The following is a 72,089-nucleotide window of genomic DNA, read 5'->3' on the forward strand; positions in this document are numbered from 1 at the left end:
AATAATTTGTTTTACTTTTTAAATGAAAATACTTTTACATATTCAAAGTAAGCAAAAAGATGACTAGAGTAGTATTCTGGAGTCCACCATGCATATACACAAACACACTCATATGCCTTCCGTATAGAGTTCTTGTTAATGTTTTCTTCAGGAAGGAGAGGACTGTTGATGTTAATTTTTGAGAATCCCAGATGTACTGGATTTTAAAATAATCACTTATTTGATATAGGGTGGTGTGAGGCACCATGTGGAGTTGTTCCTACTTCATCAGAATTAGCGACTAAACCCCAAATGGGGACAATAGGGACTGATTCTCCACATTCTTTGCTTCAGGAAATCATCAGGCATTAGGACCAGTAATCTTCTTGTGCACTCTACACCCATTGATTGGTAATAGATCTTCTTGCCAAAGACACTGTGGAAAGGGGTTAGGAGCAATGATCAGGAATGGACTTCTAGTTTTAATAATGGTAGATTGAGTAATTTGGATGAATTAGCTGTGTTCAAGACAATTAAAAAGCTGAATGATTTGTTAAAAAAACTGAAAACTGTCAGAGTTAATAAGACAGGAATTACTAGGTCAAGATCGGGGAGTGTATGGAAGTCTAGAAAGGAGAGCCCAGCATTTGGGACCATTTTTGCCCTAGAGCTGGTTGCTGATCTGGAAGTGGTTAAACTGTATACTTGATAGGCTAGTTGGGCTAAAGGGTCTAAAGTCAGAGTTCAGAGCCCACCAAGGTGGGAGCCGGAAAAACTATGACTTGCAATAGACTAGGGAACACTAGGGGTGAACCAGAAGTCAGTTAGCCTTCACAAGGACTGCAGCCTAGATTTCTGTTGGTTGTGTGACCCAGAAAAATCTCAAACTGCAAAACTGGATTAAGATGATCCAGATTGTTGTTCACCTTGGTTCCTAGTAGAAACAAAAATATTATCTGGCACTCATTGTTTCTACAAAAATTGTTTAGAAACAACCTTGAACATGCTATCAAAGATAACCTGATTCAGTAGGAAGCAAGATCCTGTAAGGAAGAATGAAAAGAAAAACAGACAATAGAAAAAGACCCATATGGAATCAAGATAATTAGAATTATAGTTTGTTTAAAAAAAAAACAACTAAGACTATATTCAAGGAGATAAAAGCAAAATTTGACTTTTTTTTTTTTTTTTTTGAGATGGAATCTCTCTGTTGCCCAGGCTAGAGTACAGTGGTGCCATCTGGGCTCACTGCAGCCTCCGCCTCCCAGGTTCAAGTGATTCTCCTGCCTCAACTTTCACAGTAGCTGGGATTACAGGCACATGGTACCACACCTGGCTAATTTTTGTATTTTTAGTAGAGACGGGGTTTCACAATACTGGCCCGGCTGGTCTCGAACTCCTGACCTCAGGTGATTCGCTGACCTCAGCCTCCCAAAGTGCTGGGATTACAGGAGTGAGCCACTGTGCCCAGCTGAAGAATTTGACAAGGAACTGAAAACTATAAAATATGGTGTAGCAGATTTCAAAAAGAGCTAAATAAAATTACTAGAAGTAAAAATGCCAATAAACACAATTAAGAGAAAAATAGATGGGTTAGATGGGTTTAACAACAGATTACACACTGCTGAGGAAAGAACTACTGAATGAAATATAGATCAGAAGTTTAGAATGTAGGATGACAGTAAAAGTCCTTAGCAATATATATATATATATATATATATGCTACATATATGTGTATATATTTATACATGTACACGCACACATACACACACACATATATATAAGGTTGCACTCACAGTATTAAGGATGCAATTTGCAGCATGAATGAGTCTGCCAAAACCAGTGGTGGGTATCTACCTAGAAAGGCAGTGAGGAGATGTAAATATTTGTAAAGAAAGTGATTTTATATGCGCTTTCTTTGACTTCTCAAATGATTCTATTCTGTTACACAGGAACACTTAAGTAAAATAGTAGGTGCTTTAATATATAGACACTTTGATAAGATATGAACAGTGGACTCTTAAAAAATGTTTAGTAGATTCCAAAGGGATATAAGTACATGACTTTTTGAGATGTTCTTATATGTAACGTCTTTTTGTGATTGTAAATTTAAAGTAAGTTGAATTCAAATTGTTACTTTTAATTTGACTCTGAAGTGAATAATTGTTGCAATTATTTGTCCCATTTGTTGATCTAAAATCTATACTGACTTCATACTGGGTATATAGTTATCAATTTTAGTTTTACATATTTAAAGTTTTAATTATAGTAACAAAAGTTCAACTTGTTCTTACTTAGCACTGTTGAGTTTTCTGAATGTGGCTTCTTAAATCTTAGATTAGATTTCTACTGGTCAAATCTGCAAACATTTCATTTGGAGGATTAGACTGAACTTTATAGCCCTTTTTGTGTGAGTTCTTTTCCTGGTCTGTGGGAGATCTTTCTATCTAAGGGATACTTAGTTACAGAATTTGGTTTCCTTTTTTCTGAGTCACTCCTATGGTGTTATAGGGATCACCTACTCATTTACTTTGCTCAGACACTGTCTGGTTTTCCCAAAGTGTCATTCTTAACCACCCTCCTGCCTGACTACTTGAGTCCTTACTTGGGTTTACAGACTGCAATCTGATTTGAGACAATTTATTTCTAATAGTATCTTGCTGTCTTTTCCCTAGCTACACAGCCAGTTCACTACTTCTTTAGTTTTTCTGTCTCAGCACCACTAGGGGGAGATCATTTTAAGCAAACCACACCAATTTGCAAACACTGTGGGCTAATATTTTAAAATACTAACCAGTGGGTTTTTCTTTTATTTTGGCATATTTTAGGAAAATTAATAGACTTTTAAAAGTAGTTTCATGTTTACAGAAAAGTTGAGGAAGAAGTACAGGGAGTTCTCACTCACACCCCCTCTTCCTTTCCCCTGCAGTTAATTCTGTTCACATCTTGCGTTAATGTGGCACATTTGTTACAATTGGTGCTACAATTGTACATTAAGATAGCATTATATATATGATCCAATAAAATACATTATTAACTAAATTCTATAGTTTACATTAGTGTTCACTCTTGGCATTGTGTATTTTATGGATTTTGATAAATGTATAATGGCACGTATCCACTATTATGGTGTCATATGGAACAGTTTCATCTCCCTAAAAAAATCTTCTGTCTTCCACCTATTCATCCTCCCTTCCTCCTGAACCTCTGGCAACTACTGATCATTTTGCTATCCCCATATTTTTGCCTTTTCCAGAAAGATCACGTAGCTAGAACCATACAGTGTAAAGACAGGGTTTCATCATACTAGGCAGGCTGTTTTTTTTTTTTTTTTAACTTTAAACAAATTTTTATTACACAAAGGTTGTCACATAATTGGATATTTCTCTGCTTTGTACACAATTATTCTCACTCTCCACAGAAAGGCTGCTTAACTTCTCATCTGGTGGTGGCAAGCACTAAAATCCTGATTTTAACAGAATAGTAGTAAAAATGCCTCAGTGATTTAAGTTGAAAGCAGTACATTGGTACATGGCTCTTGTACCCAGTATCAGGAATGTACAAATGTTTTTTATTCAAAAATACAAAATAAATTATCTGTAGGCATGGACAATGACAGCAGTAAACTATTATATATTTTGTCAACTGAAACCAGTAACTGATGGTTATAGTGATTTTCAGCCAGCCTTTTTATTTTCTCCAGCTGACTCCTCTGAAGTTACTGGTGAGGAACACTGCCTTGGGCTTCCTGTCACAGTTCATTAATAAAGATAAAGCACTAGTCTAGGAGTTAGAACATGCCACCTCCCATACCACCTCCCATTCCACCCATTGCACCCATTCCAGGGTCCTTCTCTTCTTTAGGAATTTTTGTGACTACAACTTCTGCTGTAGTTAACAGAGAGGCCACACAAGCAGCATCCAATAAAATAGTTCTCACAACCTTTGTTGGGTCGATAATTCCTTTTTCCATCATATTCACAAAATCTCCAACCATCGCATCATAACTAACTTCTGAGGAACTTTGCATAATTTTCTCAACTATCAAAGATCCTTCAACACCTGCATTCTTAGCAATGGTCATTGCTGGAATTTTGAGTGTTCTTTTAATAATTTCTATACCAATTTTTTGATCTTCGTTAGCTGGAGTCAATGAGTCCAAGGCTGGAATGCATCGAAGCAGGGCACAACCCCCTCCCAAAACAATGCCTTCTTCAACAGCAGCTCTCGTAGCATTAGACAGGGCCTCACCCTGTCACTCAGGCTGGAATGGTGCAGTGGTATCATCATGACTCAACTTCCTAGGCTCAAGCGATTCTCCCAGCTCAACCTCCTGAGTAGCTAAGACTACAGACACCACCAAGCCTGGCTAATTTTTGTTTTTATTTTTGTAGAGATGAGGTCTCACTATTTTGTGTAGGGTGGTCTCAAACTCCTGCGCTCAAGCAATCCTCCTGCCTCGGCCTCTCAAAGTGTTGGTATTACGGTAATGAGCCACCACACCCAGCCAGTATGTAGCTTTTTAAGATTGGCTTCTTTCAGTTACCAATAATGCATTTAAGGGTCCTTCATATCTTGTTGTGGTTTGACAGTTTATTTTTATCACAGAATAATATTTCATTCTCTGGATGTACCACATTCATTAACCTATTGAAGGACTTCTTGATTGCTTCTAAGTTTTGGCAATTATGAATTATAAATTATGAATTATGTAGATTCTTCTGTGAACATAAATTTTGAACTATTGGGGTAAATTCCAAGGATTGTATGGTTAAGAGTTTGTTAGGTTTTTTAAGAAACTGCCAAATTGTCTTCTGAGGTAGCTCTATCATTTTGCATTCCCATTAGCAATGAATGAGAACTCATGGTGTTTCACATCTTTGACAGCATTTGGTATTATAAAGTGTTACAGGGTTTAGCTGTTTTAATAGATATATAATGATATCTCAGTGTTTTTGAATTTGTAATTTCAGGCTGACATGTGATATTGAGCATTTTTCATATGCATATTTAAAATTTGTGTATTTTGTTTGGTGAGATGTCTTCAGATGTTTGCTGATTTTTAAATTAGTTTGTTTTCTTCTTACTGAGTTTTGAGTTCTTTGTATATTTTGTATATGACTTCTTTATAAGATATATGTTTTGCAAAGATCTTTTCCCTAGTCTATGGCATATCTCCTCATTCTGTTAACACTGTTTTTGGCAGAACAGAAGTTTTCAATTTTAATGAAGCCCAACTTTATCTTTTCTGTCATGGATAGTGCTTTTGGTATTGTATCTAAAAAGTCACAACCAAATTCAAGGCCACCTAGATTTTCTCCTGTGTTATCTTCTAGGAATTTTATAGTTTGTATTTTACATTTAGGCATAAAGGTATAATGTGTCTAAAGTCTGCTTTTTTTTTTTTTTTTTGCATAGGGATGTCCAGTGATCATCATTTCTGTACTGAGTTGCCTTTCTTTGCTGAAGGTCAGTTGTCTATATTTGTGTGGATCCATTTTGAGACTCTGTTCTGTTTTACTGATCTAATTTTGTATTATTTCATCAATACCACACTGTCTTAATTACTATAGTTTTATAGTCAGTCTTGAAGTTGAGTAGTGTCAATATTTTGTGTTGCCTATTCTGGGTCTTTTGGCTTTCCATATAAACTCTAAAATTAATTTGTCAAAATCCACAAAATAACTTGCTGAGATTCTGAGTGGGATGGCATTTAACCTATAAATCAAGTTGAGAAGAACTGACATCTTGACAATATAAATCTTCCTATCCATTAATACATAAAATATTTCTCCATTTATTTAGATCTTTGATTTCTTTCACCAGAATTTTGCATAGTTTACCAGTGTATTTTTGTTCTACGTTGTTACTTTTAACCTTGTAGCTCTTCCTTCATTCAATCTAGACCTGTGCTAATTGTCTAATATGGTAGCCACTAGCCACATGTGACTATCAAGCACTTGAATTGTGGCTAGTTCAAATTGAGATGTAAATGGAAATGCACATTGGATTTCAAAGACTTAGTAACAATAACAAAAAATGTAAAATAGTTTATTTTTTTATATTGAATATATGTAAAAATATTATATTGGGAATATATTCACTTAAATATATATTCATAAAATTCGTTTTATCTGCATCTCTTTGTCTTTTTCATGTGGCTACTAGGAAATTTAAAATTACATTTGTGGCTTACATTATATTTCTATCAGATCACTCTTCTCTAGACTTTAGAACCCATTCCCTCAGAGAAAAAAGGAAGAGCAGAAATACTGAAAGATAAAAAGTAGTACATTCTTGGCCTTTCAGCTTCAAAATAAACTTTAGAATTTTATGGTAGAAACAATAGTTTGAGGGAAAATAATTTTGGTTTTAAAAGCCAAGATCTGAAGCATTTGGTATAAAGTAAATTCCATAAAATAGATCTGGAAGGATGGATCAATGCCTATATTTTTGCCCTCTTCTCCATAATATAACGGAAAAGATTATACAAACTAGGAGAAGACAAGGGAAGCAGGGAAGAAAGAGCTTAGGATCTGTGTCTCTGATAAGATGCCCTGTGAAGAAGGGATCAGCGTGGAGAACAGTAGAACCCCAGGTAGCTTAGGAGAAACTGAAAGGGAGGAGAGGGAAGCTCAGCCCTTCTTTTAGACGTGCCCCAGGAGGCAGCATTAATGGCTGTGCCAGTCTCAGGAGTGATGGGGTATGAGAGTCCTAGGACAGAGTTTAGGCAGAGGGATCTAAGTCATCTTTGCAGAGTCTTCCCAGGGGAAGCAGGGGGAGGCAAAATGCGGGTGAGTAGGATATAGTAGTAACCTGTGAAGACTGATGGCCAGGCAGAATGTCAATATCTCAGCAATGCCAGGATGGACTTATGACAACAGAGAAAAAAGAGTACAAAATTAAAAATAAAATTTAGTAAGAGAGTGAAAGTTTATTTCAAATGAAGAAAGATGTCACAACAAATTATTAATTGAAAAAGCTGACAACCCACATAAACATCACAAAATCTAGATGGTTATTGTTTAACTACTTGACAAATCTTTTTATTTTATTTTATTTTTTTTTGAGACAGGATCTCACTCTGATGACCAGGCTGGAGTACCGAGGCATGATCAAAGCTCACTGCAGCCTTGACCTCTTAGGCTCAAGTGATCCTCCCGCCTCAGCCTCCCCAGTGGTTACGACCATTGGCAAACACCACCATGTCCAGCTTTTTCACTTTTTGTGGAGACGGGGTTTCGCCATGTAGCCCTGGCTGGTCTCAAACTCCTGGGCTAAGTGATCTGCGTGCCTTGGCCTTCCAAAGTGCGGGATTACAGGCATGAACCACTGCTTCTAGCCCTGACACATCTTTATAATACTTATTCCTTACGCTTTTTGACATTTGTCTCTTCATATGACAATGATTTCATAGTATCTTTTTTAATAAAAAGAATAGAAAGATGATCCAGTCTTTCCTCTAGCATTGTTGATTAAATCAGCATTTTATTTTTGATGATTAAGAGTTTCTTTAAACTTCATAACTTTTATGCAAAACTAAGTTCAAAGCCCACCTTCACAAAATGCTAGCTCCTGTGTGATCTTGGACATGTTACTTACACAAAACAAGGTTTAGATTCCCCATTGGTTAAGTAGGGGTGTTACTATTAACCTCATGGTTCTTCTTCCCTAGACCTGTGCTGTTCAACACGGTAGTGGCTAATTGAGCTCTTGAAATGTGGCTAGCTCAAAGTGAGATGTAAATGAGAATATATATTGGATTTCAAAGATTTAGTAACAAAAATAAAGAATGTAAAATAGATAATTAATAATTTAAAAATATTGAATACATGTTAGAATGAGTATTTTGGATTTATTACATTAATAACATATATTATTAAAATTAATTTTGTCTACTTTTGGCCAGGTGTGGTGGCTCACACCTGTAATCCCAGCACTTTGGGAGGCTGAGGTGGGTGGATCATCTGAAGCCAAGAGTTTGAGACCAGCCTGACCAACATGGTGAAACCCTGTCTTTACTAAAAATACAAAAATTAGCTGGGTATGGTGGCACACACCTGTAATTCCATCTACTTGGGAGGCTGAGACACAAGAGCGTCGCTTGAACTTGGGAGGTGGAGGTCGCAGTGAGCCAAGATTGTGCCATTGTACTCCAGCCTGGGTGACAGAGTGAGACTCTGTCTCAATAAAAAAAAAAAATAATTTTTCTACTTCTTTTTACCTTTTTCATGTGGCAACTAGAAAATTTACAGACACATATGTGGCTCACATTATATTTCTTTTGGATAGCACTTCTCTAGACTTTGGTATCCATTACCTTGTCAAAGTTTTTCTGGCCAAAAGCCAGAAAAAGCACTTTTAATTATTATCACAAGTGGCAAAATATTTTTGGAAGTTTGAATACTAATTTACTCTCATTTGGTCATGAATCTTGACAGTTTATAAGTAAGTTATTCAGCTTCTGCATGTCTGAAACAAGGTGACTAATAAATCATTAACCACTAGCAAATCTGTAACCACCTGATACACTAAACATAGAATATATTTCATGGTGCATATTTACATTTGTTGCATACTGATGGAGTTGAGCCATATATAGTGAGAAATGTTATTAACCCTATCCATACCTTTCTTTTTGGGAGGCTCTACTGCAGTTTGTATTAATCCCCCTTACTATAGATGAACTGCAATGGTCTGTTATAAGTTTAAATGAGATTAATTTCTACCTTTTAGGTGAATGGAGCAAGAGTATCACCTTGGTTTGTTTTAGTGATTATGATTACTTTTTTCAATGCCATTTTTCACACTCAAGCATACTAGAATTAAACATTAAATGCCATTATCATGAGTTCTGAATATAAACACTTGAGGATAGGCAGAATTATGATTTATAATTCTTTGTACTGTATGTTTTAGATGTTCTAAAGTACTCTGCTTATTAAAAATTAAGTTTGTGGTTCTTATAAGAAAGCGAATGATGAGGTAGCTGTGAAGAGACCAGAATTTGTCTTCACATTGCTGGGTGTCCCTTTCTTGACTGCTGTGCTTCCTACTTCCAAAGAAAGTTCTAGACCTGGAGTATCATGTTAGTGCCCTGAGGAAATGTAGTTTCTGTAAGGGCCAACTTTCTTCCATCTCCAAAGAAGAAAAAGAGTCAGTTTTCCAAATATGTTTTAATATGCATATCATCCAGGCAGCATAATGTTATATTTCAAAGACAAATTTATCCATTTAATTATTGTTTTTAAAAGTTGGTATTCTCCACATAGAATATATTTTCTGAAACTTCAAGAATATTTTCAGGTAAATTAAGAATTAATTTCTTCTAAGACTATCCAATGTGTCTCAATCTATTCCATAATATAATCAGTGATAAAGATTCACATGTATCACCAAATTCGAGGCAGCTTAGTTGAAAAAATTTGAAACAGCTTACTGAATTCCTGGAAGAAAATAAAACACCTTTTAAACGTAGGTAAAAAGTATATTAAACTTAAATATTTTTTACTTGAGATCCAAGTTTCTTTTCCAGGATTAGGAGCATCCATATCATTCTTTAGTTATCTCTAAGGATATTTGGTTCTAGACATTTTCACATGTTAAACAATTAACTTTGCTTGTGGGTGCAAGAAAAGCTTATTTTTGTCACATTTCTTAAGTTCCATATAAGAACGGCAGATGGGTTTATCTGCTCTGCCAGCTATCACTAGTGGCTGCTTGCAGTATTACAGTAGGAAGGTTCTGAGGCTCCATCAGTGAGTGGAGACAGGGTCATGATGAACTGAAGTGTGTCTCCTATAGGCCTCTATGTGCGTGTGTGTGTATTGGGGTGAGGAACACAGTCTACTACCAAGTATTTTCAGTTCTGACCGAAAATGGAACGTGTGTTATGCTAACAATTAAAAATCTTTCAGGCCAGGCATGGTGGCTCATGCCTGCAATCCCAGCACTTTGGGAGGCCGAGGCGGGCAGATTGCTTGAGGCCAGGAGTTCTAGACCAGCCTGGGCAACATGGCAAAACCCCGTTTTTACAAATAATACAAAAATTAGCCAGTATGGTCAGGTGCAGCGGCTCACTCCCGTAATCCCAGCACTTTGGGAGGCCGAGGCTGGTGGATCACTTGAGGTCAGGAGTTCGAGACCAGCCTGGCCAACATGGTTGAACCCTGTCTCTACTAAAAATACAAAAATTAGCCATGTGTGGTGATGTGCTCCTGTAATCCTAGCTACTGGGAGGCTGAGACATGAGAATCGCTTGAACCCGGGAGGCGGGGGTTGCAGTGAGCCGAGATCACACCACTGCACTCCAGTCTGGGCAACAGAGTAAGACCCTGTCTCAAAACAACCAAAAACACTCACACAAATTCTTCCTTCAGTGTTAATACCAGAGGGTTGGTGGCTGAATAAAAATATTCCCTCATGTTGCCGGAGTCAACTGTGAGTGAGTAAAGGGGCTTCCTAATCTTACTAAGATCTGCATTTGTCAAGGCAAGACAAAGAACTCCTCTTTTCCATTCTGCAGATGACTTTTATAACCAAGAAGCATGTTCCAAGCTAGGAGAATTTACCATTTGCTGATTCTGTGGTGGTTTCCTCAATGGCATGTGTGTTCCTTTGGATGCCTGCAGGGGTGGTCACTGCAAAGTCATCATCTGTGCCACTGGGAGTTGGGAGGTGGCCTGCTGGGGTTCCCTGGATGGCAGGATTTACACCTGCTCCTCCTGCTGGAAGGCTTCCATCCTGGACATCTGGATTAGCCCCTGCCTGACTGGTGGGCAGGATGCCTCCCGGGAACAAGGAATGGATGATGAGGCTTGTGAAGATTTGTGGCTGGAATGAGGGAGGCAAACAGAAAACAAAGTTAAAAGAAGCACATTTTCTTTTCTCTTTTAAGGGGAGCAAGTTTGGGTAGGAATGGAAAGATGGAGAGAGTAAAGTCAGAGAAGACAGCAAAGACCTGGCATTCCTCAGGGGAAATACACCCTTGCTCCAGCCTAGTCTGATTCAATACTGGGACTCTTTGCTATGCTCCATTTCCCTCAGAAATGAATTACATATTATTAAACCTAACATGTAATCTTTATTTTGCTCATAACATTTTTTTTCAAAAAATAAGAGATTTAAAATTAATGGAAAAATTGATTCAAGTAGATTAATCCTGATGGCTTTCATCCCTTCGTTTTTTTGATGTATTTTTCAAAGGTGTTGGAATACTCAGTCAGAAACATTTATCCTGGCAATTCAGCTATTGTGTGTTCCTTGAGGATACATAAAGAATTCCTGTCTATTGGAGTTTTTCATTTTTAGAGAGATTCTGATCGAGCAGGTCTGGAGCAGGACCTAGCAATCTGCCTTTTTAACCAGCTTTTGATGCCATCCTGATTTCCTGGGTAAGGAATGAAGTTTGGGAAAAACTGTGTTACATTTAAGAGATATCGAAACCAGAATTAGACTTACGCTGGATGACAGATAGGAGTATAGACGTTTTCAAACTGAGGGTTGTGACATCCACAGTTTTGAAGTAAAAAAGGTGAGTGTCAGTCATCATTAAACAATAAAACAGGCAGTAGACTAGTAGTGCATTCTATATAGTAAAGGTGAATGCTGTTTCGTGAATGTGTGTGTGTGTGTGTGTGTTAAGCTGCATGAAAAATATAGTTGCTATTGTGAGTTGTATTAAAAATGTTTGAAAAACCACTAGTGTAGTAGGTTAAAAAATGGCATTGGATCTGGATCCACTCTCTTCTTGTCATTGTTGCCTTTGAGGCCTAAATTACTTAAACTTTTAACCTCAGTTTCTTTATCTGTAAAGCTGGGTCAAAAATATCTGCTTTGTGCTTTGGGGAAGGTTGAAGGCAACATATGTAAAGGATCTGCTAAAGTTCTGGTTATATAGAAGAACCTTCAGTAGCTGGATATGGATGTTCATGTATCAATGTTGGCAAAACAGACACTAGCCCCATTACTTGATGATTATTTATGGACAATATAGAAAATATCTACATTTTCCATAATAGAAAAGCTGTTGAATAACTGTGTTCCCAAATATTGCCTCAATTATGTACTGTTGTCATGTTTAGATATCATGTTAATTCAAGTCCTTTTCTCTAGAAAAGGACCTATAGAGGAATGCATAGAAGTGTCTAGCAATGGTGATATGAACTGTATTTAGGTACAGCCCTCCAATTATTTATGTGTGTAGGAAAGAGTTCATTTATCACTATCTGATGCTGGAAAACGAAATATTTTTCCATAAAAATTAAAAATCCAAGTCAAGGAATTTAATCTTTCCCGTAAAAACTCAATATTTATATTATTCTACATTTGCATACATTTCAATAGTTTATAATCCTAGACTGAAAATCTTATGGAGTTAAAAAATGTGCATTACCTTTCTGGATAGAACTGAATCTGATAGCAATAAACGGAAACAAAAGCTAAGTCAAATTAATAGAAAAATAGCTGGAGAAGGTGGAGCCAAGATGGCCGAATAGGAACAGCTCCATCTACAGCTCCCAGCGTGAGTGATGCAGAAGACGGGTGATTTCTGCATTACCATCTGAGGTATCGGGTTCATCTCACTGGGGAGTGCCAAACAGTGGGTGCAGGACAGTCAGTGCAGCGCACGTGTGCGAGCCAAAGCAGGGCAAGGCATTGCCTCACTCGGGAAGCGCAAGGGGTCAGGGAGTTCCCTTTCCTAGTCAAAGAAAGGGGAGACAGATGGCACCTGGAAAATCGGGTCACTCCCACCCTAATACTGCGCTTTTCCAATGGGCTTGGAAAATGGCACACCAGGAGATTGTGTTCCGCACCTGGCTTGGAGGGTCTTACGCCCACGGAGTCTTGCTGATTGCTAGCACAGCAGTCTGAGATCAAACTGCAAGGAGGGAGCAAGCCTGGGGGAGGGGTGCCTGCCACTGCCCAGGCTTGCTTAGGTAAACAAAGCAGCCAGGAAACTCGAACTGGGTGGAGCCCACCACAGCTCAAGGAGGCCTGCCTGCCTCTGTAGGCTCCACCTCTGGGGGCAGGGCACAGACAAAAAGACAGCAGTAACCTCTGCAGACTTATATGTCTGTGTCTGACAGCTTTGAAGAGAGTAGTGGTTCTCCCAGCACGCAGCTGGAGATCTGAGAATGGGCAGACTGCCTCCTAAAGTGGGTCCCTGGCCCCTGAGCAGCCTAACTGGGAGGCACTCCCCAGTAGGGACAGACTGACACCTCACTCGGCTGGGTACTCCTCTGAGACAAAACTTCCAGAGGACCTATCAGACAGCTGAATTTGCGGTTCATGAAAATCTGCTGTACTGCAGCCACCGCTGCTGACACCCAGCCAAACAGCGTCTGGAGTGGACCTCTAGCAAACTCCAACAGACCTGCAGCTGACGGTCCTGTCTGTTAGAAGGAAAACTAACAAACAGAAAGAACACCCACACCAAAAACCCATCTGTACATCACCATCATCAAAGACCAAAAGTAGAAAAAAACTACAAAGATGGGGAGAAAACAGAGCAGAAAAACTGGAAACTCTAAAAAGCAGAGCGCCTCTCCTCCTCCAAAAGAACGCAGTTCCTCACCAGCAACGGAACAAAGGTGGACAGAGAATGACTTTGACGAATTGAGAGAAGAAGGCTTCAGACGATCAAACTACTCCAAGCTACAGGAGGAAATTCAAACCAATGGCAAAGAAGTTAAAAACTTTGAAAAAAATTAGATGAATGTATAACTAAAATAACCAATGCAGAGAAGTGCTTGAAGGAGCTGATGGAGCTGAAAGCCAAGTTTCAAGAACTATGTGAAGAATGCAGAAGCCTCAGTAGCCGTTGGGATCAACTGGAAGAAAGGGGTATCAGTGATGGAAGATGAAATGAATGAAACGAAGTGAGAAGGGAAGTTTAGAGAAAAAAGAATAAAAAGAAATGAACAAAGCCTCCAAGAAATATGGGACTATGTGAAAAGACAAAATCTACGTCTGATTGGTGTACCTGAAAATGACGGGGAGAATGGAACCAAGTTGGAAAACACTCTGCAGGATATTATCCAGGAGAACTTCCCCAATCTAGCAAGGCAGGCCAACATTCAGATTCAGGAAATACAGAGAACGCCACAAAGATACTCCTCGAGAAGAGCAACTCCAAGACACATAATTGTCAGATTCACCAAAGTTGAAATGAAGGAAAAAATATTAAGGGCAGCCATAGAGAAAGGTCGGGTTACCCACAAAGGGAAGCCCATCAGACTAACAGCAGATCTCTCGGCAGAAACTCTACAAGCCAGAAGAGAGTGGGGGCCAATATTCAACATTCTTAAAGAAAAGAATTTTCAACGCAGAATTTCATATCCAGCCAAACTAAGCTTCATAAGTGAAAGAGAAATAAAATACTTTACAGACAAGCAAATGCTGAGAGATTTTGTCACCATCAGGCCTGCCCTAAAAGAGCTCCTGAAGGAAGCACTAAACATGGAAAGGAATAACTGGTACCAGCCCCTGCAAAAACATGCCAAATTGTAAAGACCATCAAGGCTAGGAAGAAACTGCATCAACTAACGAGCAAAATAACCAGCTAACATCATAATGACAGGATCAAATTCACACATAACAATATTAACTTTAAATGTAAATGGGCTAAATGCTCCAATTAAAAGACACAGACTGGCAAATTGGATAAGGAGTCAAGACACATCAGTGTGCTGTATTCAGGAAACCCATCTCACGTGCAGAGACACACATAGACTCAAAATAAAGGGATGGAGGAAGATCTACCAAGCAAATGGAAAACAAAAAAAGGCAGGGGTTGCAATCCTAGTCTCTGATAAAATAGACTTTAAACTAACAAAGATCAAAAGAGACAAAGAAGGCCATTACATAATGGTAAAGGGATCAATTCAACAAGAAGAGCTAACTATCCTAAATATATATGCACCCAATACAGGAGCACCCAGATTCATAAAGCAAGTCCTGAGTGACCTACAAAGAGACTTAGACTCCCACACAATAATAATGGGAGATTTTAACACCCCACTGTCAACATTGGACAGATCAACGAGACAGAAAGTTAACAAGGATACCCAGGAATTGAACTCGGCTCTGCACCAAGTGGACCTAATAGACATCTACAGAACTCTCCACCCCAAATCAACAGAATATACATTTTTTTCATCACCACACCACACCTATTCCAAAACTGACCAATAGTTGGAAGTAAAGCTCTCCTCAGCAAATGTAAAAGAACAGAAATTACAACAAACTGTCTCTCAGACCACAGTGTAATCAAACTAGAACTCAGGATTAAGAAACTCACTCAAAACCGCTCAACTACATGGAAACTGAACAACCTGATCCTGAATGACTACTGGGTACATAACGAAATGAAGGCAGAAATAAAGATGTTCTTTGAAACCAACGAGAACAAAGACACAACATACCAGAATCTCTGGGACACATTCAAAGCAGTGTGTAGAGGGAAATTTATAGCACTAAATGCCCACAAGAGAAAGCAGGAAAGATCCAAAATTGACACCCTAACATCACAATTAAAAGAACTAGAAAAGCAAGAGCAAACACATTCAAAAGCTAGCAGAAGGCAAGAAATAACTAAAATCAGAGCAGAACTGAAGGAAATAGAGACACAAAAAACCCTTCAAAAAGTTAATGAATCCAGGAGCTGGTTTTTTGAAAAGATCAACAAAATTGATAGACCGCTAGCAAGACTAATAAAGAAGAAAAGAGAGAAGAATCAAATAGATGCAATAAAAAATGATAAACGGGATATCACCACTGATCCTACAGAAATACAATCTACCATCAGAGATACTAGAAACACCTCTATACAAATAAACTAGAAAATCTAGAGGAAATGGATAAATTCCTCGACAAATACACTCTCCCAAGACTAAACCAGGAAGAAGTTGAATCTCTGAATAGACCAACAACAGCCTCTGAAATTGTGGCAATAATCAATAGCTTACCAACCATAAAGAGTCCAGGACCTGATGGATTCATACCCGAATTCTACCAGAGGTACAAGGAGGAACTGGTACCATTCCTTCTGAAACTATTCCAATCAACAGAAAAAGAGGGAATCCTCCCTAATACATTTTATGAGGCCAGCATCATCCTGATACCAAAGCCTGGCAGAGACACAATCAAAAAAGATAATTTCAGACCAATATCCTTGATGAACATTGATACAAAAATCCTCAATAAAATACTGGCAAACCGAATCCAGCAGCACATCAAAAAGCTTATCCACCACAATCAAGTGGGCTTCATCCCTGGGATGCAAGGCTGGTTCAACATAATGCAAATCAATAAATGTAATCCAGCATATAAACAGAACCAAACACAAAAACCACATGATTATCTCAATAGATGCAGAAAAGGCCTTTGACAAAATTCAACAACCCTTCATGCTAAAAACTCTCAATAAATTAGGTATTGATGGGATGTATCTCAGAATAATAAGAGCTATCTATGACAAACCCACAGCCAATATCATACTGAATGGGCAAAAACTGGAAGCATTCCCTTTGAAAACTGGCACAAGACAGGGATGCCCTCTCTCACCACTCCTATTCAACATAGTGTTGGAAGTTCTGGCCAGGGCAATCAGGCAGGAGAAGGAAATAAAGGGTATTCAATTAGGAAAAGAGGAAGTCAAATTGTCCCTGTTTGCAGATGACATGATTGTATATCTAGAAAACCCCATTGTCTCAGCCCAAAGTCTCCTTAAGCTGATAAGCAACTTCAGCAAAGTCTCAGGATACAAAATCAATGTACAAAAATCACAAGCATTCTTGTACAGCAATCACAGACAAACAGAGAGCCAAATCATGAGTGAACTCCCATTCACAATTGCTTCAAAGAGAATAAAATACCTAGGAATCCAATTTACAAGGGACGTGAAGGACCTCTTCAAGGAGAACTACAAGCAACTACTCAATGAAATAAAAGAGGATACAAACAAAGGGAAGAACATTCCATGCTCATGGGTCAGAAGAACCAATATCGTGAAAATGGCCATACCGCCCAAGGTAATTTATAGATTCAATGCCATCCCCATCAAGCTACCAATGACTTTCTTCACAGAATTGGGAAAAACTACTTTAAAGTTCATATGGAACCAAAAAAGAGCCTGCATCACCAAGTCAATCCTAAGCCAAAAGAACAAAGCTGGAGGCATCATGCTACCTGACTTCAAACTATACTACAAGGCTACAGTAACCAAAACAGCATGGTACTGGTACCAAAACAGAGACATAGATCAATGGAACAGAACAGAGTCCTCAGAAATGATGCTGCATATCTACAACTATCTGATCTTTGACAAACCTGACAAAAACAAGCAATGGGAAAAGGATTCCCTATTTAATAAATAGTGCTGGGAAAACTGGCTAGCCATATGTAGAAAGCTGAAACTGGATCCCTTCCTTACACCTTATACAAAAATTAACTGAAGATGGATTAAAGACTTACATGTTAGACCTAAAACCATAAAAACCCTAGAAGAAAACCTAGGCAATACCATTCAGGACATAGGCATGGGCAAGGACTTCATGTCTAAAACACCAAAAGCAATGGCAACATAAGCCAAAATTGACAAATGGGATCTAATTAAACTAAAGAGCTTCTGCACAGCAAAAGAAACTACCATCAGAGTGAGCAGGCAACCTACAATAAGGGGACAAAATTCTTGCAACCTACTCATCTGACAAAGGGCTAATGTCCAGAATCTACAATGAACTCAAACAAATTTACAAGAAAAAAACAAACAACCCCATCAAAAAGTGGGCAAAGGACATGAACAGACACTTCTCAAAAGAAGACATTTGTGCAGCCAAAAAACACATGAAAAAATGCTCATCATCACTGGCCATCAGAGAAATGCAAATCAAAACCACAATGTGATACCATCTCACACCAGTTAGAATGGCGATCATTAAAAAGTCAGGGAACAGCAGGTGCTGGAGAGGATGTGGAGAAATAGGAACAATTTTACACTGTTGGTGGGACTGTAAACTAGTTCAACCATCGTGGAAGTCAGTGTGGCGATTCCTCAGGGATCAAGAACTAAAAATACCATTTGACCCAGCCATCCCATTACTGGGTATATCCCCAAAGGAATATAAATCATGCTGCTATAAAGACACATGCACACGTATGTTTATTGCGGCACTATTCACAATAGCAAAGAGTTGGAACCAACCCAAATGTCCAACAACGATAGACTGGATTAAGAAAGTGTGGCACATATACACCATGGAATACTATGAAGCCATAAAAAATGATGAGTTCATGTCCTTTGTAGGGACATGGATGAAACTGGAAACCATCATTCTCAGTGAACTATCTCAAGGACAACAAAACCAAACACCGCATGTTCTCACTCATAGGTGGGAATTGAACAATGAGAACTCATGGACACAAGAAGGGGAACATCACACTCCAGGGACTGTTGTGGGGTGGGGGGAGGGGGGAGGGACAGCATTAGGAGATATACCTAATGCTAAATGACGAGTTAATGGGTGCAGCAAACCAACATGGCACATGGATACATATGTAACAAACCTGCACATTGTGCACATGTACCCTTAAACTTAAAGTATAATAATAAAAAGAAAAATAGCTGGAGAAGTACAATGAAATCCCCAAACAAAGAAAGGATAATCTAATGCAAGTTACTATAAAAATGTTCAGTTCATTGTAGTACATAGCATATTTTGGATTTATGGTCAAAAGAGACTATATGAGGACAGAAAACATTGTGATAGAAGTGAAAATAATTTGAAATAGTATTTTTAATTTTTTTTACCAGTTCCTCTGAGCTTAGGATAGTGCCCTAAAAGCAAAATGACAAAGACAATTTGTTAGACACATTTTAATATATTTGTAGTAATATATGTATAATATCACTTAAAACTTAAAATACTTTCAAAGTTTATAGAGATTTTGCCTTTCCAATAATATGTCAAACTGCCTTATCATCTATATTACAAAACTCAAGTCAGCATCTGATGCGAGACTGCTAACATTCATTTTTTGAGTAATGAGTTAATCTCCATCCAAAAATTATACATTTTTCTATCATTAAGTGGATGTTCATTGAAGAAAACTTATGCAGAAAGCAAGCTCTTGTGATTATCAGTGTCCATATAGCACAAAGTACATTGAAAACCTCACAACTATCTAGTGAATTGAGGTAAGAATGAATATTTCACAGCAAGGTGATTTAAAATCAAGACAATATTAAGCATAATTTTTACCTGGGCTCCAAGTTGTGTGACAAAAATTGGTAAGATCTGAAAAAATGAGAGAAAAACTCATTCAAAAGTGAGTTCTGGAAGATGGTGTAAATACTGATATCTTTTGTTTTGTTTTTTTTTTTTTGGAGATGGAGTCTTGCTCTGTTGCCCAGGCTGGAGTGCAGTGGCATGGTCTCGGCTCACTGCAACCTCTGCCTCTTGGGTTCAAGTGATTCTCCTGCCTCAGCCTCCTGAGTAGCTGGGATTAAAGCTGCCTGCTACTATGCCCAGTTAATTTTTTATATTTTTAGTAGAGACGAGGTTTCATCATGTTGGTCAGGCTGGTCTCAAACTCCTGACATTGTGATCTGCCTGCCTCAGCCTCCCAAAGCTCTTGGATTACAGGCGTGAGCCACCTTGTCCGGCCATTGATACCTTTTTAAAAGGATATAGTATCTGTTAAGCAGATATTTATTACTAATGTATTATCTATAATCACAGATATAAATTCACAGATCTGGATGGGAGTTTGGAACTTTTCCAATTTGTAAAAAGAATATCAGTCCTAGAGAGATTTAGAAACCAGTTCAAGATAGCACATTTAGAAGATAGAAGTTAGTAAACTGGAAAAACAACAAAAAAATTGTTCTCAAGACGTCTCCAAACTGAAAATTATTTCAAGTAACAATAATGTTAAAATGTACAGATTTCTTTCAAATGGCATCTCAGAAGACACATTAAAACATGCGATGGGTATTTTCAAATGTAAAGATTTCTTGAGGTATATATATTTAGTCTTGCAATAGTTGTCTGGACATCTTGCTGTTAAAATAAAGCAATTATAGGAAATATTGCTCAGTAACCCCTGGCATTGGCATAGCTCTTAGTACTAGGCAAGAAATAATTCAAGGGTCACTGATAACAAACTAAATATTATAAATTTAGTTCACAAAAAGATGAAAAACATTTGAGTGAGGTGTTGGCATTCTCCCATACTCTCTGCTACTCTGAGAACTGGCCTGAAGTTTGTCAAAGAAAGCTAAGGTTTTAAAAATTTATTCTTCTTTCTATAGAAAATTCAAAGTGTCAGGAAAGTAATCAAAATGAGACTCTTAATTTCATAATTACCAAACCAGAAGATTTGAAAGTCTTATGAAATAGACTGTTAACTATTGTTTCCCAAGACAGTTGGTGCAGGAATTATGGAACTATGGAATGCCTACAAGGAAAAATTACATACATTTATTAAAAAGCCTTACAATCAGGTGCTTGTCTACTGACAAAAAAGGACAACAAAACAAGAACAAAAAACCCAACTAGGCTTCACGTGGCAATGGGAAAGTGGTTGGTACATTTCGGATTTAAGAGAAAATGAAATGGAAATTTCTTCTTTAATGGAAAGTTGGAGTGGAAAGAACAAAAAGATAAAAAGAGGAAACCATAGATGTCTAAGTAAAAACTGTAATGAAAGGTACTCTAATTGTTCACCAATATAACAATAAAGAGGACTTTTTTCTTAGTTGTCGGTAGGGAAATTATTTGAAATCATAATAGCTAACACATCGCACGTTTACTATGCGGTAGGCATTGTTTTAAGGGTTTTCCATATATTTACTCATTTGATCTTCGCAACAGCTGTAGAGGAAGGTTCTACTTTAATGCCCATTTTAAATTTTGAGCAAAATGAGCCACAGAGTGGTTAAGTAACTTGGCCAACATCATATAAGTAATAAGTGTAGAGCTGACATTTAACCAGAAATTGCTTGGTTCTAGAGTTCACCTGCATGGTTCATCTTTCTTTGATAAATGCGAGCCACCAGTAGGTGTCCAGGTTGTGGCAGAGATAATAAGCCACTCTGCACAGGGAAAGGCAGGGCTGAAGGGACTAGAGCTGCCCAGGGGAAGGTCAGGTATGGGAACCCCTGGTGGTAGCACATCCTAGAGACATTGAAGAATTGCCACAGCAAATGGAGACCGATTTATAATATTGCATAGAGAGTATACAACGTGAAACTACACTGAAACTTTCGTAATATCTCCGGGTTCCACTAATGCCTTGACTTAGGAGGGTACTCTCTGGGGAACATGAAGATGTAGTAAGTCTACCGTCAAGGTTAGAGGAGGGCAACAGCGGAGACTGAAGCTGGGCAATCAGTATGTAGATTATACTATGATCACCTGTTACGGAGAATCTCTTTTTATTTGCATCTTAAATCTTTTTCAGAGGGTCACTTTTATTATCATAATTTTTATTATCAAGATACTTTTTGTGTCTTTGGCCCCAGATATTCTATTCCTAAGAGTTGGTCCAAAGGAAATAATCATTGGAATATCACAGACTTAGTCACAAGGATGCTCACTGTAGAGTTATTTATAGAAGCAAAGACTTTGGAAAAACCCCCAAATTTTCATAATAAGTAATTTAGTGTACCATGGACTACTAAGCAGTCATTAAAAACAACATTGTAAGTGAATATTTTAAAACATGGAAACTATTCAAAATATATTTGTGGAAAAAAGCATGTTACAAAACATGAAATATAGCAAAAACATTTTCTTTAAAAATGTACTTATATGTATAGAAAAAAGACTGGAAGGACATACTCTAGAATGTTGACAGTGTTTGATTATGGCTAATGAGATTCCACGTGAATTTTATTTTCTTTTTTGCTTTTATGTAAATTTTAGAAAATTTAAATTTCCTAAATTCTTTATAATTAACATATATTACTTACACAATAATTAATGCTTCTACAAAAAATTAGACCATTATGTTGGGTAATGGGGGCTGAGGTCACATGTTGGGGAGAATAAGTTATCTACAAACAACTTAGTCTTGCTGTAAAAGGATTATTGTATTTTCCTCCAGGGCCTTTCTTTTCCTTTTCTTTTTTTTTTTGAGACAGAATCCCCCTCCATCACCCAGGATGGAGTGCAGTGACACAGTTGCTGCTCACTGCAGCCTTGACCTCCCTTGCTCAAGTGATCCTCCCACCTCAGCCTTCCAAATATCTGGGACTGTAGGTGAGCCCCACCACGCCTGGATATTTATTTTATTTTATTTTTTGTAGAGATAAGTCTCACTATGTTGCCCAGGCTGGTCTCAAACCCTGGGCTGAAGTGATTCTCCTGCCTTGGCTTTCCAAAGTGCTGGGATTACAGTGTGGGCCACTGCACCCAGCCCCTCTGGAGCCTATTATGCTATTTAGAAAAGTTTTGAGACGGTATAAATTTGAAATTTGTTCAATGTTAAAATGCAAACACTTCAAAAACAGGTGATGCCTAAAGTATGTCAGTTATATCTTAGTGTAAGAGGATTTTCAGGTTTCTTTTTTTTGAAAGCAAGTGATAGTGGGAGGTGGTAGATACTGAAAAGTCCTTGGGGACTTTCAAGGAGCAATGAAAAAAAGGGCACAAAAATGGGACAATTAGATTTGCTGAAGATAAACTTTATCCACCTCTTAATTTTTCATTGAGATGATCTTGGTCACCAAGAAAGTCTTCAAGAGAAAACAAATATGCTAGAAAAAAACCTGGGATCTCTCAATTTCCCCCCATACATTTTTCACTTTTCAATCTTCCCCAACTTTTCAAGGTTTCCTGTCCATTAAACATATATTCTAGAGAGGTTGTGGGGTAGCATGGTCAGTTCTCTGGGTATGTTTATGAATTTTCATTAAGAACCAGATTGTCAAATACTGGTCTATGTTCAGCAGAACATTCGTCAGTTAACAATCCGGGCAAAATTTTCAAGAAGCTTTAAAAAATTTTGTTTCTACTGTAGGCTTTCACCTGAGAGAAAATGCTCTCTAATGTTAAAACTAAAGTCCAGCTGTTCAACTTACATGTGGGTGCAGTTGCTGTTGTATATTCAACCCTCCCAGGGTCAATGGGTGGGTCTGGGTACCAGGTGTCATTCCTGCAGCAGGATTTAACTGTAGGGCAAGGAAGAAGAATTTCATTGTATTTTTTTTTCAGTTTGGATATTTAGGAAACTAAAATGTTTTTACTAAACGTAAAATATATTTAAAGGAAGGATTTGCTATGTAAATACATAGTATTCTATTGCATGTATACTTAGACACAAAGATGAAATTTAAAGACTTATTTAGCCTGCTTGTACAACTGCAAGGGCTATTGCTAACTTTTCCCCTGTTAAGTTTTTCTTTGGCATTTAACCTATTCTGTTTGATAATTACTTAAGTGATTTATTTTTATCCTTGCTTTCCCTTTTTGGCTACAAGAGCAATTGTTCCTGAAAATTTTCTGATAGCTTTTTTACAATTAAGAAATTAACTCCTCTAGGTTATGCGTGAAAATTATGAGGTTCAGACTACATATTTTGTCTGGAACATGAATTATATTTAAATTTGACCACTAAAAAAATCCACTTTAAGTCAGGGAAGAAACTTATTGTTCTTCTCAAACAGATTATACAGATATTCTATGACAGGACTGAAGATCTATACAGATATTCTATAAGAAGACACTGAAGATCTTTGTCTCTTCCAGTTTGCTCCTGTCATTGTGGGTGATAATAGCAGTGATAGTGTTTATGTGGATGTGTGGATGCTGCAGGAGCATTAAGGAAGGTATGGTGGAGGAATGGAGAGAGGAGGAGAAGAGGGTAGAGAAACTGGAGAAGGAAACAATTAGATCCATTTGTTTAGAGACTCTCTTGCTAAGAAAAACGTTTAATGATGTTCAACTCTCTTGGACTCTTCTCTCCTCTATTTCAACGTATCTATGTGAATAAGTACGTGTGTGTTTTCATTTGTGGATATACACACCCATATGCATGCTCCCCCTACTGTAACATTAGGCATTATATTTATTTCACAATGGGTATTAAAATGATATAAAAGATCACTTACCAGATGCAGATCTGGCCCCAGTGTGAGCATCTGTGTTAGTGGTATCAGACTTAAAGAAGGAAAGACCTGCAGGGGATTGAAAGTGATGTATGAGACAAGAGGTTGTCTGCTTCCCTTACTCTGTCAATGGTGGATATCCTCATGTAATTGACACTCCTGTCAGAGGTGGATTTACTATGAAGGTAAATAAAGATGAAGCCTCGGGGCCTCTCACTAGCATTGCCCCCTTTGTGGCCCTGGGAGGTGCCCTAGCAATGTCTCAAGCTTACTGTACTTATCAGCTTAAGAAAATTTGTGGTTTACTCTTATTTCTTATCACATTATAAATATTTATTTCAGTACTTAATTTTACATATCTAATTTTGTATTCTTTTTCTTAAAGAAAGTTCCCAAATTGTATAAGATTCAGATTCCTTAAGGGGGGAGAATGGTTCTTGACTTGAGTGTTCTGTTGACTGAGGAGAAGACTTCAGACTCCAGTGTTATCTGATTATCCTACTTCACAAAATGTAGAAGAAGTAGGTAAGCCATGGCCCTTCACAGCAGAGGAAGAGTTGAAGTGGGAGGGAGGGCAGTAGCCAAAAGGTAATGCAGTTTTCAAAAGTATTTAAATACGCTTTGAAGAAACAGATTGAACAGCAACACATCAACACATCAGCAACAATGAAACTTTACAAAACCAGGAGGAAATCTGCAGTTATTTTTTATAGATCATCTCTGGTTCCCTGCTATTGCTGGCAAATACTGCATATGATAATGCCACACTACCTCAAGGCCACAGATGACCAAGCTTTGTAAATAGATATAGCTATTTCTTTTCAAAGTTGACTAGATTTCACTGCTAAACCAAATGATTATTCAGATAAAAGGAAAAGGAATCAGAGTACTTTACTTTTCCTATTCAAATTTTTCAGAAAATTATATCGATTCTTTTCCCCACTCCCAAATGAAAAGCCTCCCTCTTGTTCCGTCTTGTACAGTCTTCATGTAAATTTTGATTTTAAACCGACCAGTCTTAACGTGTTTTCTTTACCGGTTTGTACGTGTTCCGAACTGTAGGACTCTTACCTGATTTGACTGCTGTTGGTTTGGTAGTGTTCCCTGATCTGGAGCCAGTTTTGTGGGAGGGAGTCCCAAAGCAGGTTTGAGCTGCTTTTGTGAAAACAAATACATATTTGATGAGGCAAGAATGTGTTTAAGATTTTGTATCCATTTATATCCAGGTTGCCCCCAATGCAAAAATGTCTATCTTTTAGGCTTTGTGTATTTTAGAGGAGTTTAATTCCCTGAAACATTATGTGCATGGTAGGACATGTAATTGTAGAGCGGAAAAATGCCAGCCCAGGAGAGGTGGGATGGTGTCGGGGGAAGGGGGCTGGGATGCACCCGAGCACATGGGATATCTTGTGGTGGTTCTTGGCTCACATTTCTTTTCTGTACCTGCCTTTCTGTTCTGCCAGGACATGAATATATAATCTGTACCTTAGCTCTGTGCACATTTACTTTTTCTCGGGGCTTGAGGTAAGCTGCCGTCATTCTTACTACCTTTTCATGAAGCTTCCCACTATTGCCATGCCTGCCACATCACTCTTGTAACAGAAGTTCAGTTTTTCTTCCTGGCCTGGATATTTTATTAGTATATTAAAAATCACTGAATTTTAGCTATGAAAATATTCCTCCTACACATTTGGTCTAGTTGTATTATTTTGTCTAATAGATGAGGCAACTGATGCTTACAGTAACTTGCCCAAGGTGACATGGTGAGCAGCAGAGCCAGTGCTAGATCCTTGTAAGTGCTCTTAGTCTGAGAATAAAAAACTTCTCTTTTGCCAGGTTGAGCAAATCTGCTTTTGCTCCTGGAGGCATCCTGGAAGGCACAGGGGTGTGGCCCTCTGGCTCTGCACCAGCCCTTGAGTCATCTAAGGTTACCCTGGGGCAGTTTTGGTTTCATGTTGGAGTTTCCACCTTAGTTATGAGGAGAGGTTGGGGCTGGGCACGGTGGCTCACGCCTGTAATCCCAGCACTTTGGGAGGCCAAGGCGGGCGGACCACTTGAGGTCAGGAGTTCAGGACCAGCCTGGCTAACATGATGAAACTCTGTCTTTACTAAAAATACAAAAATTAGCTGAGCATGGTGGTGCACGCCTATAATCCCAGCTACTCGGGAGGTTGAAGAAGGAGAATCGCTTGAACCCGGGAGCCAGAGGTTGCAGAGTGAGACTCTGTCTCACAAAAAAAAAAAAAAAAAAAAAGAGAGGTTGGTATTACCTGTTCTAGGAGGTCCCTTTCAGCTTTAAGATTATATATACATATACATATATATATATATAATACATATATATTTTGTAAGTAAGTCTTTTCATCTCCCACAATCTATTGTTAGTATAGTAGCCAGAGTGACCCTGTGAAAATGATAGTCTAATCTTGTTGCTCCTTTGCTCAGTCCCTGCAATGACTACCAATTTTTTTTCTTTTCTTTCTTTTCTTCTTCTTCTTTTTTTTTTTTTAAGTGGAGCCTTGTTCTGCCGTCCAGATTGGAGTGCAGTGGCATGATCTTGGCTCACTGCAACCTCCACTTCCCAGGTTCAAACGATTCTCCTGCCTCAGCCTCCTGAGTAGCTGGGATTACTGGTGCACACCACCACGTCCAGCTAATTTTTCGTATTTTTAGTAGAGACGGGGTTTCACCATATTGGTCAGGCTGGTCTTGAACTCCTGATCTCAAGTGATCCGCCTGCCTTGGCCCCCAAAGTGTTGGGATTATGGGCATGAGCCACCGTGCTGGCCAATGACTGTCAATTTCACTCAGAGTAAAACCCAGAGACCCCACAGTGGTCTACAGGGCTCTGGGCCCCCAGTAGCTCTCTGATCTTTCCTACCTCATTTCCCCTCCCTCACTCTGCTCTGGCCATCCAGCCTTTTTGCTGTTTCTGCAACAGGTGAAGTCCATTCCTGCTTTAGAATTTCACCTCCACCTGTTCCCTCTGTCTGGAATGTTCTTTCCCTGAACATTGGCTTTACTCTCTCACCTGTTTCTTTACTTGAATTTCCCTCTTATGAGGCCAAACCTGACTGCTGTCCTGAACATGCAGCCTACCCCTTCTCCACTGTGCACCACCAGCCTGCTCCATCTCACCCTGCTCTGGGATCTTTTCTTCATAGTGTTCACCGTCTCCTAACCTGTCATGTGACCTACTGATTTAGACTGCTCACCATTTATCATTTGTTTCCTTGCTAAAATATAGACTTCACTGTGGTTTATTCAATGATCCATCTCAAAAAGATAAATCCATGTCTGGCATATAGTAAGCACTCAACAGATATTTGTTGAAGGAATAAAATCTTGTTTTCCTCTAGGGCCTTCACTTTCTGTAAATCTGATTTGTCTTGTATTTATTTCTTCTACTCATTGTGTTTTCTATCTGGTCCTATCCTCAAACTTTTGATCTACTGAAAATAATTGCTAGGCTGTTGTATGTGTCCACATTTTCAAATGGATTCACTCTTTATAGCTTTATGCTAACTCAATAAATTCACTTACAAATAATAAAAAATACCTTGTCTATGTGTCCTGATGTTTCATTTGGTATTGTTTCTATATTGAATAGACATTTCAGTGTCGCCTCCCTGCTGCCCTGCCCCACTAGCTCTCTAGCTGCTCTCATTGTCTATTAGCAATCTGCTGTGGCCTGCACAGCCGGCCTGCTCCATCTCAGCCCACCTCACGTGAGAGCTGCGCTCCTGGAAAGTTTTGCTTGTTTTGAGTTTTCACCAGTTATGTGATAATTTAAATATACTAGAGAAACTGTACTTTGAATAATCTTTTGGTAAATGTATTTGACGAAGTGAAAGAACCATTTGTTTTATAAAAAAATTAACTTCATACTTTACCTTGTTTAGAAAATTAAACTTTTACAGACAACGTCTTTCAAAGAGGACAGACACGCGCGCGCACACACACACACACACGTATGTATTTGGGATAAAGTAAGAAGGAGGTTGGCTACCTTATCTTGTTTCATCCTCCCCCCCGATAATCCCACCCTGTTCATTTCCTTCACATAACTAATCACAGTTATTATTTATACTTTAACATTTCTTTAAAAATCATTTGAGTAAAAAATAAAAAAATTGGCAAGTGACACTGGTAAAAATAAAAAAAGTTAAAAAAATAAAAAAAATTAATGTCTACAATCCTTGTGAACACCATGAAGAATTATGCTTTTCTTTCCCTTCTCACTACTGTTTCTTCAGCACCTAGCACAATGTCTGGCATATAGAAAGTTTTTAATAAATATTTGTTGATTGTATGAATGGATGCAGAAGTATTGAGTAAGCTTGAGGCCCAACTAAATATGCTTTCTTTTATTCTGTTATTTCATAGCAAGTATATTGTAATTTTTTTCTTAATGGTCTTGAACCATCTTGAATAGTCAAAGAAAACTCCACTAGAGATCCAAACCACTCATCCCTATATCTACAAAATAATGGAGTAAATGTTGGAGTTCTAGTGCTTTTTTATTTTTTCCTGTTATATGTGAATACTATTTATGATGAAATGTTCTAAGTCAAAAATTTTGATCATTTTAATCCTATGCCTTTGATATCATATGTTTTGGTGGTCTTTTTTAGAATTTATACAATCTAGATATTTAGTGTTTCCAAGTAGAAAAATTAGAAAATATAATTTACCTCTTTATTCATGAGCAAATAACTAGTTGCCAAGAAAAAACTTCTTTTTGGAAAATAAAATAATCATCCACTTAACGCATTCATTTTTTCTCCTAATTTCTAGCCTATTGCTCTGCCAAAATAATTGACCCTTTACCACGATGGAGTGGATGCATTTAAAAAAATGCAAGTACATTGAAATATGTACCAACAGCTTATTAGCTTGTCATTTTCTGTTTTGGAAAATAAACACTGGGCACTCTCAGGGAATGAGTCACAAAACAGAGCAGTTTTGATGGAGGGCAGGAGAGAGGTAGGTCTGCAACTAGAGATGCGATTGAAGCTGGTTGGCGTATAAAACAAACATAACATACTTACTGGTAATGACCGAGTTGATCCTAGAAGACAAAACAGTAGCATCGTAGTCTTCATGTTTCAAATTGCTACCTACAACAACAAAACAGTGTTACTCTTCCATGTATTTTTTTTCCTTTTAAGAGAAAATGATACTTTAAAAAACGAATGTTCTACTTGAAACATGGTCAATTAATGTTACCTTTGTGTCCAGGAGGCAAAATGTACAATACTCAAGGTCCAGTTGATTTCTCAAGTTTACTCTGGTGAAAAATTTTACACTTCAATGATGTATGTGTTTGTAGAAGAAATTTAAACTCAGTTCCAGGAGATTGGAAACTGAGAGACCAATCAGGATTTAGCTGTCTGTTAAATCATTTGTTTTTTTTTTTCATTTCCCAACACTTCATTAGATGGGTTATTAGCTGCAGACATTATATTACCCAATGTCTACCATTTGAATAGAAGGTGTTTCAAGGAGAGATGCCTTATGTAATTAAAAAAAGATGCAGACAATAAAATAATTTAAATGCTTCTTCACCTCCTTCTTCTTCCCAAATGATTTCTCAGATGTATGTGTTTTATCATGTAAGTATGAACACATAAATCAAACATCAAAATATAGGGTTCTGTGCATAGCTTAAAAAATGAAGTCTATTATGTAGATTGCTCTGGAACTTACGTTTACTTAACAAATGATGGACAACTTTATGTGTTAGTACATACAGGTTTATTTTATTTATTTAATGGGTACACATTATATCACATTTCTTTTTGATGAACATTTAATCCATTTTAATTTTTTGTGTAATTACAAAGTTATCACAAGCACCATTCTTATAAAACCTTTTTTTTCACACATGTAGGAGTATTTTCGTAGGTGTTATTCTTAGAAGTAATGTATCAGAGGATATGTATATTTAAGTAATGTATCAGAGGATATGTATATTTATGGCCAAATGGTGAATGGCTTGCTTTATATTGAACAGGGAAAGTACTATAACCTAAGCAAAACACAGGGAATCAACTGAGATTTCTTTTACGAGAAGAACAGTTAAGTGCTACTTAACATTTTACCACGAAGCTGTGGGCTTCACCTGGAATTTTTGAGATACGCCACAAAGGGAGGTGGGGGTCTGTTCATCAATTTCTGAGACCATATCAATGATAAGCCTGTGTCGCACCAGGATTTGGTATTTGACCTTTAAAAAACAAAAACAGAAAAAAACCTATAGAGTGTCTATTAATGGAAAATTAACTGAGGTGATACATTTTTTTTCAAAGCTTCTCTCTAACTGTTCAATTCATCTATATAATCAATGTTTGTTACTCTGATACTCTGTTAGAAATAGGGAACATTATGTAGGAGGAGAAACACAAGATCAACAAGTACTTGCAAATATAGGAGTATTCACAGGTGTAAGAAAGAGTGTGGTGAATTTTGTTGGGGGCAAAAGGACAGGAAAAGCTTAAAAGAGGAGATCATCCTTGAGTTGGGATTTGAAGAATGAAAAAAAAAAAATCATCAAGAACACAAGGAGAGCACCCAGGCTGATCAAAGGTCTAGATGTGAAGTAGTGACATTGCTTTCTGTCACTGGAACAAGATGGGGTGAGGATAGCAGTGGAAGACAGGGTTGGAGGTGATATCTAATTTTAACTACCTATAGCTTTTTTTTGGTTTATTTCTGTCACTGATTTTGGCACTTCCTCAGATATTACTTTATATGGCTCTTTTATTATTTCCTGACTTTTTGTTTCTCTTGAACTAGATGGAGAGTTCCTTGGCCCGCATCTTATATTTCTTCAGTCTTTCATGTTTGTAATATTTTAAAGCATCATATGGTCATTGAATGTTGATGAATAAATGGTAAAGGCATATACTATGGGGAAACAGCAAGATTGAGTTGAGGGAAGATTTTAGAGAAGAGTTTGGGCTTTAGGTGGATTTGGAGGATAAGTATAACCCACAAGACAGACTAGCGTGTTAAAGTGGCTGATAGTGAGAGGAGCAATGAAACATAGTGCCGAAGGATGTGGAAGGAAAGCAACTTTAGGTTCTCATGGGCTTTCACAGGCAAATTCATTGTTTCTTTTATTCAATCAATTCATTTTTCCAGCCCTCATTTAACATAGATTCACTCTTTGTTCACTAATATTGTGTCGGTCTCCGGGATAAAACAATTAATGGAAGGGACAAAAACTCTGCCCTTAAAGAGCTTAGGTTTTGTTGGGGGAACATGAAATATTCAAACAGGTCATTGTAAGAGAGGGACTCCATGACACTGGGCATCTACTTTCTTTGGGCATTATTTTCAGTGAATGTAGAGGGTTGGGAGCGTCATACATATATATATATATATATATATATATTTTTTTTTTTTTTTTTTTTTTTTTTTTTTGGGTGGAGGTAGAGTTGAATTTTATGTCACTGTTGTTCTTGGCTTAGGTGAGGAGACCTGTGTTATAGTGCTAGTCTAGAATATGGTTCTATTCAATAGCTCATTTGAATTGAATAATTCCTCGTGACTGGGCATCAGGTGATTTAGGGACCTCACAATGAATCAATTGCTTGTTGCAGACATGACTCCATCCCTCAGCAGGAATCGGACATGCCCTAGCCAGGAAACTGAGCAGTCAGTGGGATTAGATCAAAATAAACAAGCAAAATTAAAAACACTGAGTAATTTCTTAGACAAGAAATTTTAAGTCTGAAAGCAGACAACTTGCAATAATGTGATTATGGAGTTGGGAGTCAAGAAATACATATTGTAAAAGGAAAAGAATTCTTAAATCATTCCGAGACAAGGAGACATCAGCAAAAACAGTGAGATAATTTATGTTTCCAAAATGACATAGAACATCAGAATTCATTAAAGTGTTTTATGAACTATAGGACACATCTCTTAGCCCTTAGGTCCAGGCATTCCTTAAGCTTTCTTATTAGCTTTAGTCGTCAGTTTCTTTGGGTTATGGTCCCTTTTGAGAAGCTGATTGAATGCACGTATCATCTCAGAAAAATGCATATATGCTTATGAATGTAATGATTATGAAATAACTTCAGGGATTTCATGGATCTCCTGAGAGCCCAACTATAAAGAAACAGATTAAAAATCTCTGAGTTAGAGGAGTCTTAGTGGAATTCCTTAGTGATTTGTGTCATCCCTGAGCTTTCTAGGATTTCTCAAGGCAAGAAACATACCCTCTCTCCAACTCCATCACACTCAATGGATACAGGAAGATCTAGGATTACCCAGACCTGAGGCCCTCTTTATGAATCTCATTCTAAGAGCATCTTTTTGGCAATGAAAGGATAAAACAGACTGGAAATTTTCTATATTTCCTTACACCACTTGGTAACTCATCACAGCGTCAAAAGGATTCTGTGCACAAAATTATCATTAATTATAGTCAAGGTACTTAATTTATTCAATAGCTTGATTGAACAAATTAAGTACCTTGATAATTGGAAATGACCCCCAGCATTTCCTGATGCATGGCAATCCCTGATACCTATTAAACAGAAGCCTCCACTGTACTGGACAAGGTATTGTACAAGGTGCTAGGGTACAAAAGTGAATAAGAGGAAGCCCTTATTTACGTTCTTGTGGAAAATGCAGTAAGTATCATATGATTTGTGGAAAATGCAGTAAGTATCAATGTGGTAGAGGCAAAATGGATGTATGCACAAGAGGCCAGAAAAGAGCCACATTGCATTTTGATCTTCTTTTTCTGCATTCGTTCTTGTTATTTCCTCTGCCTGGAGTCCTCTTTTTCATCCTTGACTGTCAATGTTTTACTCACCCTTAAAGATCCTTCTTTATGCTACCACCTTCATGAAGTCTTTATTTTTGTTCCTCTCATTTGGAGGTAGCCTTTTCTTTCTCTGAAATGCTTTTGGAATTCATGACTTTCTTATTTATTTTATTCTACCTCGTCTGATGCCATTGTTATTTGATTACTGTTTTGAGATATTAAATTTCAAGGAAGATTATATGTTTTGATATTTTCTTTTAGAACAATAAATATGGGTTGAATTGAATTGACTTGTTTGCCTTTATAAATTTACAAAAGTATTTAAAATTGTCAACCAGTCCCTGGAGGAAACTAGGACTTATGCTTGGAGGCCAGAAGTAGAGCAACTTCTCTATGGAGTAGTTTAGTAGGTGCCCGAAAACAGCCACTGAATTAAACGTATCTAAAATTCTACTAAGTAGATCAAACTATATAGGTTTTTGCTAATCTTTTAAAGTTTTGCCAGAGGGGGTATCAGGAAACTATGTTCAGACTTCTTGGCTGATTAAATTGACCTTTGTCATAAGTGATAAAGTTCAGTGTACAATGTCATTACAAATGTGGCTATATTATACCGAATTTACTCATGAAATAGGGTTAAGCTTGAAAGAGTGTGGTAACTTTGTATTCTGTCTATGTAGACATCTTTCTTTCTTTCTTTCTTTTTGAGACAATGTCTCCCTCTGTCTCCCAGGGTGGAGTGCAGTATCACTATCCTGGCTCTCCTGGCTCACTGCAGCCTGGACTTACCCAGCTCAGGTGATTCTCCCACCTCAGCCTCCCAAGTAGCTGGACTACAGGTGTGCACCACCACATCTGGCTAATTTTCTGTAGAGACGGTTTCATGTTGTTGCCCAGGCTGGTCTTGAACTTCTGGGTTTAAGCAATCCTCCTGCCTCAGCCTCCCAAAGTGTTGGGATTACAGGCATGAGCCACTGCACCTGGCCTATGTAGAAATATTTCGACTCAACACTAAAATTACACACTTATGGAATTAAAAAAAATAAGCTTGGGTGTGATATTTAAAATAGGAAAGAACACCCTGCAAATGGGCAACAGATGAGAATGCTGAAGGGAAGGTAAGAGATACAGTACTAGTGTGAGGAATTGATTCATGATTTCAGTGTTTGGACGACAGTATAATGCTTTAGGTAAGGGTAAGGAAGGTGCTGGGAATTTATGTTCTTTGAGTTGATACTGTCAATTGGGCAGTTACTTTCGGTTTTGTAGACACAATCGAGAAAATGTGTAGTTTCAAAGTCAAATGGAAGGTCAGTATGTATTTTGTGGTGTCATAAGAAGTTTCTGTGATTTCAAAGTTGGATGCCGAGTCAATGTATAGTTTGGTGCCATCATAGGGAGGACCCTTTGTGTCAAATTTGCTGTTGTATATGACAGCTTCTGGGATGCTGTAGGATAATATGGTTTGATTTATGATTGTAGCAGATGATAGCATGGGAGTTGTAGTTAAAACTGGAGTTGCAGATGTGGTGGTAGAAGTTGCTTTAGAAGTAGTGATAGCTGGGGTAGTTATACTGGTTTGGGTTTGAGAGTGAGAGCTTGAAAATAAAAATATTGAATCTAGATGTGGGTTTGTATAGAGGGATATAAAAGGAAAAATTTCACTTTTATTAGATGAATTTGTCCAGGTCTTTTGTTGATTTGTGGATTTGGATAAAATTTGGTATGAGCAGACTTTTTTAAAGGTGGCTTTGGGTAAGATTGGGATTTATTTTAAAAAAAATGAATAGCAGATTTTGGGAAATATTTTGATAGAGGAGATTTTGATTGGCTACAGGTTTCATATGATGTTTTGGAGAGCAGGCTCCTGACCGAACTGCTGTTTTAAGAGGAGCTTTGGACAGGACACTTCCTTGCTTGCTAGCTGTGCTTAGATGGTGATACAAAAAGGCAATCCCAGATGAAATAACTGCTTTGGAATCATTTTAGATGGGCTTGTTACAGGTAGTTAGGCATAAGTAGGGCAGAAAAGGGCTCTCCCCCACCCACAAGGAATGTTGGGTGATGGTTCGGCAGTGATCACACTGCATCTCTAAAGGTTATAAATTGGCAGCCAGTGCCAGGGAGAGGCCATTTCCTGATGGTCCACACCTGTTGCATTAAAGTGTTAACTGAATGTAGATGCCAGGGAGAAGCAACTTCCTGGGCATGTGCATTAAGGGACAAAATGGCAGAGTATGACCTTCTGGGGGCACACTACCAGAAAAGGGAAGAAAACCTCAGATGGGCATGCGTACAACTTCCTAAACACACCGTACATGCTCACCTCCCAAGGGTAAGGAGGGCACTGTACATGCAGGCAGCTCACCCTAAAGAAAGAATCATGGGTAAGAGGATCAAGGTAAAACATGTCCTAGGATCAAGGTAAAACACTGGACTTGACCTTCAGGTGTTCGCTTGGGTCTCTTTCAAGTGAACCTTCCTTTCTTTCCTGTTATAAAACCTTTTCAAATAAACTTCCACTCCTGCTCTGAAACTTTCATTGGTCTCTTTTTCTGTCTTATGCCTCTCAGTCGAATTATTTCTTCTGAGGAGACAAGAATTGAGTTGTGGCAGACCTGTACGGATTCACTGCCAGTAACCTGGATAACTTCCACCAGTAACAAGCTGGCTCTTGGCTTTTTAAAATTTATTTTGTCTCCCAGGCTGGTGCAGTGGCATGATCATAGCTCACTGCAGCCTCAAACTCCTTAGCTAAAGCATTACTCCCCCCTGAGCCTCCCAAGAAGCTGGGACTACAAACATGCACCACCATGCCTGGCTAATTAAAAACTTTTTTTTTGTGGTGATGAAGGTCTCACTATGTCACCCAAAACTCCTGGCCTCAAGTGATCTTCCTTCATCAGCCTCCTAAAGCATTAGAATTACAGGCGTGAGCCACTGCATTGGACTGGCTCTTTGCTTATTTGTTATTCTTGAGTGATTTTGTATAGATCCAGAATGTAACTAAACAGCTGTTTTTGGACCAGCTTTTGAAGGGGAAGCATTCTGCTAAGTTAAAGATGAGTTTGTGCTATTTCTGGACGTGTTTTGGATGGTGCAGCTCTTTGTATATTGGCTTGTTTCAGTGAGTTTCTTTGCAAGGGCTGGTTGCTGAGTAGCTTTTTGGACAAAAGAATTATTTGCAGACCACCTTGTCTTAAAATAATTTGTGTGACGCAGTTCCTCCTTATCCTTGGTTTTGCTTTCCATGGTTCACTTATCCGTGGTCAACCATGGTCTGAAAATATTAAATAAAAAAATCCAGAAACAGACAAATCATAACCTTTAAATTGAATGCTACTCTGAGTAGGCTGATGAAATCTTGCACCGTCCAGCTTTGCCCAGCAGGAGATGTGAATCATCCCTTTGTCCGGCATATCCACTCTGTATACACTACTCGCCCTATACAATGTAATTGTATAATATAGAAAAAAGGATAGTGCATATAGGGTTTGATAGTATCTGTGGTTTCAGGCATCCACTGGTGGTCTTGGAATGTATCTTCTGAAGACAAGCAGGGATGACTGTATAGCCCTATCCTGCCCAAACAGCTGATTATGGATGAGCTTTGGGCAAGGGAGCTTTTTCCTGATAAGTTGATTTCAGATGACTTTGTGTAGAGTAAAATCTTGAATAATAGCTGTTTTTGGATGAGTTTTGGATGGGGCAGTTCTTTTCTGATTAGTTCATCTCCAGTGACTTTGTATAGAGCCATATCTTGGATGAACAACTGTTTCTGAATGAATTTAATATGAAGCTATTCTTTGCTGATCAGCTGATTTTGGAAGAAGCTGAATTTGATCAGGGTTATGTTGAGATGACATTGTTCTGCAAATGGGCAAATCAGACTGTGCTCTTTGTCTGTCCTGGCCTTTGTTTGTTGAATATTACTGAATAGATAAGAGAGATGATGGATAAGCATCAAAACCCATCACTGAATCTTAGGAGAGAATCAAGCAGATAAGCTGATGGTAGTGTTTTTATTTGACTCTCATTTTACTGGGAGGGCTAAACTAGCTCTCATTTGTCTCTATAATTGAATTGTATGATTTTCTTGATTGTAGACCCTTGGCTTAAGGACTAAGATACTCCAAACACCTCCCTAATTTTGTTTAAAAATCACCAGCTGTCAAGGAGGTGCTTAAGCGTCAATTGTTGGCTTCTTAATGGGTTGTCCAGTCTGGGTAGATCATGTTAATTAGTTTGAGAACTTGTTGATGTAAGGTGGGGAGAAATTGCTTGTCTTGGGGCTTGCCTTAGTGGTTAGTTTCACAATTTGTCCCCTTATCCTGAAGCCCAATTGCATTCTATACCTCTAACTAATTAATTACTCCAATAAATATTTATTCAGTATTTACTATTTTCCGGACAATGTGCTAGACATTGGGGATTGAAGTAGTAGGTTGTCAATTTGCTGTCTCTTATGTAAAATGAGAAGGCCTAAGAATCAGTCCCGAGGAAGTCCACTGTTTTGAAGTGTGGAAAGTGGTGGAGTAAAAAAGATGGAGAAGAAGTGACTGAGGAGAAAAACTTGGAGGGGGTAGTTTTTATCTAATGCATAGAAAGTCCTTTTTTTATTTTTTTAGAACAGCTAAATGATCAAAGTGTGGAAAGTTGCTGAGAGATCAAATACAGTAACAAAACTGAAATGTGTTAATTGAAATTAGCAAAAATAGGTCTGGTAAATTTAGGAATTGGAGCCATGAGGGTGAAAGCTGGATTAGAGTGTGTTGAGTAGTAAATGGAAGGTGAAGAATAAAGAATTGAGCAATATCTGTAGGCAACTCAGGCTTTGAGGACTTCAGCTGTGAACTGGTGTGGTGAGATATGGTATTAAATAAAGGGGAATGTGGTAGTTCTTTCTTTTCTTTATTTCTCCTCCTTTCCATTCTTCTCCCTTTCTCCCCCTCTTCTCTTCTTCCCTTCCTTCTTCTTTTTCAAAAATAAGACACTTAAATAATTATGGGAAACCTCCCCAAAAGAAGAAGTGGCTGAAGATATGAAACGGAAATATTTACAGGAAAAAAGGCTATGGAGAGAGGATGTTTTTGGATTTCGAGCACAAATGGAGATTGGCCTTTGACTAGACCATTGCAACAGGAATAAAGAAGAAGATGCATCTACGGATGCAGGTAGATTTGTAGATAGGGTGACACTGAATCAAAGGAATCAATTTGGCAACTTCTGTTTATTCTGTGAAATGTTAGGCAAGTTCATTTGCTAAGAGTTGGAGGAGAAGGGAAAGAGACCAAGATTTTAGATTGAAGAATAGATAATATAGTCCTTTGGTGTGTGAGTGAACATGCTAACACAAGACTGCTTGTCTGGGGCAAGCATTTCTAGTAATTCCAATTGTTCTGCTGTGCGGTTCTCTCCAGTAACCCTCAGCATCTTGGTTACAGTGATGCGGTTCAGATGGTTGTGTTTCTAGTGGGATGTCTGTACCCTAGTCATAGTGTTATAACAAATATACAACTGGCTAAAGATCCTCATTTGGGATTGTCACTCCTCAGATCTCTTCTCTTTCCCCGCTTCTTCCAGCCAATTTCCTCACCTGCCTTAATTGAGACAGCATCAAGAAAATAAAAGCTATTATAAGAGAACTGTTTTATCTTTTCAACCTACCTGCTCCTGGACTCAGTTTCTTGTTACAATGAAATAAATATCTTTACTCTTACTAAGCAACGACTCCTCTACTATTGTTCCCATTCCTTTTTACTTTCTTAAAGACTTCACTTTTTCTGCTATCTTTCCATCTCCTTGTCTTGGACCATTTCCATCAGCATATCAACCTGATCCACATTAAGAAATTAAACAAAACTCTCTTGAAGCTACCTCTCCATCCAACAACTGCCTTATTTCTTTGACTCGTCTTTATAGAAATTGTTTGCATTTTCTCTCTCTGACTCTTCATCTCATATCTCCTCATTTCACAATAGCTTTCATTCCCACTCCATGGAAACTGCTCTTGCTTAATGTCACCAATGACCTCCAAGTTGTCAGAGCTAATGGACGTTACTGGTTCTTCATTTTACTCAACATTTTAGTGGCATTTGTATCATTAACCACTGCCTTTTTCTCGAAATACCTTCCTTTTCTCTATTGGCTTCCATGACACAACTCTCCTGACTATTCTTTATAGTTTTTTGCATTGTCTTTAGAAAAGTCAAGAGTGCCTCAGGGTTTAGTCTTGACTTTCTTCCTTTGCCTTCTCTTTCATTCTTGTCCCTTCAGTTCCCTTCCCTTCTCATTTCTTGTCATCTCTTCCCTATTCTGTCTCCCTGTGTGATTTCACTTGATTCCTTGAGACGGAGTCTCGCTCTGTCACCCAGACTGGAGTGCCATGGTGCTATCTCGGCTCACTGCAACCTCTGCCTCCAAGGTTCAAGCGATTCTCCTTGCTTCAGCCTCCCAAGTAGCTGGGATTACAGGCACCCACCACCACTCCCGGCTTATTTTTGTACTTTTAGTAGAGACAGGGTTTCACCATGTTGGCCAGGCTGATCTCAAACTCCTGACCTCAGGTGATCCGCCGACCTCGGTCTCCCAAAGTGCTGGGATTACAGGCATAAGCCACTGTGCCTGGCCGATTCCAAGCCTTTAAATACAATTCAAATGTTGATAACTCACAATTTTATTTTTGCCCATATTTTTCCTATGAGTTCAAAGCTTCTATACCTAATAGCATACCTGACATCTCTACGTGGATATCCAACAGTCATCTTGAATGTAATACCCAAAATAAATACTTAACTCCACTCCATTTTCCTCCCAAACTTACTTTTCCTGAAATCTTCACTATCTAGGTAAGTGGCACCCCATCCACCCAGTTGCCCAAGGCAAACATCTGGGAATTATACTTTATTTAACCCTCCCCACAGGTATTGACATGTCTGTCAGTATTACTTCTGAAATATATCCCAAATCTCTCAATTGTTCTCCAGTTCTGTTCTGGTTCATTTTTTCTTCAAGTCTTGTTTAGTTCTTGTCTTTTCCACCTTGGTACTATTGACATGATAGACCTAGTAATTCTTTTTTGTGGGGGACAATCTTGTGCATCATAGGATGTTTAGCAGCATCCCTGGCTTCTATCCAACTTGATGCCAGTAATATGCCCCTAGCTATGACAATCAAAAATGTCTCCAGACATTGCCAAATATCCCGTGTGGGAGGGGGCGCAACATCATCACTAAGAACCCCGATCCAGTCTAACACACCATTAGCTCTAACACCATTGCTGAAGTAGCCTTCAAATTAATCTCCTGGCTTTTACCGCTGCCTCCCACTTCCAGGTAGCATGATCTGTGCACAGATTGCTGCAGTAGCTTTTTAACTAGTCCGCTGCTTCCACTCACATTTCCCTGAAGTTCCCTCCCTATCCAGTCTCTATATAAAATGTCAATCAGATAATGTCTTGCCCTACATAAAATCTCCCGTGACTTTTTATTGAATTTTGAGTAAAATACAAACTTGTTACTATGGTCTGCAAAATCTTAAATATTTAGTTTCTGTCAACCTTCTCTGGTACTAGTCTTCTTGTAGCTCATTATGTTCTTGCCCCATTGGATTCCTTTCTGCTCTCCTCAAATGCATCAGGGCCTTTGCTCTTGCTTTTTCCCTCTGTCTGAAATCTTTGGCTCCGAGCTGTTTGTCTGGCTGGTTCCTTTTCAACCTGTTGGACTTGACTTAAATGTCTTCTTTTCAGAGAGCCCTTTCCCAGAATGCTTTAGTGCCCAAGAAAGTGCTCTCTGTCACCTTCCATCACATCACGCTGCTTATTTCCTTCAAAGTACTAATCACCACCTCTAATAACCTTGCTTATATATTATTTACTTGCATATTGTGCGCCCTTCCTGGCTGGAATGCAAGTTTCTTGAAAATAAGGACATAGTCTTTTCCATTACTATCTTGGTGCCTGGCACATAATGGTTGAAAATGCTTGAAAAATATTTATTGAATGAATGAATGAGGCATTTGGTGTGGTGGAAACAGCACCGTAATTAGAATTAGACCTATTTACATTTCACTTCCGACTTTGTTACTTACTGACTGGAAAGTCACAGGCAAATTAAGGAACATTGCTAACCTTTAAGTTTTTCACCTATAAATTGGCATTTTCACCTTCACCTTATAGAGTTGACAGTTTGTATGTCTATGAACACTTAGTACCATGCTTGGCTCCTAGTGGATACTTAATATTAATTTTCTGTTTAAGAACTGAGACCCAAAGCTAAGCTGACAGTAGAGTAGTGTCTGTGGGAAGGACACGTTCACTGGGTCACTTTGTTGGTGGCTTTAAGCAACAAAAGGTTACTTCTTCACAAAAGATGAAGGGCTTTTCTCCCTCCTTCCTTTATAGCTTCTTGGTTCTCCAGTTCTTGATTACAGTTGTGTTTTCTTAGCACGTGTGGGTTAAGAACAGTTAGCACCACCAGTCAATTGTTCTTGGGACTCCTGTATTTCTGGGGCTCAACAATTCACTAGAGAACGTACACAGTTTAGATGGGGCTGGGAGCAGTTTATATAACCTGACTTGAGATCCCCATCCTCTCTCTATTATTCATGCTACTAGCTGGAAATTATAATGTTTCTGACATAATATGTACAGCTATTTTGCCCTTTGTTTTCTCGTATCGCAATATTCAGACAGCCCATCAATTCTATCTTTGCATAATCAAAAGCAGTTAAATAAAGAAGCATTTCTTTCCCTAAATGGAATGTTACTCCTTCCAACGCTCAAACTGTAGCTAGCAAATATATATATATATATATATATACACACATATATGCATGTATATATGTATAATTCAGTATACATGTATACTTCTACATGTATAATTCAGTGGAGAAACAAAATCGATCTAACAATGATGAGTACTGTTGCTAATATATTCTTGTCACTGATATAAAGTGGAGAAGATAGGTAAAATATCCAAGTGTTCTTTAAGTACTATTTTGGAAGTTATCTGATAAAGTTGTGGTATTTGTCCACAGAAATTATGTAAGGATGCTACTTACTGTTCCTTGTTTTCCATAGTCCCTGGCCAAGGTAAAGAACTATTTACTCCCAGGTAGTTCCTGGGGTTGACAGGTTTGCCTTGGAAGATTAAGGATATGTGACCTGCTGCTTATAGCCTAAAAGAGTGAGCTTCACTTCTAAGGTGGTTGATCATTAGAAATTATGTCTGCATAATGTATTATTATTTTGTTTAAGTCTTTTGCTGATGACAATGCTGTTCTGTTTTTAGCATGTCTGTATTATTCTCTATTCTCTGTATGTGCTATTATATATTTGTAATACAGTTAGAAAGTAAAAAAATGAGATTGCAGTAATCCTGAGTCACAGCAATATAAGATGTGATGCAGTGTGATGTTTGCTGTTGCTTTTAAACTCCACATGTTTAGATTTTTAAAGATTGTGCCTTTTAAAGAGACTCGGTGCTTCTCAAACAAAATAAACAAATAAAATAAGCAAGCAAGCAAGCCAGGAAACAAACCCAAGCAAACCAAACACCAATCAAGAACAGTGTCTGCACTTCAGCGAGGCGGCCACCAGAGGGTGCCTCTGTCAAGGCCACGCCGTGGGACTGGCGAGGTGGTTTTTCTGAAGTCATACCTGTCTTCGCCAAAAATGGGAATTCTCTATAAAAAGTGAAAAAAAATCCAATAGTGGTAGGCATATTTGTAAATTAAAAATATGGAAGCTGCAAGTTGATCATCTTTTTATCAATATTCTGTAACAGTTTCTGACTTACTTCAAATCAAATTTTCTGGAACTCCTTGATTATGAATTTATGCTATTTATTTTTAACTGAATGGAAGTGTAAACAAGAAGAAAACATCGATAGGAGACATATTTAGAAGGTACTCTTTATGGTAAGTGTGATGTTTGGATCCATTAATTCAACTGTATATTTACTGAGTCTTGCTATGTCCAGGCAGTGTCTAGCCATTCACTCCATATGACCTAGTGAAGGAGAGAGGGGAGTTTGGCATGGCTCATTTTCTTTCCGAGTGTGGCTCTGCCATCTCCTTTAACTTTTCTGTAGGACCTCCATTCCTATGAATCTGGGTAGTGAACAGACTTGACTCCAAAAAGTTCAAACCAGAAAATTTACCAAAAAAAAAAAAAAACACCAGGGGAGATTACTCAAGCATATTTTAGGATTCCTGATTTGTTTAGGAACTTTACATCATAAATTGCTCTTTGCTTTGAAAGCCCACAAGCCACAAGAACAGCCTGTTTAATCTGACTTTTTAATGTTTCCATATAGAGCCAAGCCTCCTTGTGGGTGAGGAATGTAGCTCAGGTGCCCAGTCAGAGTGCTAGTTTATGGAAAGTGTGCATTGAATTGATTGTAATATCTTTCCTTTTTTAGCCGTTAATGGTCCCTACAAAAAGGTGTTTATAGTCAAATAAGTTTGGGAGAGGCTGCATATTGCAAAGCTTCTTGGAGATTCACATTGCTTCTTAGCATGTTCCAGGCTCTCACAGGTCTTACAATCAATGAACGGGTTTTGTCTAAGATACTTCAAACTTATTTGATTGGAGAATTTATTTTCATGCAACTAACTCTTCTGTGGAATATCTTTTAGGAAACATAAAGCACATTATCCCTTAAAATGTACTTTTTTTGTGAGTGTAGATATGCTGCATTTGAGGCTTAAGTGAATTCTTTTAGATTTTATTTTTATTTTAAATTAATTAATATTTTATTTATTTATCTATTTTGAGATGGAGTCTCGCTCTCTCACCCAGGCTGGAGTGCAGTGGTGCAATCTTGGCTCACTGCAACCTCTGCCTCCCAGGTTCAAGTGATTCTTCTGCCTCAGCCTCCTGAGTAGTTGAGATTACAGGTGTGCACCACCACACCCAGCTAATTTTTGTATTTTTAGTAGAGATGGGTTTCCTCTATGTTGGCGAGGCTGGTCTCAAACTCCTGACCTCAAGTGATCTGCCGGCCTCCACTTCCCGAAGTGCTAGGATTACAGGTGTGAGCCACCATGCCTGGCTAATATGAGATTACATGAGTGAGCTACCATGCCAAGCCTGTTTTCAATTTTTTGAGGGATCTCCATATTGCTTTTTTATAATGGCTGTATTAATTTACATTCCCACCAATAGTGCACAGAGATTCCCTTTTCTCCACATCCTCACCAACACTTAACTCTTGTCATTTTAAGAATAGCCATACTAGGCTGGGTGTGGTGGCTTATGCCTGTAATCACAGCATTTTGGGAGGCTGAGGAAAGACAATCACTTGAGCCCAGGAGTTCAAGACCAGCGTGGGCAAGATAACATGACAAAACCCTATCACTATTAAAAAAAATACAAAACTTAGCCGGGTGGGGTGATGCACGCCTGCAGTCAAGCTACCTGGGAGGCTGAGGCTGGAGGCTTGCTTGAGCCCGGGAGGTCAAGGCTGCAGTGGGCCATGATGATGCTATTGCATTCCAGCCTGGGCAACAGAGTGAGACTCTGTCTCAAAAAAAAAAAGCAGAGAAAGCAGCAACTTTCTCTAAAAGAGGTATAAACTTCCTGATAACCGTCAAAGAAAAAATTGCACTTGATATAATTAAACAGGCTAAGAAGCCTGTTATCATAGGGGAGAGAGAATAAATTCAGTTTCACCGAAACAAAAGGCAGGAGGGGTTTAAAACCCTTCTGTGAACTAGTAGCAAAGTACTACTAGTTTAGAGGGGAAGTTGGTCAATGTGATTAGACTATCTGTTTGCTAATGAGTTAAGCTAATTAGAGAGTTAAACTCCTATGCTCTCAGAGACTGGGAGATAGGGGAGCTATTTTTCTTGATGATGACATTTCGAAAGGATGGTTCTTTGGTCCTTGAGAAAGACATTTTTGGGGATGTAAGACTGGCAAGGGGCTGGGAGATTTATCTACATTTCAAAGGGGCAGAGAAAGGATATGCAATCACAGTATTTCTAAAATCCTCTAGGCCAAGAGAGGTCAAGAGCCTATAGTTAGAAAGAAACCTATTTAAAGTTTAGTCAAGCCGAGGGGACATGTTAAGAACACCTTGGTCACCACCCAGAGTTTCATGGCAGAAGCAAGATATGCAGATGATAATATATTGGTGAGTGAGGAGTATATCAATCTTCTGGAAGCTTAATCACTTCTCTCTAGGCCCAGACTTACACACAAATACATGTGTTAGAATAGTCCTATGTGTAACTAGTATGAATAACTCTTTGGGACCACATTACCTGAACCAAGTACAGCCCATCATACTCTAAAATATACGTTACTCAATGTGATTGCTGAAACATAATACATAGATCTTTAGGATCCAAGTACGTTTTTGAACTTAATTGCTATTGAATCTAAACAGGGGTTTAGATCTGCCCACCTCGGACTCCCAATGTGCTGGAATTATAGGTGTGAGCCAATGCACCCATAGTTAATATCTTAAAAATAATCTAGATATTAGAGAAGTATATAATATTGTAGAAAGTTAAAATCCCCTATGAATATTTCCACTTTTTCTCAGATAATTTTAAACAATTTGGTATATATTCCTATATATTTAAATATATATACTTTTTGTATGCTGAATAATAATTCTCTATACTTTTTAAATCCTATATATTTTTAAATACTTATATATTATTTAAATTAACATTTAGTATTAATATTAATATTTTAACAAAATATAAGATAGTAGTACACATATTATTTTTAAACTTGCTTTTTTCCCTCCACTTAACAGTATCTTGGACAGCTCCTTATGTGAGTACATAGCTATATACTTGATTCTTTCTTTCTTTCTTTTTTTTTTTGAGATACAGTCTTGCTCTGTCGCCAGGCTGGAGTGCAGTAGCGCAATCTCGGCTCCCTGCACCTTCCGCCTCCCGGGTTCAAACGATTCTCCTGCCTCAGCCTCCCGAGTAGTTGGGACTTCAGGCACATGCAACCATGCCCAGTTAAATTTTGTATTTTTAGTAGAGACAGGGTTTCACCATGTTGGCCGGGATGATCTCGATCTCTTGATCTCGTGATCCACCCACCTGGGCCTCCCAAAGTGCTGAGATTACAGGCGTGAGCCACCATGCCCGGCCTATACTTGATTCTTTCTGAGGGTTATTTTCAGTTTGTTTTAAGTGTATGTTTTGGTCTTGACTTTATATTCAAGTGTGTTAATAATAGATACCATTCTCACTTAACTTTTACATAGATGAAGGGAGCTGAAACGGAATGAACGTCTACTATGTACCATTATGGTTCTAGGCTATTTAGGTATTGTTATCTCTATTCTGCTGGAAAAATTCTAGTTCAGAGAAAGGAAGTAATTTGTCAAAGTAAGTAAATAATTAGTGGGTAATTCAAACTGAAATCTATATGACCACAAAGACATTGATTTTGCTGTTACATGGTTCAAAGTGCTTTGAAATATGTTTGTTGGCTAATATGCAAGCACAAATATTATTATTTTAAAATTTTTATTTCAATAATTTTTGGGGAACAGGTGGTGTTTGGTTGCATGCAAAAGTTATTTAGTGGGGATTTCTGAGATTTTGGTGCACCCATCACCTGAGCAGTGTACACTGTACCCAATGTGCAGTCTTTCATCCCTCACTCCCCTACCACCCTTCTCCTTAAGCCTCTGTGATGGTTAATATTAAGTGTTAACTCGATTGGATTGAAGGATGCAAAGTGTTGTTCCTAGGTGTGTCTGTGAGGGTGTTGCCAAGGGAGATTAATACTTAAGTCAGTGAACTGGGAGAGGCAGACCAATCTGGGTGGGCACCATCTAATCAGCTGCCAGTGAGGCCAGAATAAAGCAGGTGGAAAAACGTGAAATGAGCAGACTTGCTGAGTCTTCCAGCCTTCCTCTTTCTTCCATGCTGGATGCTTTCTGCCCTGGAACATCAGACTCCAAATTCTTCAGCTTTTGGACTCTCGGACTCACACCAGTGATTTGCCAGGGGCTGTGGGGCCTTTGGCCACAGACTGAAGGCTGCATTGTCGATGTCCCTACTTTCGAGGTTTTGGGACTCGGACTGGCTTCCTTGCACCTCACCTTGCAGATGGCCTATTGTGGGACTTCACCTTGTGATTGTGTGAGTCAATGCTCCTTAACAAACTTCCCTTCGTATATACATCTATCCTATTAGTTGTGTCCCTCTAGGGCATCCTGACTAATACAGTCCCCAAAGTCCATGATATTAGTCTTATGCCTTTGTATCCTCATAGCTTAGCTCCTGCTTGTAAGTGAGAATATACGATGTTTGTTTGTCTGTTTTCCCTGAGTTACTTCTCTTAGAATAATGGTCCCCAACTCCATCCAGGTTGCTGCAAATGCCATTATCTCATTGTTCCTTTTTATGGCTGAGTAGTATTCCATGGTGCATATACCTATATCTATACCTATCTATATCTATATCACATTTTCTTTATCCACTCATTTGTTGATGGGCATTTAGGCTGGTTCCATATTTTTGCAATTTGTGCTGCTGTAAACATGTGTGTGCAAGTGTCTGTTTCATATAATGACTTCTTTCCCTCTGGGTAGATACACAGTAGTGGAATTGCTGGATCAAACTGCAGTTCTACTTTTAGTTTTTTAAGGAATATGCATGTTGTTTTCCATAGTGGTTGTACTGGTTTACATTCCCACCAGCAGTGTAAAAGTGTTCCCTTTTCACCACATTCATGCCAACGTCTGTTATTTTTTTGATTTTATAATTATGGCCATTCTTGCAGGAGTAAGGTTGTATCTCATTGTGATTTTGATTTGCATTTCCCTAATAATTAGTGATGTTGAGCCTGTTTGTTTGCCATTTGTATATTTTCTTTTGAGAATTGTCTATTCATGTCCTTTGCCCACTTTTTGATGGGATTATTTGTTTTTTAGTTGCTAATTTGTTTGAGTTCCTTGTAGATTCTGGATATTAGTTTTTTGTTGGATGCGTAGTTTGGGAATATTTTCTCCTACTCTGGGGGTTGTCTGTTTACTCTGCTAATTATTTCTTTTGCTGTGCAGAAGCTTTTCAGTTTAATTAGGTCCCATCTATCCATCTGTGTTTTTGCTGCATTTGCTTTTGGGTTCTTGGTCATCATCTCTTTTCCTAAGCCAATGTCTGGAAGGGTTTTTTGGATGTTATCTTCTATAATTTTTATGATTTCAGGTCTCAGATTTACATCTTTGATCCATCTTGAGCTGATTTTTTTTTATACGGTGAGAGATGAGGACCTAACCTCATTCTTCTACATGTGGCTTGCCAATTATCCCTGCACCATTTGTTGAATAGAGTGTCCATTTCCTACTTTATGTTTTTGTTTGCTTTGTCAAAGATCAGTTGGCTGTAAGTATTTGGCTTTATTTCTGGGTTCTCTATTCTGTTCCATTGGTCTATGTGCCAATTTTAATATCAGTATTATGCTGTTTTAGGAACTATTGCCTTGTAGTATAGTATAGTTTGAAGTTGGGTAATCTGATACCTCCAGATTTGTTCTTTTGCTTAGTCTTACTTTGGCTATGTGGGCTCTTTTTTGGTTCCATATGAATTTTAGGATTGTTTTTTCTAGTTCTGTGAAGAATGATGATAGTATTTTGATGGGAATTGCATTGAATTTTTAGATTACTTTTGGCAGTATGGTCATTTTCACAATATTGATTCTACCCATTCATGAGCATGGGATGGAAACACAAATATTAGAAGGAAATAACCATACAAAGTACACGCAACTAATTTTAAGTACAGTTTCCTTAAATAAGTACTTTAAATGGTAGATCATGATCCACTCAAAACTTTTAAAGTTCTGTTTGTTGGAGATCTTATCATTCTGCAAAATCCCATCATGTCACTCCTATGATTCTTGTGGACTGTCACTGGGAAGAACACAGCTGATGATAGGGCCCACTATGCACACTTCCTAAGGGACTTTACTGCTAATATTTTCTTCCATGATGTTAGAACCTTGGGAGATTAAAAGGGAATGCTTCGTCACTAAAAATAGAAAATCCTTAATTTAATAACTCCCTGAAAAATTTTAGACCATTTCTGTTTAAAGACATGAGTAACTTATTCAAGGGAGAGGTTCAAGATAGTGTGCTGCTAATCCCTGTGTAGGAAAAATTCATAGTTACTAATTTATTATTGATATAACAAATTACTGATATAACACAGTAATTTGATGTTCTTTAGAGTATCTTAACTCTAAAGAACATCTTAACAGTCTAGAGAAATCTCCCAAATTATAAATTGAAAGCCACAAAGATATATACAAATGTAGATTTGCATGTTGAGTAAATCAAGATCAAATCTTATGTTCAACAAAACAAGGCTAATGGATTGTCAATAAACAATGCTGGACTTTCAATCATCTTCTGTGAATGTGTCAATAAAAAGGTTAGACAAACACCCATTCTTTATTGATTCATTTATGATTCTCATTCTTTTCAGTCTGTTAATCTTGCAATTGACAATAGTCTGCTTTTGTGTTAGGAAAGGAAATCTGAGATTTATTTGCTCATGGTAGATTCTTGGGATAAGGTAGTGAAATTAAAGACAGAGTGTTCTTGATTTAAACTTTTACATATGTCATTTTCTTTTTGCTTCTACAAGTCTTAATTATAAAATAGATTCAAATATTACATGGGCAATTGAACTAAACTAAATATGAATCTTTTTTTTTTTTTTTTTTTTTTTGAGACAGAGTCTCGCTCTGTCACCTGGGCTGGAGTGCAGTGGTGCAATCTCTGCTCACTGCAACCTCTGCCTCTCAGGTTCAAGCGATTCTTCTGTCTCGGCCTCCCAAGAAGCTGGGACTACAGATGTGCGCCACCATGCCTGGCTGATTTTGTATTTTCAGTAGGGACAGGGTTTTACCATGTGGCCAGGCTGGTCTTAAACTCCTGACCTTAAGTGATCTTCCCACCTCAGCCTCCCAAAGTGCTGGGACTACAGGTGTGAGCCACCGCACCTGGCCAGACCTACCGCACCTGGCCTGAGTCATCTTAAGTATGTATTTTAATGCTCTTTCATCCTGGGATACTGTGTTTCTATGAGATCTATTGATCCAAGATCACCCAAGGAGTACATTATTAACAGGAGGCTTTGGCTTTTGCTCTTGCTTATTTGAGGTAGGCCTGTTGTGTTGGCACTGTGTTCAAACCACAGAAGGTACCAGGTAGTTGGGTTGAAGACATAGAGATGGGAAGAATGGAACAGCTGGAGGAGAGGGAGCCTTGGCTTCAAGCAGCAAAATGTAATATTTGTGGGAATAATTAAAGATGAGACAGTAGGAAAATAGAAGGAGTAACTGTGTATACCATCTTTTCCTACACTGGCGTCCAGGACATACTGTCTCAATGTTTTCTCATGGAGCATTTATAAATCATTCTACACTGGGAAGATTGAGAAGGCAGAATGGTCAGGTTAGGCATGTATTTATTTGAAAACTGATTTTTTATTGCAAAGTTCAAGCCCTAAATCCTTTTCTTGGAGAGAAGATTAACCACAGAGTTTATCTTATTCATTAATTCACTCATCCATTCATCCATCTATCTATTCATTCATCCATCCATCCACCTATCCTTTTATGCAGCCACAAAAAAATTTTTGAGATTCTGCTCTGCTCCGGGCTCTTTATGTAGCCATTGAGGATAAACAGAGAACAAAACAATCATGTTCCCTATCCTGTTGGAGGTATAGGCAAATGGAGGAGACAGACATCAGCAAATAAACATTCCAAATATCTATAATTACATTTTTATTACTTTAAGAAGTTATATAATTGTGACAAGTGCTAGTGAGGAAATAACAGGTGCAATGAGAGTAACAATTCCTGTTTTGCTCTCTAAATAACATTCAAGTGGCTAATCTTTCTCATGGTTTCATGTATTTTACACAACTGCGGGAGTCAAGTGTTAATTAAACATACAAATAAATACCCAGTGAAAAACTGTGATAAGAGGGAGTAATTGTAATGGGACAATTCAGATTGAGAGAGGTAGGGCAAGGATAGGAAAGACCACTTTGATGAAGTAACACGCATGTTGAGACCTGCAGGGCAAGTAAAGTTAGCAAGACAATGAAGGAGTTACAGGAAAAGGGTTCAAGGTAAACCCTGTTTAGAATGATAGCCAAACTTGGCCGGGCGCAGTGACTCACGCCTGTAATCTCAGCACTTTAGGAGGCCGAGGTGGGTGGATCAGGAGGTCAGGAGATCGAGACCATCCTGGCTGAGACGGTGAAACCCTGTCTGTACTAAATATACAACAAATTAGCCAGGTATAGTGGCACATGCCCGTAGTGCAGCTACTCAGGAGGCTGAGGCAGGAGAATCCCTTGAACCCGAGAGGCGGAGGTTGCAGTGAGCCAAGATCACCCTACTGCCTGGGTGACAGAGCAAGGCTCCACCTCAAAAAAAGAAAAAAAAAAAAAAAAACGCCAATCTTAAAGAGTTCACTGTGGCCAGAGGACAGCGATCAACAGGGAAGTGGTTGAGATAAAGCTGGAGAAGAGCCAGCGGTATGTTAATGCAGAGCTTTTAAAACTACGGCCTGAGTTTGGATTTTGTATTTCATCTTAGTTGCAAGGGTTGTTCTCAAAATAACTGTTGCCAAATACAAAATACAACAAAACTCTTTTCTTTGTCACTTTAGTCACTGAAAACTTCAAATCTTTTAAAAATTTTCATGTTTCTTTTTCCAGTGTGCAAAACTTTAAATCTGAATTTAAAATATTATATTTCATCTCTTTCACTTAGGGCACATTTGACTTTTTGGATTGGCTGCAATTAATGTTTCCTAGTATTTTTCATAAGTATTCTTAATTAAAAACTATTTTAAGTTGAAGAATTTTAGGTAAAGTTCTTATTTTCAAATATCCATATACTTATCCTGGTAGAAGCCTTTGTCAGATTGGCTTTTATTAGTATTGTGTATAAGCTTCCTCTTGATAGTAACTCGAAATTTAAAAAATTAACAAGGAGAAGTAGAAAAATATCAGTGATTATATACGTCCCTCCTACTGGATTTCTATGGATGATGTAAAAAGGTTTGATGAGTTCATTTCTAGACTGATGGTCTTCTCTTAAACAAAGGGTAGTTGTAGTGAGTAGAAATTGGCAGGAATCCTTTATATATATATATATATATATATATATATATATATATATATATATATATATACTTTTTTTTTTCTTAAGCAAATACAGATTCATATTCTTCTGGTGCACAACTTGTACTTTCAGAGTCAGTTTTGAAAACTATCTAAACTCTTTTGCATTGCTGGGAGTGCATCCACAGGAAGACCTTTAGCTAATAGAAACATTGTTCTTGGTGTCTTTCAATGTGATTTTATGCAGTGTCTAACATGCTTTTAGGAGGAACTAAAATATTAGGAGAATTTAATATATTGAACTTTTCCTGGAAATGACATCAGGTTGATGATACTCACTTGAGTCTTGGAGTAAAACCTTTTACCATTTCAGCTTATTTTGAAAAACAAAACAAAACAAAACAAAACAAAACTCATAAACCTCATTAACCTTGATTCTCAGCCTCACGTGCTCAAGAGCAGGTGCTCACAAAATCGGTGGCAAAATTAACTGATCATAGTTGAGCTAAATCTTCTCAGAATTTATTTCAGAAAAGACTTCTAAGGATCTGTGAAAGGAAACCTTGAATCCTCTTAGATGATGATGACTCTGACATCTACAAGGTTAAACCTGATCTCTTTCTAACTTCTAGTACTGCTTACTAAGCATTCAGCTTCAAAGTCCTGAGGCTACCTCAAATTTAACATATCTAGAATCAAATTTATTGCCCCTGAGCAGTTGGTTCCCCAATCTGACTCCATTATTCTTTCCAGCACTTGCATTCGGAGCATGGAATCCTTTTGTTGCCACCTACATCTGATTAGTCAACGCGTTTTATTCTTTCTCTCATGTCTCTTGCATATATAGATTTTTCTTACTAGTCTCCCATAAGAGGAAGTCCAGGCTGCCCCCGGGACCTTACATTTGGGTTATTGTAATAGCTTCCACATTGTCTGAATTCTAAGTTTTCTCTCTCTCCTGTGCAAGATTTATCACCCTTATCCCTCCATTATGACCTCTTCCCAAACACTTTCATCATGTTACATGTCTCATTATGAGGTTTAAAAATTTCCCTGTTGCTTAGCAGGTAAGATAATTGCTATGCAAGATGATCCCACATCTTCACCATCTCTCGCTTTATTATTGTTATGGGTTGAGTTGTAACCCTCTCAAAAAGATATGTTAAAGCCCTAACCTTCAGTACCTCAAAATATGATCTTATTTGGAAATAGGGTCTTTGCAGAGGTAATTAAGTTAAAATGAGATCACTAGGGTGAGCCTTAATCCAGTATGACTGATGTTCTTACAGAAAGGGAACATTCAGACACACAGATAGATACCCACGCAGGAGAACACCATGTGCACATGAAGACAAGGATTAGCGTAATGAATGAACAATCCAAGGAGTGCCAAAGAAGTCCAGCAAACCACCAGAAGCTAAGTGAGGAGCATAGAAGATTCTCCCTTACAGCTCCCAGAAGGAATCAACCCTGCTGACACATTGAGTTTCGACACAGTTCTAGCAACAGTTCAACAGTATCCATCTGTTGTTTAAGCCACCCAGTTTGTGGTACTTTGTTTTGATAGTCCTGACAAACTAATGCAATTATCTACAGTGAACTCTCCTTTCAAACGAGGTTATTTTGCTCTCTTCACCCTGATACATCAAGCACATTTTTCTTATTGCTTCTCCTGGACCTCCCTTTTCTCTGTCTAAAATTGTGTACAAATTTATTTTAGGTTCTAATTTAAGCAAATGTTTACAAAATCATCAAATATTCTTTGTCTTTTCTGAGCATTTATTATCACCAGTCATTGACCCTGTTAAGTTGCTTTGAATTGTCAGTAATTTTTACTTTCTTGCATTCATTTGAAACTAATGACTTTGGAGGGCTAGGGATCACCCTCCTTAGTATTCTGCATATCACCCAGTACAGGGTTTTGATTTTCAGAGTCATTCTTCAGATATATCTTGGTGTACTTAGTTTCTTTGATTGAAATGTAAGTGTATATAAGTACTTCAACTGTGGATTTAATTGAGTAAGTGGGTTGTTTGAAGAAGTTTTGAAGAATGAAATGGAGAGATTGGTAAATATGGTTAGAGGAGGTTTGGAGCTGGCTTAAGAGAATTAACAAAGGCCTGGGAAGGTCCCCCAGGGGATTCTGTGCAAGTGGTCCAGGAATCAAATATCACATTTGACTAAGAGTTGTTTGGGAAGACATGGCTTATCTTATGTTTTGGATATCTGGAAAAATAAGTAAGTACTGTTTTCTGAATGAATAGGTGGAAGACAGTTTGCATAGCAGATCTCTCCTGGATGTGGGACGACCATTACTTGTACTACATATTTACTGTACTAGGCAACACATTTACTGTACTAGGCATAGTGAATAATAGAATATCCTTTTTGTTTTAGTGGGTTAGAAATCTATTCTTGGCTAGGGGTTAGAGAGAACTGATTTTTAATATCGGCAAGACAATTTTTCTGAAAAGGGATAGCAGATACAAATTGGAGCTATCTACCTGTCTAAGATCTTCAGCCATTACTTCATGCTAAATTCCAGGGATGGTATAATATCTTATGCAATGTGATACAGGGTTTTAATTCTCTGGTCAAATGTTTGTATATTTTATTTTTTAATTTATTAATATTTTTTATTGAGATGGGATCTCACTCTGTCACCCAGGCTGGAGTGCAGTGGTGTGATCTTGGCTCACTGCAGCCTCTGCCTTCTGGGCTCAAGTGATCTTCCCACCTCAGTGTCCTGACTAGCTGAAACTACAGGTGTATGGGTGTATGCTACCATGTGCAGCTAATTTTTTGTATTTTTGGTGGAGATAGGATTTTGCTATAATTCCCAGGCTAGTCTCGAATTTCTGAGCTCAAGTGATCTGCCCACCTTGGCCTTCCAAAGTGCTCGGATTACAGGCATAAGCCACCACATCTGGCCATGTTTGTATATTTTAGTACTTGTAAAAACTTAACATTAAATGAGCTTAAACAGGAGGACTGTTTTATGTTTATAATATTACATGACTAACTTTGTTAACTTTGTTGAGAGGGTGGTGTGGGAGAATTAAGTGCAAAGAAGTTTTATCCTAACATAAATTTGTTCTTCCCATTAAAAAATATAATTCCTAAGTATAACTTTTCTTATATTTTAAAGTTTTTTTCTTTGTGTTTGGATACATATCTCCACACCGTAATAAAATTTAAAGACATAATATGATCAGTTACCCATATATTTATTTGAGATAAATTATTTTGAGAAAAGAGTAAAATTATTAAATGAAGCCAAACTTTTGTATCCTGGCACATTGACCTGTGTTCACAGGGAGATTTAACTAAAGATAAGTTGAAGGAACATCAAAATATTTTCTATTCCACTTTCCACAAAAGTGTGGATTTTAGAAAGGTTAGACAAACAATTTGCAATATTGATTGATGCTAGTATATTTTTGTATTAGTGACAATTCAACTTTGAGAGGCTGTCGGCAAAAACTCTACAGGCTTTACACTAAACCTACCCTTGGTACTGGCATTTCCTTATTCTTTTTCCCACAACTTCAAACCTAGGAATCCTAAAGTTTGAACAGGGTGTCCCTTATCTTAGAAGTTGTTTCATTACTTGACTGTATTGTCTGTACTCTTGTAACAAAGATAGGCCTTTGCCTGGGCACAGGGACTGCACAGAAGTCATAGTGCTAGCTGCATTTGCTTGAAAATCTACAGGGTTGGGTGCACACACCCAAGATGTGTGAAAGATGATCAGTTAAGTATAGGAAGAAAATGATAGGACTTATCTAGTATTTAGTTAAAAAAAGGCTTAGGTACTGTTTAATGTATGTACTGATAGGCCCAAATGTTAGACATTCACATGCCATTTTCTGTCTAGGAACATTGTCTTTTCTTAGTAGAGCTGTTGAGCTAGGGATAAATAGGGGGCAAATCATGATAGTTTCCATTCTATTTTGTGTGGTAGGATGGGTACTGAAGACATAAGTCTGAGCATCCCTATAAACTTTATAAAATTAATCAGGGAAGAAGGGAGGGGAGAAAGGAAAATGAACCGAGCTCGCAGCACTTTTAGCATTCATCAGGAGTCAGTTCGCTCGCTGACCTGCTTCCTTATATTTCTTTCTTTCTTTTTTTTTTTTTTTTTGAGATGGAGCCTCACTCTGTACCCCAGGCTGGAGTGCAGTGGTGTGATCTTGGCTCACTGCAACCACCGCCTCCCGGATTCAAGTGATTCTCCTGCCTCAGCCTCCTGAGGAGCTGAGATTACAGGCACACACCACCAAGCCCAGCTAATTTTTTTGTATTGTTAGTAGACACAGGGTTTCACCATGTTGGCCAGGCTGGTCTCGAACTCCTGATCTCGTGACTTGCCTGCCTCAGCCTCCCAAAGTGCTGGGATTACAGGCATAAGCCACCACGCCCGGCCACACTTCCTCATATTTCTTTGCTCCTATTGCTCCAGAATAGCTCTTTGCATCTCAGAGAGAAGCACCAGTAGGAGGAAGTGCTCCTCAGATTGTATTTCACAGCTGGGGTTGGAGGGAAGCAACTCTCCAAAGTTACTGAGCAAGGAGAGCCATTTGGTGTGTCTAACATTGAGGCAAGGGGGCTAGAACTTGGTTCCACTATCCTGACTCCATTAATTAATAGTTGAATGTAGGCTGTCCTAGGGAGGGCTCGTATGTTGGTTCTCTTCTAGGGCAATTCTTGGAGAGGGAGTTGGCTATCAGCTGTCAGCAACCAGCAATGAAGGCAGCTGTAGGCTTGAATGCCTTGGTCCTGAAGGAGAAATCTGGACTGTGTGAGACAGGGCTTCTGTGCTGCCCCAACTCACCCCTCAGGTTTTCTGGGCCAGAGGTCCAAAGGCCAAAGTCGGGGAGAGCAGATTGCAGAACCCCTATGGTTCCCTTTCTATGTTGTCTTCTTTGCATTGCCAAGCCTAGCTGCCTTCTGCCAAAGCCAAAACCTTCCATCTCAGACATCAGTTTAAACACTTCTCCCCATCCCTTCACTCCATATTTTCCCAATTTTCTTCCTTCATAGTGGTTTTTTTTTCTCTGTAGCTAATTTGGGATTAATCTTGGGGAAGGGACTCAAAGCTGGTAATGCAGCATCTTCATCCAATACATTTTTTCCCACACAGTAGCCAAAATCATCTTTGAAGGATGACAAGTGAATAGCTCAATAAATGGATACAATTCAATCTTGTTAAGTGTGCTGCCAACAGTTCTAACATTTGGGAAGTTCAGATAACACAAAAAGGTTGAGAATTATCACTGTGTATTTGCAAAGGTGATCTGAATAAAATAAGAAGGATGAAGATAGTGCTTGATGGGACTTACCAAGAAGCTGGAAGTCATTAACCGAAGTCCAAGAATCAGGGAGAGTGTTTTCACCTTTTTCTGTTATGTCCTGAAAATGGTCAGATGGTTATTCCTCAGCCACACTGATGAATACATTGATTAAGTTCAAGTTAATTGAAAAAAATGCAGTTTATATTTTTATATATAATCTTGAAGAGACATGGCCTTGTGAATAATAATGATGAGAAAATCTTCAGGAATTTTACATATCTCATATCTGGAGTCGCTGTAAGAAGTAAATGATCTGATAATGTGACAGCACTTTGAGAGATGTAAAGTGATCTCCAGCTGTATCGCCCTGTGTAAATATAATCATTGCAGATATCTCAGTTCCCAAATCCCCAGCATCTTCAATTATTTAAGAGGTATTTGTTACATAACTTATCTATGCCAGGCTCTGCGCTGGGCACGGTAGGGAATACAGAAATCTCTAAAGCAAGTTTCCTGTGGGAAGAAGGTCAATGTTTAAAATAAAAGTTACATGTAAGATTATTGCAATAAAAGCAGGAGGAAACATGATAATCATAGAGGTGTAACAGAGGTATATTTGTCACTGCCTTGACTCAGAGCAGCCTGAAAAATGTTCCATTTGCTGAGAGTTAACTTTTTATACAACCCTGTCAGGTGACTAGGTCATCTCTGAATCTCTGGAGTTTGCAACTCTCCATTCTTTGTATTTCTGAAAAAAAAAAGTAGTTTTCTCTCTTTTCTTTACAAATGTTGAAATCTGGGTTCCTGTTTCAAGTCTATTTCCTCAGGATAAAGCATCCACATTTTAAAAATAAAAAAAAGGTAATATGATGCTATGAATTTTTATGCAAAAGAATCTGAGTAAAAGAAATCTCAAACTTAGAATTTCCAGTATCTACCTTTATAAGGAGTTGCTTTCTTTTAAATTTATTTTTTATTATTATACTTTAAGTTCTGGGGTATATGTGCACAACGTGCAGGTTTGTTACATAGGTATACATGTGCCATGTTGGTTTGCTGCACCCATCAACTCGTCATCTACATTAGGTATTTGTCCTAATGCTATCCCTCCCCTTGCCCTCCACCCCCGACAGGCCCCAGTGTGTGATATTCCCCTCCCTGTGTCCACGTGTTCTCATTATTCAGCTCCCACTTACGAGTGAGAACATGCAGTGCTTGGTTTTGTCTTCTTATGTAGAGGTCAAAATGTTGGTGAAGTTCGATGGTGGCCAGTTGCTGCATTATGTTAAGGGACATAGTATTTGTTATAGTCTTCAGGGTTTGTTGGCAATAGGAGAAAGTTTTGTTGGAAGGGAAGGTCGCTTATAGAGTTATAATCTTTTTTTTTTTTTTTTTTTTGAGATGGAGTCTTGCTCTGTCGCCCAGGCTGGAGTGCAGTGGCGCGATCTCAGCTCGCTGCAAGCTCCGCCTCCCGGGTTCCTGCCATTCTCCTGCCTCAGCCTCTCCGAGTAGCTGGGACTACAGGCGCCCGCCACCACGCCCGGCTAATTTTTTTGTATTTTTAGTAGAGACGGGGTTTCACCATGGTCTCGATCTGCTGACCTCGTGATTCGCCCGCCTCGGCATCCCAAAGTGCTGGGATTACAAGCGTGAGCCACCGCGCCCGGCCTAGAGTTATAATCTTTATCCACACAAGGAAATAGCAGTTACGATGTTTGGCAGCAGATCGTCTCGTATCTATTCATTGCTGAGGAACACTGATTTTTTTGAGTCATGATTTCCCAGTGAATTTTATGTGCTGGGATTAAGCTATGTAAATTCTTTTGGGTCATTGGATTCCCATTGCCATTAGCACTAAGATGCCCAATTCTTTATTAAAACTTTGTACTCATAATACATAATTTACCTGTCAGGCAGTTAGGGACTCATGCAAATATTTAGTAAGTCTTTCAAAAGCGTACCTAATTAGTTCCATGTGCTGTGAAAAGGAAAGTTGTAAAAGACATTGGCTCAATATTCAACCCATTTTTAGTTCCTGGAGACACAGCTAATCTGAATTTCCTACCATCCTTGTATCTAGAGGCCTCATGTCTAGTTGTAGCCAATGGAACATGATCAGAAAAAAATGTATGACGCTTCTAAGCTTGGCCACTATAAATTGCACCCCACTTTCTCTTTCCTATCTTTGAGCAAAACATAAAGGAGCAAAGAAGTCAACCATGAAGATATTTGGCTGAAGGGAGTTTCAGGCAAAGAGGACAATCATGCGTAGATCCAGAGGTCAGCGAGTGCATAGTTTGAAGAACAACAAGGAGATCAGAAAGGCTGAGAAGATTTTCCCTTCCTATCTGTGCTCGAACACCATCTTCTCAGTGGGATTTATCTTCACACTCTATTTAGAATCGCAGCATGTTCTCTTTGCTCATGTACACTCATTACCTTTGACATATGACCCCAAAGACGTCCACATTCTGATCTTCAGAACCCATGAATATGTCAAATTATGTGATACAAAGGTAATTAAGGTTGCAGATTAAATTAAGATTTTTTTTAATAGTCTGACTTTAAAATTGAGCTATTATTTTGGATCACCTGGTGGGCATAATATAATCGCAAGTATACACAATATAATCACAAATATAATCTTTAATGTGGAAATAGCTGTAAAAAATAAAAAGTAGAAGAGAGAGGCAGAAGAGAGTCACAGGGAGATGCGACAATGGAAGAAAAGCACAGTATTGCTGGCTTTAAGATGGAGAAAACAGCCTCTGGAAGTTGGAAAAGGTGAGGAATTAATCTTCCCTAGAAGCTCCAGAAAGGACATCAGCCCTGCCAAAACCTTGATTTTAGCCCAGTGAGACCTGTGTGGAAGGTCTAACCTACAAAACTATAAAGAATAAATTTGTGTTGTTTTCAACCACTATGTTTGTGGTAATTTGTTGCAGCAATAATAGAAAACTGATACAATATACTGCCTATAACTTACATCGTTATTGTGTTTATTGTTGTCAGCTTTTTCAATTAAAATTTATTTTTAATAAGTAGTGTATTTACATGGTTCAAAATGCAAAACTATCCACAAGGGTATAAACACAGAAGTCTAGTTTCCGCAATGCCCACGTCTCATTTCTCTTTTAGGTAACTATGTAAATTAGGTATTTGTTTATCCATATTGTGATGCTTACTGTTAGGTATCAACTGGAGTCGATTGAAGGATGCCTAGATGGTTGGTGAAGCATTGTGATACAGACTTTCCATTCCTTAGCTCAGCTAGGTCCGAGTTCTTGTCTCACAACCAGGAACAATTAGGTGCATAGACACTGGAGAGTGAGTGGAGTAGAATTTATTAAGCAAAAGGAAAGCTCTCACTTCTGCCAAAAGTACCATTGTGGACTTACTGAATACCTTAGCCTCAGTCATGGTATTCCATGCCATATTGATTCTGACCAAGGAACTCGCTTTACAGCCAAAGAAGTGCAGCAATAGGCTCATGCTCATGGAAGTCACTGGTCTTACAATATTCCACATCATCTTGAAGCAGCTGGCTTGATAGATCAGTGAAATGGCTTTTTGAAGTTGCAATTACAGTGCCAGGTAGGTGTCAGTACTTTGCACAGTTGGGCCAGAGTTCTCCAGAAGGCTGTAGTGCTCTGAATCAGCATCCAATATATGACACTGTTTCTCCCATAGTTAGGATTCACAGGTTCAGCAATCAAGGGGTAGAAATGGGAGTGGCACCACTCACCATCACCCCTAGTGATCCACTAGCAGAATTTTTGCTTCCTCTTCCCATGACATTATATTTTGCTGGCCTAGAGGTCTTAGTTTCAGAGGAAGGAATTCTTTACTGGGAGACACAACAATAATTCCAAAGAATTGGAAAGTAAGACTGCCACTGGCTGCTTTAAGCAACTAGTGCCTCCAAGTCAATAGATTAAAAAGGGAGTTAAGATATTGATTGGGGTGATTGATCTGGACTACTAAGGGGAAGTTGGATTGCTACTCCACAATGGAGGTAAGGAAGTTTATGTTTGGAATACAAGAGATCCTTAGGGTAGCCTCTTAGTATTATCGTGTCCTGTGATTAAGGTCAATGAGAAATTGACCTTAATCAAACCCAATCCAACAACGACCCAATCCAGACAGGACTATGAATGATCTAGACCCTTCAGGAAGGAAAGTTTGGGTCACCCCACAGGGAAAGATGTCATCCATAGTTGGTATTTATTACTACCTTCTTCTACTACCCATTCTTTATTCTCTTTGACTTACGAGGAAAACAAAGAAAATAAAGAATGGGTAGTAATAAATATCAGCTATGACCACATGATCAGTTACAGAAATGAGAACTGTAATTGTTGTAAGCATTTCCTCCCTATTTCGTTAAGAATATGTTTGTGCATATCTATAATATATATACACATATATGTATATATATATACATATATTAAACAAATATTTTTATTTTCTTTCCTCTGTTATTCCTTTATCGTGTAACCTAAGATTGATGGAACTTTGGATCAGTATTTAAGTCCTATTAATATTACATCATAGTATGTAAGCTATGGATGTTAAGTTACCAGAAAAGGAGTAAACATCACTGAAGAACTTTACTTCCTCTTTTAAGGACAGGATAAGTGCATTTTTGGTAATATGCAGGGTAGTTGTATCATGTTAGGCAGAATTATGACCTTGTTGTTGGCTTTATTTGGAAATTGTTTGGTCTAAGGAGAGGCACATGGATGCCAAGCTGACCAGCGGTGGACTTGTGACAGTTAATATTAGGTGTCAAATTGACTGGATGGAAGGATGCCTAGACGGCTGGTGAAGTATTGTTTCTGGGTGTGTCTGTGAAGGTGTTTTCAGAGGAGATTAATGTATGAGTCAGTGGACTGAGAGAGAAAGACCCATCCTCAGTGTGGGTGGTCAATATCCAAACAGTTGGGAGCCCAGCTGGAACAAAGCAGGTGGAAGAAGGATACTCAGCTCGCCTTTGCTTCATCTCTTTTTTCTGCCCTGGGAAGTCCTCTCCTCCTGCAGACTCTAGAGTCTTTGGCTCTTGGACTCTGGGACTTGCACCAGTGGCATCCTGAGTGCTTTCAGGCCTTCAGTCTCAGACTGGGAGTTGCAATGATGGCTTTCCCCAGCTGAAGCCTTTGAACTAGGACTGAGCCACATTACTGCCTCCTCTGGTTCTCCAGCTTGCAGACAGCCTGTCCTGGGACTTCACCTTTGTGATTGTTGAGCCAATTTTTCTCTAATAAATTCCCTTTCATATACATATTCTATTGATTCTGGTCCTCTAGAGAACCCTAATATATATACACATGTATATATGTATATTTATATAGCATTTATACTATATATAGTATTATATATAGTGTTTTTTAAAAATAAGCAAATATACATATACTTGTTTATTTTGTACACTCTCATATACAAAATGTAGTGTACTTTATATATTATTCTGCATCTTGCTTTTTTTTAAAAAAATACCTTTATTATATATCTTGATTTCTCCATGTGAGAACACAGGCTTTCCTGATTCATTTTCATAGCTTGTATCACATTTTGTCATGTAGAATTACCATGTTTTATTCAACCAGATCCCTATATCTGGACACATAGATTTTTCTTATTCTTTTGCCATTATTAAATACCACAATGGATAAGTTTTTTTTATATATATATGTATATATATATATATATATATATATATATCTTTTTGTACTTGTGCAGGTATATCTGTAGGATAGATTTCTAGAAATGGTATTGCTGAGTAATAGCGTAAATATAGCTGAGATCTTAAAAGATATTATCAGATTTTGCTCTCTAGGTTCCATTTTTAATTTCCACAAGTGAAGTGTGAGAGGGCCTGTTTCCCCCAGCCTCACTCACAAAAGGTGTCTTTTTTTGAATTTATGCCCATATATTAGATGAGAAATAGTATCTCGGTGTAGTTTTATTGTTCATTTCTATTACTGTAAATTAAGTTTAGCAGCTTTTCACATACTTGGGACTGTATTATTATTATCATTTTTTCTGTGAGTAGTCTGCTCACATCATTGTCATTTTTTACACTGACCTGTTTTTCTTCTCCATTCATAGGACTTTTTTGTGTTTTATTGAGAAATTAACCTTTTGTCTGTGATACAAACAAAAAAGTGCTTTTTTCCTAGTTTGTTATTTGCTCTTTGTTTTTCTAACATTTTTATCCACATAAAAGATATAGAATTTTGTGCAAAGTAATCAATGTTTCTTTCTTTGGCTTTAGGCTGTAGGGTTATATTTAGAAAGGACTTCCTTATTTCAGGGATATAAAAGAATTCATCCATGTTTCTTCCTAGTACTTAAGTTTGGAAAAGTTTTAATTTTGATCAATTGGGTGTGTTTCTTTCCCTAAAAGGCTCTCAATTTTTTTTCCAAGAAAATTTATTAAAATGCCCCATATTACCTCTGATTTAATTATTATATTAGGGTTCTTAGGGGGACAGAACTAATAGGATAGATGTATATGTGAAGGGGAGGTTATTAAGGAGTATGACTCACATGATCAAAAGGTGAAGCCCCACAATAGGCCATATGCAAACTGAGGAGCAAGGAAGCCGCTTCAAGTCCCAAAACCTAAAAAATAGGGTAGCTGACAGTGTAGCCTTCAGTCTATGGCTGAAGGCCTGAGAGCCCCTGACAAACCACTGGTGTAAATCCAAGAGCTTAAAAGCTGAAGAACTTGGAGTCTGATGTTTGAGGGCAGGAAGCATCCAGCATGGGAGACAGATGAAGGCTGGAAAACTCAGCAAGTTGACACTCAATATTAACCACCACAAGTATGTACTGAAATTCTGTATACATCTGGGTCTATTTATGAACTTTTTATGGGTTCCATCCTGTTATTTTTTGGAAGTTGTTGTAACACGTGGGAATATTTTAATTTTACTTTAATAGTCACATATTAATATCTTTATGTGATACCCTGAGTTTCCTCTTCCTTAAGGCAGTTTTATTGGTTTCCTACTACGAGAAATAAAATTAACCTGTAGCATCTTCTTCCTTTTACTGTCTCTTTCTCCACCATCCAGTGTTAGTCCACAATGTCATATTTCTTAACATTTATTTTGTTTGCTTACATATACTTAAGTTTTTACTACTTGATTTGTCAGCTTTAAGTGGTATCTTGTCTCTCAGCTTTTATCAATAAGGCAGTCAGTGAATTTATTCTACTTTCTATTATTTTTCCCCGTTCTCCTTGGAAACTAAGCAGTTTACTGGGGAGTAATGCATATGAAAATAGGGGGATGAGGGAGAAGTGGGCAGGGAAAGCTTTCACATTATGATGTAGATCAGATACTCCCGTGAGAGGAAAGAGAGGAAGAGAGGAAGAAAGCAAGATTAGGAGGGAAAGCCTCAGTCCATGATGTAGATATGATAAAGCCTTGGTCCAAAGGGAAGATCTGAAGCAAAGATTGCCTGTTGCAGGAGTTCTATTTTGGGCAGAAATGGCCAGATTCCAGTACTCCTGCAGTGATCAGTCATGGGCTGGCCTATACAGAGCTACCAAAATGAGCCTAGATGGACAGAGTAAAGTGAGGGAGATGGGGTCTTTAATTGTCAGACCGAGAAGCTTAGGGCAAACACATACTTTGGATTGGAAACATATATTAAGAAGTAAGATTAAGTTAATTTAAGTAAATTAATCATTTTGAAAAATAAAGAAAATTAATGTTTAGAGATAGAGTGCCCTACCCAAGTCACTTGGCTGATTAGTGGCAGAGTTGACAAAAATGTAAATTTTCATTTGGGTCTCTTTTCACCAGTCTCAAAGAAAGGCAAGAAACTTCCAGATACACACAATGAATATAAATTGCCATTTGAAATCTTTATTAGTTAGCAAAAAAATCTAACATAATCATCAGAGTTTTAAGTAGTAGTGACAGAAGATAAAAATGCCTCTATATCCCAAATTAACATCTCCGTATACCAAGTAGCTAATTTTTATTCTTTTACAACTAAAGTCAGGGTTTTTATTTTCAGAGACAATTCTGCAAACTTGACATTAAAGCAGTAGTTTGGCGTGGTTTAAAATGCATTCAAATGTATACTAAATATTTTAGGAAATATTCCATTGTTGAATACATTTCACATGGAATTTATGTGAATTAATTGAATTGATAGTGAAATATTGTGAGCACCACGTGAACATACACAAACGTATTCTTGTTGTTCACAGAGGCTAGAATCAGGTACATTAGATCGAAATTAACTTAGACACAACACAGTAAATGTCAACCTTGCAGTTTAAACAATTATATACACTAAGAAAAGTAGTGCCAGTCTTGGTTCCCGCTTGGCTGCCAGACTTTATTGTCATTCCCTTCTAATCCTCACTTCAAATCAACTTTCCTCTTTCTCGGCTCACATTTGTGAAATAAAATTTTATTTAAAGTTAAAGATAATTATCTAAAGGATTTTGTCATTAATCAATACAATGACAGGTCTATCAATATATTTAGATAGATAAATGTTTCTATCTACAGATATTTAGATGTCTTTGTTCATCTGGAAAGTTCCAATTTTACCCGTTTATGTTTATAGGATTAGATGGTTCAGGTGGGATTTTGATGGGGGTACAAGGTAGTGATTTTGTAGTTTCTAACATTCAGGGAAAAGTAAATGGTTGATGGCCCATACAATATTCTCTCTTTATCTGAGGACTTTCTCTGCCCTCAGTAGGCTATCTCTGTAGGATCCAAAGAGTTATTTTGAACCTCAGACCTGCATCTGAGGTTAGAGGCATTTTATCTTGTTAATAGGTCTTGTGGTGGTGAATAATTAGATTGAAAGATTAATGATAGTGCTTTAAATCTGAGTAATATAATTTCATGTTGGGATTGGTGCTAAAAGTAAAGATGGTAGTTCTGCACTCATGAAACACATCTTATAAATGACAGAACATTTTACAACATATAATATACTATTGCTCCAGTATGTCTTCAAAAATTCTGTTTAGTAGATTCTTCATATATAAAATAAATCGAGAAATTTTATTTTGGCCAGGAGCTGAAGTTGGTTGTTTAGTAGTAGTAGTTTGAGTAGTGACTGAAGTAGTAGTTTGGTGTGTGGGTGCAGCTGAAGTTTCAGAAGTGTCAGGTGCAAGAGTAGTTGGGGAAGAATTAGGTGTGGTAATTGGGGCAGCTGTGGTCTCTTGTGGAGCTGGGGAAGATGGTGGAGCTGGTGTAGTTGCAGAAGGTGTGGGTGGGGCAGCTGTGGTCTCTGGTGGAGCTGGGGAAGATGGTGGAGCTGGTGTAGTTGCAGAAGGTGTGGGTGGGGCAGCTGTGGTCTCTGGTGGAGCTGGGGAAGATGGTGGAGCTGGTGTAGTTGCAGAAGGTGTGGGTGGGGCAGCTGTGGTGTCTTGTGGAGCTGGGGAAGATGGTGGAGCTGGTGTAGTTGCAGAAGGTGTGGGTGGGGCAGCTGTGGTCTCTGGTGGAGCTGGGGAATTCACTGGTGTTAATGTAGCTACAGAAGAGCTTGTGTTAACATTTTCTCTTGAAGATATGGTGGTGGCATTCTGAGGAGGAAAAGTCACATTTGGAAGGGTAGTAATTTTGGTGGAAGCTGATGGGGAAGTCACAGATGGAATTTGGGTTGTAGCCACTATGGTAGGGTTGACCACACTGCCATTTTGATCTGGATGTTTAGGTGGCTGGTGAGGATTTGGGAATTTGTGGGAGTTATTAGGTGAAGGTGGAAGCTTAGGCCTACAGCGTTTGTGTAGACATTTATAGGACTTTTTAATGAGCGGCTTCTGGTGAACCAGCAGTCCAGGATGATGTGGTAATTCAAAGTGAGATTGGGGTGATTGGTAATGATGCCTTCTGTGACGTAGTTCGTGATCCCTTTCTTGACCTTCACTGAACTGCAGAAAAGAAAGAAAATGTAAGAAAGGAAAAAAGTATCCATTTATCAATCAGGTGATCACTGCTGACCATGAGATGAACGGTATTTGTGGAATGCTGGGATTTGAAACCAGAGTACATTATTGAGTCAAGTGATTATCTTCCTAATTTCACCAAGTTTCAAGAAAGAATTGCTACTAGAGAGTTTTCTTTCATCAAATGTCTACTCTCTAGATAGCTGGGATGAATATATTCCTGTGGGTTCTAGCCTGAATGCTTAGCTGGATACGAACTTTTGTGCTTACAGTTCCTCTCTTCTTCCTCTGGTGGAAAATGGTCAAGTTACTGCCTGAGGTCCCAGCACAAAAGCTTCCTGCTTGCTCAGCCTGTTCACAAAACTTTAGTCAAAGACATTCAGCTGAGATCCAGGAGCCCTTTCTGGCTTACATCCCTCATATCTACCATCATCAAAACACGAAACAGCCAAACAACAACAAAGCCCCAACAAACAAAATATCCCACCCCAGCTTCATGTTCTCCATATTTCAGGAAACAGTTTTTAGCCTTTATAAATTGGAGAAACAACTTTGGTCATTACCTTTTAACTTTATTGTTTAAAAAATTAGAATTACAGAATTCATGATTCGGGGGTTCATGAATCATCTAATTTTTAGAGAAAATTTGCTTGTTTATGCATTTTGTCTGGATAGAGCACCAATGGTTTTCATGATTTCTGAAAGGTGTTTACATCTGAAAAGAACACTGATCTAGTCCAACTGTACATCTGATACTTGATCTTTTATCAATACACCTGCTGAAAGGCTTTCTAGTCTATGCATCTAAACTCTTCTGATCAGGAACTCACTACTGTAATTCCTAAGGTAGCCTGGTAGAGAGTTCTTGACACTGAATGTAGGTTTGTTTTTTGGGATTTTCCTTCTTAACTGAGTAGAATTTTCTTCATGAAGATTTCCATCGTTTGGTCCTAATTTTGTTTTGGCAGATTTACAGAAGATCCAGAAGTCCTTCAAAATTTGAAAATAACTTCTATGCCATGTGGCTCATCATTTTGCAAGATGAATATTTTTATTTCCTTTAGCCATTGCTGACATTGTTTGAGTTAGAGTACCATCACTGTTTCCGTTTCTTACCTGTAAACATACTTCATGCCTTTTATATCCCTCTTCCCTGTATTCAATCTCATACTACATTTTTTAGTGACCAGTTATATTAAATTGGAGAAAAGAAATATTAACAGGATAAATGAGAACATCCCAAACAAGGATAGGTTACGTTTTCTTCCTAATGATGTTCATAGAAGCCCTTTTTAGATGACCAAATGGGTAAATCATTCCAGTCGCAAGTTATAAAGCTTTGTTTGGACACAAAGTTTAGTGCAGATGAAGTGACAACTTCTGAGAGACTAGCTGAGTTGTTTAACTAAGATAACTTCCTCAGAGACTAATATATCCAGCCTCAAAAATAGCTTCTAGGTACTGGGCTTTCAGAGGTGAATGAAACAGGGACCATCCTGAGGCTCATGTGATTAAGGGAATGAACCACATAACTATTTCAAAGCAAAGAGGTCATAGAATTAGATTTTGGATCTGGAATTTAATTTAATCCAAATAGTTTCATAAATGAATAAACTGAGATCCAGGCATGTTAACTGACTTGCCCAAAGTCATTCAATTATTCAATGCCAGACACAGGACATACTAAAACCTCCACTGCTGGTCTGTTGCAGTGTGTTTCGAACATATTCCTCTAAGATCTGGACATTTTGCCCAACATCCATCAATACAAGAAAGTATTATTTGTTTAGAAAATTAAATTATCCAGGAAATTTTAATTCACAACTGGGAACAACCATTAGCTAACATAATGGCTTCTGATACTCACGTAACTTTGGTATTTTTCCATAGATCTCTCTTAAAAGGGCATAGGTTTTCAGAATTGGTAACACTGACTCCAGGAATCTCTGAGGAGATCCTTTCCATTACAGGGGTAGTTGTTATCTCATATAAAATAGAACAGGTCCTATTGTTCAAACAGATCTTTCCCTGGAGATTGAATATGCAATCCACATAATTAAGGACCTGCTCTGACTGAAGCAGGATTGAGGGCCTCACATTCCATGATCTCAGTCTTTCCCTTTCCAGATGGTCTCTGAATATGTTGCAAAGAATGTCCAGATCTTATAGGAACATGTATGAAACATGCTGCAACAGACCAGCAGTAGAGGTTTGGCTTTGTCCTGTGTCTGCCACTGAATAGCTGAGTGACTTTGGTCAAGTCACTTAATGTGCTTGGATGTCAGCTTATTCATTTATAAAATGATTTGGATTAAATTAAATTCCAGATCCAAAGTCTAATTCTGTTTGCTTTGAAATAGTTATGTGGTTCATTGCCTTAATCACATGAGCCTCACGAAGGCCCCTCTTTCATTCACCTCTGTAAGCCCAATACCTAAAACTATGCCGGGCGTATGGCAGATACTCATTAGCGATTAATTGAATGAGTAAATGCATAGAAATGATAACAATAACTAATTTCTTATTGAATAAAATATTAACATTTAAAAGCGTTTATTCATATGTAAAATAATTTCAGCTATTTTACTTTAGGTGACCAAAATAATATCTACCACATTTTTATATGAAGACAAATTAATTAAAATCCTATTAATTTTAATGTTAGCTTGGCCTGGAACATGTATCAAGTGACTAGTTTGTTTGATTTACTTAATATATTGATTAGTTATTATGACTGGCAGTTACAGGTGGTTATAACAGAACTTGTGGACTAGAGTTGGATTTAGAGAAGTCTGAGAGAGGAAGGAGTTGAAAATGCATGCCTCTGAAGTATGAGTTTAGGTGACTGAAGTATGGAGGTCCTTATAATAAACATAGATATGCCAGGGAGGGTGTATTAAAGATAGCAACCCTGCCTGCCTGTTCACATTCATTATTTATTTTTATTAAAAAAGTCTTTATATAACACTCACTTTATGTTAGGCCCTATTCTGAGAGGTTTACAGATACAAATTTATTTAATTTCTTCGTAATGTCATAAGGTGGGTATATGGTTATTATCTTCATTATATGGATGGGAAAACTGAGTCTCAGACTAAGTAACTTTTAGGAGATGTTTCTCCAATTGCAAACTGTACTTCTGAGAGGAGAGAAGAGGGAGAAGACATGAGGAACAAGGAGAGAGTAGGCTGGAGTGAAGGGAAGGAGAAGGAGAGACACATGGCACTTGCAGCAAGAAAGAGGGTATGAGAAAGCAGAAGACTCCTAAAATAACTAGAGGAATGCCAAATTCTCTGGGGAAGGAAGAGGAGGAGAAAAATTAGTCAGAAATGAAGAGAACTAGAAGAGAGCAAGGCCGAGATTACATTTTTTACTTTTGTATTTTGAGATGGAGTCTCGCTCTGTCACCCAGTTGGAGTGCAGTGGCGTGATCTCAGCTCACTGCAACCTCCGTCTCCCAGGTTCAAGGGATTCTCCTGCCTCAGCCTCCGTAGAAACTGGAATTACAGGTGTGTACTCCATGCCTGGCTAATTTTTGTATTCTTAGTAGAGATGGGGGTTTCACCATGTTGGCCAGGCTGGTCTTGAACTCCTGACCTCAGGTGATCTTCCCGCCGCGGCCTCCGAAAGTGCTGGAATTACAGGTGTGAGCCACGGCACCCGGCCCAATATTACATTTAATTGAAATTAGAAAGCACAATTCATTTCTTCATTTGCTACCAGCTTATTTTTATGACCATTTGAAAATCTGTGATCCTTTTTTAAAGAGAATGAAAGCATTATGTTAAATAATGCTATAATTGACAGAACTCTTCATCTGACTCCAGAATACATCCTTTCAAGTCTTTCTTTGGGATATCTGGAAGACAGAAGCCAGACTATCTGCTCCCTGAAATCACTCCACAAAGCAGGTTGTTGCTAGAGCTCCAGGACTGACCTTTTCTGGCTGTGGGTTGATGCTACTCTCTGGTACATTCCTGTATTTTCTTTTCTTTTTATTTTTTTTGAGATGGAGTCTTGCTCTGTCGCCCAGGCTGAAGTGCAGTGGCATGATCTTGGCTCACTGCAACCTCCGCCTCCCAAGTTCAAGCGATTCTCCTGCTTCAGCCTCCTGAGTAGCTGGAATTACAGATGTGTGCCACCATGCCCAGCTAATTTTTGTATTTTTAGTAGAGATGAGGTTTCACCACGTTGGCCAGGCTGGTCTCGAATTCCTGATCTCACATTCCTGTATTTTCTAAGGACCAGGTCAAGGTATTTCTGTGCTACCTTCTCATATTCAAGTTCTTTGGAAACTCTTTCTCTCACCAGGGACTTTTTTGAGATTTGGGCAGCTTGAAGAGTTTTATTTATTCCAAGCACTTGGAAGAAAGGATTCTTTAGGTGTCTGGATTTGAGGGAGTTGTGATAAAAGGCCACCTCAAAAGAACAACCCAGATTCATCATTTCACAATAACATGATTTGTGTTGATTGGAAAGTTATTTCTTTCAATATAGAGGTGTTGGTAGCCAGGGATTCCTTATTAAAACTTTACTTATTAAAAAGTTAACATCACTGTGCATATTCAGAACTTAAAGCCTTATCGACTAGTATGTAAACTGAGATTACAATAATCTTGTCATAATTTTTATATCTACACTATATTTTATAATTTATAAATTCTCATTTACCCTTCAGCAGCCCTGTGAAGCATATAGTGTTATTATTATTTCACACATAGGGAAATTGGGGCCCTATAAATAGATTCTAAATTGCTCAAGATTCATCGGGATGGTAAACATTAGAGATGAGTTTAAGCCCACATCTTCTGAGCCCAGCTTGAACACTCTTCTACAGTCACAGAAATCAGCATTAGGGTCCAGGGA

The 72,089-nt window shown here is 38.2% G+C and overlaps 3 protein-coding genes across 4 annotated transcripts in view; all 3 read right to left on the reverse strand.

The window, feature by feature from the left end:
• Window positions 1-3,529: 3,529 nt before the first annotated feature.
• Window positions 3,530-5,726, reverse strand: LOC129491615 (60 kDa heat shock protein, mitochondrial-like). The gene is made up of 2 exons (XM_055296151.2): window positions 5,670-5,726; window positions 3,530-4,231 (listed from the first exon to the last, which is right to left on the reverse strand). Exons 1-2 carry the CDS (start codon window positions 5,724-5,726, stop codon window positions 3,770-3,772), a joined length of 519 nt encoding a protein of 172 aa, XP_055152126.1. The 3' UTR covers window positions 3,530-3,769.
• A 3,410-nt stretch (window positions 5,727-9,136) lies between these two features.
• AMTN (amelotin) lies at window positions 9,137-29,406 on the reverse strand. 2 transcript variants are annotated; one of them, XM_055296231.1, is made up of 9 exons: window positions 29,321-29,406; window positions 29,143-29,211; window positions 25,163-25,243; window positions 24,095-24,160; window positions 23,066-23,155; window positions 19,242-19,277; window positions 18,791-18,817; window positions 10,551-10,812; window positions 9,137-9,425 (listed from the first exon to the last, which is right to left on the reverse strand). In XM_055296231.1, the coding sequence occupies exons 2-9, from the start codon at window positions 29,194-29,196 to the stop codon at window positions 9,415-9,417; spliced, it is 627 nt and encodes a 208-aa protein (XP_055152206.1). In that variant the 5' UTR covers window positions 29,197-29,211; window positions 29,321-29,406; the 3' UTR covers window positions 9,137-9,414. The 2 variants fall into 2 exon arrangements, with proteins under 2 accessions (XP_055152206.1, XP_055152205.1); XM_055296230.1 differs by having other exon boundaries at window positions 25,163-25,246.
• Window positions 29,407-66,266: 36,860 nt separating this feature from the next.
• MUC7 (mucin 7, secreted) overlaps window positions 66,267-72,089 on the reverse strand; it is a 7,762-nt gene continuing 1,939 nt past the window's right edge. The window contains exon 2 of the mRNA XM_055296815.2: window positions 66,267-67,208. Coding sequence (XP_055152790.2) covers window positions 66,267-67,208 — 942 coding nt within the window. The remainder of the gene's footprint in view (window positions 67,209-72,089) is intronic.

Source organism: Symphalangus syndactylus, chromosome 10 (assembly GCF_028878055.3).
Source record: "Symphalangus syndactylus isolate Jambi chromosome 10, NHGRI_mSymSyn1-v2.1_pri, whole genome shotgun sequence".
In the NCBI taxonomy this organism is placed as follows: Eukaryota; Metazoa; Chordata; class Mammalia; order Primates; family Hylobatidae; genus Symphalangus; species Symphalangus syndactylus.

Excerpts from the sequence above, each read along its gene's own strand:
- LOC129491615 (XM_055296151.2), bottom strand. The coding sequence starts at position 5,726 with ATGTCAGTTCTTCTCAACTTGATTTATAGGTTAAATGCCATCCCACTC. Across the intron at positions 4,232-5,669 it reads CCATCCCACTCAGAATCTCA|GGTGAGGCCCTGTCTAATGC; the intron begins GCAAGTTATTTT and ends CCTGAGTGACAG.
- AMTN (XM_055296230.1), bottom strand. The coding sequence starts at position 29,196 with ATGAAGACTACGATGCTACTGTTTTGTCTTCTAGGATCAACTCGGTCA. Across the intron at positions 19,278-23,065 it reads AACAGCAACTGCACCCACAT|ATCTTACCAATTTTTGTCAC; the intron begins GTAAGTTGAACA and ends TCATTTTTTCAG. Across the intron at positions 18,818-19,241 it reads TCACACAACTTGGAGCCCAG|GGCACTATCCTAAGCTCAGA; the intron begins GTAAAAATTATG and ends TTTTGCTTTTAG.